This window comes from Monodelphis domestica, chromosome X (assembly GCF_027887165.1).
Source record: "Monodelphis domestica isolate mMonDom1 chromosome X, mMonDom1.pri, whole genome shotgun sequence".
Lineage (NCBI taxonomy): Eukaryota > Metazoa > Chordata > Mammalia > Didelphimorphia > Didelphidae > Monodelphis > Monodelphis domestica.
In genome coordinates, this window is record NC_077235.1 from 39,794,738 (window position 1) to 39,866,826 (window position 72,089).

General features: G+C 37.7%; 1 long non-coding RNA gene across 1 annotated transcript; it reads right to left on the reverse strand.

The window, feature by feature from the left end:
- Window positions 1–14,273: 14,273 nt before the first annotated feature.
- On the reverse strand, window positions 14,274–59,345 carry LOC103097944 (uncharacterized). Its single transcript, XR_001625536.2, has 3 exons — window positions 59,196–59,345; window positions 32,392–32,454; window positions 14,274–14,753 (listed from the first exon to the last, which is right to left on the reverse strand). It is a non-coding gene; the product is annotated as an uncharacterized LOC103097944 (long non-coding RNA).
- Between the last annotated feature and the right edge of the window lie 12,744 nt (window positions 59,346–72,089).

Sequence of the window (72,089 nt, forward strand, 5' to 3'; positions counted from 1 at the left end):
TTTATGTTGCTATTGGTCATCTACTAGTAATTATAGAAAAAAGACCCTAAGAACAAAAAAGAATTTTATTTTCTGTAATGCATTTTTAAAAAATGGTCTGAACTGCTCATTTAAAACAGGAAGTACTATTTGCTAAACATAAAAAGGATGAAATTCAGGGGAGATAACCCTAAAATCTCTTATTTTTATTCTGCAATTTAGGAAACATGTATTAATTAAAAATGTCAGCACTTCTAAAGATTAAAAGCTCCAAAATGAGAAAGATGTAAGAGTGACTACAAATGAGTTTTATAAGAATCAAATCTTCTGAATTAGTGTCACGACAAGAAAACTGTTGAATGCACACATGATCAGATGCTGGAAAATTACAGTAATGATATGAGTCACTGGGTTTTCAACATGATGGCTGACAGCTAATCTTATATTTTAAGAGTCTAAAGAGAAGTGGTGAAAATATTCCTTTCAACTTAGTTGGGAAGCACTATGCTAAACAAAGAGAAATGAGAAGCATGACTTCCAGAGGCCCTGCTTAGACAGCCAGTTAATAACTGGATCATTATTGAGGATGATCCAGTCCTATGACTTCACATCCCTTAGAAGCTATTTTAATATTGAGTGTGTTCAGTAGTGCAGAAGTGGGTTTACTTGACTTGGGTTGCATAAGTTAATGTGGGAAGAATGGCTCAAATGAGACCAGTTCCATCTATGCCAGCACTGGCAAACAGGCTTTAGAAGGTTGAGAGCAGAGAAGGAGGGGAGCGACTGGGGAAAAGGAAGGTGAGAGAGAAATTAGCAGGGTGGAAGTGAATATGAGCTATTGATATGCTGCTTGCTCAAGCAAGAATCAAGCATCCTCTGATTCTTCCAGGTGGAACTTGGAATGTACTATAATTTGGAGGTCAACCCTTACGTCTAATGGGAATAATTAATAGAATATGAAAGTTTGGAGATTGAATCTAATCCTGTTTTATAAATGGGAAAACTAAGGCCTACTCTGAAATCACAAGGTAGAACTCATGTTAAAAGTAGTGCAGTTGACAGAAATAGCGTGGGCCTTAAAGTCAAGAAGACCTGGGTTCAAATATAACTTCAGATACAAGCTATGTGACTTTGAGCGAGAAATTCGTTTGCCTAAGTTTCCACGAGTATAAAATAGGAACAATAATAGCACCTAACTCCCAGAGTTGTTGTAAGGATCAAATGAGATAATATTTGTGAAATAGTTAACAGAGTGCCTGGCACATAGTAAGAATTATGTAAATGTTTTTATTATTATTCATCGGTATATTTTTACCGATAACTTTAGAGAAAGATCAGGTGTAAGCCACCTTTTTGGGATGAGAGAGCTCCTGAGAAAAGATACCTCTAGAGGTTTGTTGAATATGATTATTCCATCTTTTACCACTTGCTCCTAGAAGAACAAGCAGAGCCCTCTTTCACATGGTAGCCCTTTAAATATTTAACTATGGCTGAATTTTCCTTCCTTACCCAATATATCATTAATTTAAAGTAGGAAGGACCCTCAGAGGTCATTTAGCAGACTGAGTGACTGACTCAGGGCCACGTAGGTTGTTGGGAGTCAAGTTGGAATTCTAACCCAGATCTTCAGATTTCAAAATCAGGGTTCTTTTCATTTACTATTCTCCCTTTGACCTCATCATATTCTTCTTTCACCATCCACTTGAGTTTACTTTTATTTATGCCTGGGTTCTCTTTGGGGCAATTCATTTTAGAAAGGGCATTTTCTTCTGGAACTCAGTCCTCCAAGGCAGTACCTGTCCCTTGCTATTCCTAGAAATATAGTTTAGAATTGAATTAACCCTTTGGTCTACCACGATGTCACATTGTTAATTCATACTAAATCATCCATTTAAAATCACAGGTTCTACATGCCTCCCTTATCTAGTACTTGGAGAATCAACTAGTCAAATTAACCCCTTTATTTTACAAAAAAAGAAAAAAAAGAAAACTGAGGCATAGAAAATATACAAATGACTTGACCAGAGGCATAAAGAAAACAGTAAATAATAGTCAGGATCCTCTGGTTTACTTTGTAACAACCACATGAAATCTGATTAGTTGTCAGTCTAACTGGTTTCACATTTATAAGTCAAAGAAACATCTCTGCTTTCTTCATTTATCTAGGAAGCAGATCTATATTCTAGTATGATCAGTAGAAATTAAGTGGAGGCAGAATAGTGCCGATAGCATGAACAATGCTAGTTTTAGAGTCATAAGACTTAGAGAGGCTCATGTCATGTAGCTCTAACAGTCCAAGTGTGATTTTGGTAAAACCTTTCTATACTTCAGTTTCTATATTTATAAAATGGGAGAAAGCATTGCTTCTCCTCTTCCATTCCTCCTTGTGTTGTCCTTTGGAAATGATTATAAATGTGAGTTATTAGTATTATTTCCACTAGATGCTATTTAGAAGAGTGTATTAGTTGTAAATTGCAAAGGCACTTAGAAATGTCCAATGGTGAAAAATAGGCAAACATAATAAAGAGAGAAGGGATGAAGAGGGGGGAGATTCCAAGGGACAAATAAGGGAAAAGGCAGCTGTGTGCAACTGTGGTAGACTAATGCAGGGTGTGAGGAGAAGAAACACTAGAAAACCATGTTTTTCAATGAATGGCACCTTAGAGAAAACTACCTGCCTTCCTAAGAAATATGAGAACCATTCTGTGGGCTTGTGACTGCCAAAATACTCAGGCTATTGAAGTGTACAATAGACACATATGTATGTGTATGTGTGTGCATGTATATAAAGCTTTTCTGCCTTAATGGGGAGTGACTCCACATCAAAATGTCCCAAAGAACAAAAACTTGACTGTCTAGGAAATAGCACTTTGTTTCCACCTGTTTAAAAATTGGAAAATACAACCCCCATAGCTATTTCTTCCATTCAGCAGAATGTCAGAGGTGTTCATTATGAAGATAGCCCATTTACATAGTTTGCTTCAGTGCTAGGAAAAGGTACTGAGAGAACCAGCAGAGAGCATGGATAGCAAAAAATAGGTCAATCCAGTCTTCTGAGGGATAACTGCATCCCATGACTGGCTTATCAAAGAAGAGCAAGAATCACATCAGAGCTCTGGAACAGCTGACACAAGAATGATATCTGTTTCATGGTTTATTTTGCAGGAAATCAGTGATCATAGCATCAGATCGTCATCCCTAACTCCCATTTCTCTAGCACTTTTTATGAAGCCCATGCCATGCCAAAGCTCTTTGAAGGCAGGGCGGATAGTATAGTCTATCACCTTATCTTTTCCAGAATGGCAAGTCAAAATGTCAGGCTCACAGATGCTAGGTTTGCATTAGTTATGGGGAGCAGAGATAGAGGGGGCAGGAATTGGGGATAGAGCATGGTGTCCATGTCAGTGATCTACCATATTTTTTCTTAACTTTTCATTTTTTAAACCAAAGTAGAAAAGGGCAGCTTCTTTTCCCAGCTGAACTTCCTCCTGAAAATGCTCTGAGCCCTACCATAATGCGCACTCAGTATCTCTAAATCAGTTAAATTAAATTTATTTAACAATTAATAATAACATAATAATTAATAATAACATTTTTATATTTTTATATATAATACATATAAAAAATAAATATATAAATATATATATATTTTATATTTTATAATATACATTATACTAACCTATCCAGATGAAGTTAACTAGTGGGCAATCATTCAAAGGCAATGAAGAGTTGAAGAGGGGATAGGAGGAGGAATTTGTCATCTGAGAAGTGTATGACCAGAGAATAAACAATTTGCCCCATGGCAAGAATAAGGGACAATCCTTGGTTAGTCTATGTAACTCTCTGGGTAGCCACACAATGTCAAGAGAGAATAATATTAACAGATATTTATGTAATGCTTTAAAAGTTTGCCAAACAATTTATATACATTACTTTATTTAAGTTCTATAAATATCTTGGAAGGTAGGTGCCAAATAAAGATAAAGAAATGGGCCTGAGAGAGGTTAAATGACTTACCTGTAGTCATACAACTAATCAGGATCAGTGGCAGCAATTGAGTCCAAACCATCCTGACTCCAGGGTCAGCACTCTATCAGCTATGACATGCTGCCTCCCAAGACCTAGAGGGTCTCCAAACCATGGCAGATTTATGGAAGGACACATACAAGTGACACAGTGTTTCACAGATCTTTACCAGTCATCCTGACTTTTGTCTTGCCACTGAACTTACAATGCGGTTGACAGACTGTACAACTCGGCTTCACTTAAATCTAATTCATGAACAAGGCAAGACATTACCCCATGTGATGTTATTGGTCCTCTTTGAAAATGAAGGATGAACAATAACAATAACCAGCCATAACATCTCTCCTGACTTCCAGTCTCCTATCAACTATTTATTGCACATCTTGATTTGGATTTCCTGTAGACATTATAAACTGAACATGAGCAAAACACAACTCACTGTTTCCCAAATTATTCCCCAAAATAACCTCCCCTCTTCCAAACTGTAATATTTTTGTAGAGGTTACCACCATCCTTCTAGGCTTTCAACCTAAGCAACATCCTTAACTCCTCACTAGTGCTCATTCCATATATCCAATTTGTTGTCAAGTCTTCCTTTCAATACTTTCATAACATATTTCATATGCACCCTCCCTCTTTCCTCTGATGTTGCCACTATCCTGAGGTAGGTCCTCATCACCTCATACCTGGACTACTGCAATAACCTGCTAATGGAGGTATCTGCCATTAGGCTCTCCTCACTCCAATCCATTCTCTTCTTAGTTGTTAAAGCTATTTTCCTAAAATCTAAATCTACCAGGTCACACCTTTACCTCATTTCCCCTACTCAGTAGATTCCAGTGGTTCTCTGTTGTCTCCAGAATCAAATGAGAATTGCTCAAGGGATTTGGAAACACTTTGAATAAAGCCCTCTGTTTGGCATTTTAAGCCTTTCACAATGTGGCCCCTTCCATTTTCTCTAGTCTTCTCACTTTATGATCATAAACACTTGCCTTCTTGCTATCCCTCATTTCATCTCCTGCTCCTGTGACTTTTCATCCAATATCCAACACTAGAGGGAAAGTCCACACTGATTACATCACAGAGCAAAATTGTTCCTGGAACACATGACTGTTCCTAGAATGCCTTGCATAAATCATACAATCACAGATTTAAAGCTAGAAGGAACTTTAGAGGTCACTAAATCCATTTTCTTCATTTCCAGATGAAAAAACTGAAACTGAGAGAATAATTGAAGTACCAGTATCACACAGCTAGCAAATGTCTGAATTAGACTTTGAACTCAGATCTTCCTGATTCTAAGCCCAGCAGTCTATCCACTGTATCATCTAACTGCCCCTTATTTGATTTCCAAAGCTGTCCTATGGGATATATAGTGCAAATATGATCAGCTCCATTTTATAGGAGAGAAAACTGAGACTCTGACAAGCTAAGGCACTTCCTCAAAGTCACATGGCTGGCAGATCCAGGGATAGATCCCAAGATTTTGAACTCTTTTATGACCTCTGCTGATATGGGCTTAGTTTCTTCTCAGAGCCTTGCCAGAGAATACAACAATGCCATTTTAGGTCTTTGGTAACCCTAACAGTTACCAGTGGTTACCCTAATGGTTCTTGGTAATGCCTGTGGTGATGGACTGCCTTTGTATGACCCTCTCATTGTTTGTTATATGAAAACTTTTTAAAATCATAAAATTTATAGTGGGATATTGAATAAACAATAGAATAGGGAGAACTTGTAGGAGAACATGGGCATTAAGTACCCAGATCATACAGGCATGGATAAGTTATCATTTATATCATTAAAGGAATGTCTATCAATGAGGTCACAAATTCATTAGAATAATGAGCGTGAGCAGCCCTTAAAGATCATCTCATTTAACTCCATTTTACAAAGAAGGAAACTGAGGCACACAGAGGGCAAGGGACTTAACAAAGATAAGAAACACAGTAAATAATGGAGGAAGAGTTCATACGCAGTTTCTCTGACTACCTATCATGTTACTACATTATACCAGCAGCCTCCCTAGTCGGGTCCTCAATTTTTAAGCTGGTTCCTCCCCTTCCCTAAGTCCTCCTTTCCTGCCAAGTACTCATCCCAGACCATTTGGATATTAGATTAAGAAAAAAAGGTAAAGCCTTCTTATCAGTAAATTGCCTTGGCAACAAATTAGACTCCTTTTATAGGATGGTGAGCAATATAGGAGAACAGATCATCTCTATGGTAAAAGCTTACTTCAGCAAGTTGGGACTGAGTTTATCAGGGACAAGCACATTGAAATAGTTCCACTCCCTGTAAGCAAACCTATACTGTATATATTTAGCAGTATTTTTAGCAGGTGAAACTGGTTCTTATGTAAAAGAAAATTGGTAATCTCATAATGAAGCTGTATTTATGTACATCCACAAAATGGAAAATGATTTGAGCATTAGAATGCAATTTATCATGTATTTTAGTGTCTCATTTGCAGTAATATATTCATCCCCAAGAAAGTAAATTGCATATAAATATATTATTGCATTATGTATAAAGAAAATAAACTCTCTAATTGAAAATGTGCTATATTTATTATTAATCATAAAATGAAGATGAAGTCATTTTTTAGTTAGCAGAAATCAGACTTTTAAAAATATATTCATATATATATATATATGGAAGTTTTCTATTTGACCACTAGATAGAGCTTTTAAAAGGGAACCATCTAATATGGTTCCTACAATCCAGGGGTAACTTCCTAGATTCTGGGTCGGGGGTGGAGAAGTTCAGCAGAGGTGAGATTTTCCCTGGGAATAATAGTTTTCCCGAATATTACATTAAATCCTGGCCAAACTTTTCCTCTCAAATAGTTCCTCTGTTCTTTCTCATGCATGCCTTTATCTGATGTCTCCATGGTTCAGTGGTTCAGCCTGGCATGGAAAACAACAGAGAATAACACTCTGCTATGTGTGGCTAAATGGGAAGTAGAAGAGAATGAGCTGTATAGTACTGCACATTCAACAAATTCACATGAGAAATGCCATCTTTTTCCAGCCCCAAAAGATTAAGGTCCTGAGATTTAGAAGACCTAAGTTTGGGGTCTGAGGATCTGCCAGTAACTCATCCTCCTCATAAAATTTCTTCTTCAAATGTTGCCATTTTTCTCTACGGCACCATCATCCTTCCAGTCATACAGATTTGTAACCCTGGAATTGTCCTCGACCCCTTCTTCTCTCTCAGTCCCTATATTCAATCTCTTGCTAAGTACTATCAGGTCTTTCTATGGGCATACTGGTAGAGATCTCATAAATGGTACTCCAAAAATATGTATACATGATACACTTTTAAGTTAAATCTGCATCATTAAAATTTTCTCCATCACTTTCTTAAGTCAAGACAATCAACAAAACAATAAATCAAGCCCTGATTTATAGCTTCTTCTGATTTAAAAGTGTAAAAGCCTGAAAATTTAACAATTGATTCTTAAAAGCAGGCTCAGGTTGGCCCCAGGACATCTCCAATTCTACCATAATATGGCTTACATCTGAGCCCATCTCTCCACTCCAGTAGCCACCACCCTACTACTTGCCTCACATTAATCTCCACAAACTCTATCCCATCCTAATGAGGCCATGGATTCAATTGAAACAGATCTGGATTTGGAGTCAGGGGTCCTGGCTTCTAATTTTAGCTCCACCACTAACTGTGTGACCTTAAGTAAATCCCTTCTCTGCGTATCAGTTCTCTTATCTTTAAAATGGAGAGGTAAGATTAAATGACTCTATGGTCCATTGCAGCTAGATGGCTCAGTGGATGGAGTTCGAGTTTGAAGTCAGGAAGATTGATCTTCCTGAATTCAAATCCAGCCTCACTTTTACTAGCTATGTGACCCTAGGCAAGTCACTTCTGTTTCCTCTGTAAAAGGACCTGGAAACTCCAGTATCTATGCCATGAAAACCCCATGTGAGGGTCACAAAGAGTCAGATATGACTGAAAAAAAAGCCAGAAAACCAACCAAAAGACCCATTGCAGTTGTAGATTCCTCTACTTCTCTTTGTATATTTAGACAAACCAACTGAAATTACCCTTCTCATCTCCATATTTGAAAATCTCTTTTCAAGGCTCAGTCCAAATACTTCCTGTTTCATCATCCCAGGTGTTATTTTTCTTTACAGATTTTCCTTGAATACTTTGCTCTCACTTATGTCCTGTCACTTCCTACCCTTGTATTTCGTGGCCCATGTACATTCTGGCTCTCTCTAGTAGAATGTTAACTCTCAAAAGGCTAGGGCTAATTTATGTTCATCTTTTTATTTCTCTAGGATTAGAAGAATGCCTTATTGCACTGAATTTTTTGTAAGTCATTTCCCATCCATGAGTCTCAGTTTCCCTGCTCTACAAAATGGAGAAGGAGGTAGGTTAGATGATCTACACAGAGCCATAGGAAATACCCAATGATTCCAAGTATGAGTTTATCTTTCAGTGAGGAGTTCACATAGTAGGGATCTTGGTTTTCTCCTAATAAAACGAGCACACATAGAGTAAGCAAAAAGGATGAGGGGAAGGACCCTCATCTGATTCTTTGCAGTTTTTACCTCCTGATTTAACTGACGTGCCCAGAGCATTTGAGAAAGCCCAGTTTTTATGAAGAGGAATCTTGAAAGTTAATTGTGAAAGTTGCAGACTTCAGAACCCAGAGTTGTGTCCAAAGATTATTTTATGTTTTCTTTCCCCAAACCACCAATTTTTCAGAGAGAAATTGGTCCCCATTGTGGGAACTACAGCAAGAAGAACTGAGAAATGACTTTTGGGGCTCAGGAGTCAGTCTCTCCTTGTAGTGTGGAAACATTTCATGGATAGGGGAAAAATAGGAAGGGAAAGGAGATAATAAACCTTTAGAGAGTGTTATGTGCCAGGTACTATGTTAAGTACTTTACAAATATTATTATATCATTTGATCTTCATAAAAACCCTGTGAAATAAGTGCTATTATTATCTCTACTTTATGGATAACCAAACTGAGCCAGACAAAAGTTAGGTGATTGTCTGTACACAGTTACACAGCTAACAAGTGTCTGAGGCTGGATTTCAACTTAGGTCTTTCTGAGTCCAGGCCCAGTGCTCTCCACTGTATCACTTTGCTGCCTCTTATATAGGGTTATAGAGAAATGATCCCTGAAAATACCTGAACATTGTACCATCAGTCTTCTAAACTCAAGAAAAGGTCGAATTGGGGGTGGTGGCATAGCAATTCCTTGTGAGATATGGGTTAGACTGTGGGACTTTTGCACTGAACAGATAATAAAATAGAAAAAATTCTGAATTTGAAGACAGAAGTCTTAGTTTCAAATCTTATCTCAGCTAACTCTTACTTGTGTGAATCTGAGCTGGGCAAGCCACAACCTTTCTGGACCTTGCTTTCTTTATCTGCAAAATAAAGAGGTTATATTTAGTTGATCTCTCACTAATTCTAACTCTAAATCTATAAACCTATAATTCTGTAACTGTAGAGATCTCTCCTACATCTGGGATTCTGTGAGAATAAGATTGAATTTACAATATCTGTTGGTGTGCTAATTAAAGTCATAAGAAATGTGGATCCTTAGGATGACCTGCCAATCTATGCTTCATGTCAAAGACTCTTATTCATGGAAAGTTAGTTGCTAATAACTAGACAAACAATCAGACTACCTCAATGTTTTATGAGTCTATAATCAGTCATCTTTGTTGTTTATTCTGTAAAAGGAACAGGATTATTGTCTTATAAAACAATGACACTGTACTAAGAGGCCACCAGTCATTAAAAATGCATTTCAAAATAAATGTTTCACACACACATATCCTTTCCATAAGAAATGCTACAGAGGAGGCAAAGTGCCCATGTATGTAGCACAGTAATAATCTGCCTTCTTATATGCTAATTTTTCTAACTATATTATTAGATATATAAGATAATTGGCTGTGTTCCTATATTTGTCTGGATTTGAATTTGTATATTCTTTTGGTTAGGAATGTCTAAAGAGGAGCAAGATATAAGCCAGGAAAGGCATTTGAAAACCTAGCTAGTCCTTTCTCTTTGGCATGCTCTCTACCCTCGATACTCCTTTGCCAAGCAGAGTTACCCTCTTCCCAGTGAATTGGAAACAGTGTTTTTTCCCCTTCTACTACTCAGTTAATTCATTTTTGCTTTAGTACTGCAAAATACATTCTTCCAAAACTGGAGCACAGAGCAGAGAGCCAGTGTGGAAAGACGGGTCAACAAGATCCATGGCCATTACAGATGGGCTTGGCTGGCTGTTTCCTTATAGAGACCAGAAACAGCGACCACCTCTCTGGAGGGAGCTAAGCTAGCTCTAGGGGCACATCTTTGTTTCTGGACCTGCCAGCTGCCAACCTAATCTCACCTCAGATGTATATAAGCCCGTTGCTTTGTAACATCCAGTCAAAGAGAATTATCTGGGGCACTGAGAGGCTACGAAGTTAGCCCAGGGTAATGCAGTCAATCTGTGTCAGAGATTTATAGACCAGAACTTCCTGACATCCAAGTCGTCCTCTAATAATAATTTATAGATATTAATTCAGACATATATATCATATATAATAGTTAATAATGGCTAACATTTATATAGTATAGTGTCAGGCATTATACTAAGCACTTTAACAACAACTCAGGGAAGTGCTATTATTCTCACTTCACAGTTAAGGACACTGAGGCAGAAGCTAAATGACTTGCCAGGTCATACAGCTTAAAAATGTCTGAGACCAAATTTAAACACACATCTTCTCACCTCAAGGCCTGGCACTCGATCTATTTGTCAAAATACTTGCCACGAGATTCTTAGTGCATAAGTTCATCAGCTGGAATCTACAGTAGCTGCTTCTATATGATGGGTTATTTTGAATTAGTTGATTATTGGTTATTTTTTATCTCCAGATTCCCCTACCAGATTTATCTTCCTAAAACACCATTTTCCATGAGTCATCTACTACTTAGAAATCTTCTGTGCCTCACTGTTGCTGATAGGCTTAAATGAATTCGCCCTTTGCTCCTCAGCCTTATTCTCCCACTGCTCCTACATATAAAAGCAAATTGGAGTCCTTACTAGCTAAGTCCTTGTTTCTATTCCCTTTTTTCAGCAGGCATGTAAAGCCTAACTTCTTGTTTGAAAGTATTCCTCTATGTTTGTCAAAGCCTTTGCCAATTTCCAGACCCACTTGGAACTCTTCTTTCTACAGCCTGTCTCATCTGTCCTACATCTTCATGTCCTCTTTCTTCACTTAGGATTCCTCAGGCACTTGTCTACATGATTCATTAGACATTGGAATCAGGCTATGCTTTAATGCTGTTGTTCATGCTACGTTATATTATAAGACACAGAAAACCCAAGTCATATGCTGTCCCACTGCATAGGCTCCAGGTAAGGTCCATACTTCTTTACTCTAGTGAGTAGCACCTTCCCCTCTTCTACAGAAGTTTAAAATAACGAAAATTCCCTGATACACCTAGACACTTGTTCTGAACTACCAGAATGCTTAGGAGAAGCAAGAAAGGGGTACCGCATCCACCACTCTAGATTGTTACAAAGATCAATTCCAATTTTAGGGTGGCCAAGATGAAGAGATATAGATTAGACATTAGTACAGTTAGGTGGATTAAAGATTTGGTTAATACCCCCATCACCACACATACACACACACACACACACACACACACACACACACAAAGTCATTAATTATGTGCTAACAACTGGGAAGGTCTATAGTGCTATGCCTTAGGGATCTTAGGTAGTTCCTGTGCTATTTAACATTTTTCTCACCATCTTAGATAAAAGCATGGCTGATTTGCTTAATAAATTGGCAAAAAAACAGATCTAGGTTTGGATGAAAGAATCCATAAAGAGCTTGAAATGATAGAAGATTAAGCCTAATCTAATAAGATGAAATTTAATAAGGATCAGTACACATCTTTGTTTAGGGCATCTAAAAATCAGTCTCACAAGTGCAAGATAGGGAAGGTGAGGATTGAGAGTAATTTGTCTGAGAAAGACTAGGGCTTTTAATGGACCACAAGCTCCTTATGAGCCAACAGTATAATGTAGCAGCCCCAAAAGGCTAATGTGATTTTGGACTGTAGTAAGAGTGGCACAATACCCAGGTGACAGTTTTGTTTTGTCCTGGTCAGGCCACATCTGGAGTACAGTTCAGGACATTACAGTTCATGGATATTGACAAACTGGAGAGCAATTCAGAGGAAGGAAAAGGATGGTAAAGGGCCTTGATATCATACCATATTAAGGTCATACCGTGGAAGGTTTTGCTTGGACAAGGCATATGGCTAACATAATTTGGAGGTCTCTTGTGTTTGGGAGAAGAATTAAATTTGTTTTGCTTGGCTCTAATGGAGAAAATGAGGAGAAATGGATAGAAGTAGCAGAGAGAAACATTTAAACTTGATTTAAGGAAAAACTTCCTAATTGAGTTAATCAAAGGAAGAACAGGCCATCTTGGCAAACTGTGGGCTCCCCCTTATCAGGAAGTCTTGAAGTCAAGGCTTTCTGACCACTTATAGGTATATCATAGAGGGAGTTTCTGGTCAAATATGGGTTGGACAAGATAACTTCTGGAGTTCCTTCCAGGTTTGTATTTCACCACAGGAAAAGTAAAATTTATTTCCTACTAATGAGTTTTTTAGAAAGCAAACTAATTAGTATACCCCAATTATGATCATTAATTCTAAGTCCAGCATCCTTAGCAAAGATAAGCAACCAATAGGTGAAATGCTACAAGTGGCCATAGACAATAGGAGGAATGAATCAGTAGCGTATAGGCTGATTGCTCTAGGTCACCATAAGTACTATATGGTTTCCCTCCTCACCTCTCATTCCTCTTATGCCTAAAGGAAGTGATGGGAATTGCACAACATATTAGAAGGTTGGCTAATACTTGATTTATACAATCAACTGCTCCAATATTAGATTCATAGAGTGAATAGAAGGTCTGAAGTCAAGAGTCTCTGCTCTCCTTAAAGAAACTATCTCCAAGATCTAGGAAAGGTGTTTTTTTCCCAGTTTGTGAAATATGCAATCCTTCTTGGCTTTTATCCAGAGTGATATTCCATAGAAAAATGTGGGGGTATTTATTCCATGAATTGTGGTGCTGTGGTGTGTTCAGTGTTGGATGCCACATGCTGGAGAGCATTCAGAGGAGGGCTGCCTAGATGTTAAAATGCCTCAAGATCAAGGACAGAGTGAAATGTATTATGGATTTTTAGCTTGGAGAATTTGACATGTATGGAGGTAAGAGAGCTACCTTCAAGTTTTTGCAAGGCTGGCACTTGGAAGTGAGATTAGACTTATTCTGCTGGGTCTCAGAGAGTATAAGAAGGAGCAATAAGTGGAAATTACAGAGGCAGATTGTCCTGATGCATAGGAAAATTCTAAACACTTAGGACATGGGTTCTCTTATCATTTATGTGCCATGAAACCCCATTCTGGCCACCAACCTGAAGATGCCTATGGACTTTTTTCTTAGAATCATGTCTTTAAATGAATAAAATCAAATCCATGGAATTACAAATGAAATCAAAGAGTAGTGAAAACCAAGATGGAATTTTTCTCCCATCCAAGGTAACAGATCCTCAGAAATCTATCCATGGATCTTTTGTGGGGTCCAAGGACCCCTGACTTAGAGATATTTAAAAGTGGAATGAGTTGCCTTGGAAGCAAGTGTACCCCTCCCCCCTCCAGGGAGGTCTTCCATCAAAGGTCAAGTAAGCACTTGTCTGACTGTGTTCTAGAACGAGTTCTAATTCAGGGAAGGACTGGACTAGATGGCCTCTGGGCTCTCTTCCATCTCTTCTATTTTGGGATATGGAAAATGAAGTGGAGTAATTATTCAGCTGGAAAGACAACTGAATAAAATGTTTTGTTTGATATAACCAGAAAAATACAACAAACCTAAAAAGAGACTGGGTGGCTGGGATGGGGGTAGGAAGGATGGACAGAATTCAGTTATACAAATATAGGCCTTCACTTTAATTGGAGATTAGATATAAATGAAACAACCTCATAAAAGTACTACTCCAACATTGTAAGCTACTTCACAGCAACACTTGTTCCATGCAAACAAGCTATTGTTCGTACATTATAGACTAGATCTGTACAGTATTATTCTATTAATCTTTTTGATTTCCCAATCATTCAGGAAGCCAAGCTCTCTCATGTGGGTTCCAAAATGGGCAGGCCTATTATATTCCCCTCCCTTACCCCCTCCCCCGGCCCTCTACCACCACTTTCAACTGTAGTCTTATGCTGAAGGCATGTGACTACATCCATCTCCTCTGTATCCCATAGTAACGGGAAGAGGCTGGAGTTCTCAGCTGATTGGCTAAAGCTAGAAAAGTTCTTGCTCAGTAAGCTCTGTCCTTCCTCAAAGGGAGAGTCAAAAATAGATGTTGATGGAGTCTTAACTATATTGCAGCAGTGCATCCATCAGGATTATTCACTGAAATTATCCTTCATTGCCTGGGCAGTAAAGTTTGAAACTATGATAATTTTGATTTCCAGCTGCCTTGAGATACGGCAAATCATGCAGAGGAAAATAAGCATCATTTCCTCTCAATCTACAGTAGTAGAGAAAGCCACAGTAAAAATCGAGAGGAGCAAGGGAAAAGTACAGTAATAATATATACCTCCGGGGTGTCATTGTTGATGGCTCTAAGAAGACCTGAACTGCACAGACCAATTCACCAGATACCTTGGCTGCAGCGACCCCTGCAGGAAAATATAAGGAACCTCTTTAACTATCAAATCAGTCAGGTTACATATGTTACACGGCTTTTGTTTTTCCTTTTTTCATTTTTTTAGGGGAATGGAAGATGTAAGGGAGAGAACATTAATGCTTGCTAGTTGGAAAAAAAAAACATTTGAAAAGAATATCATAACCTGACTTGTTTCCAATTTTCCTGGGGGTATTACATTTTCTTGCAAGCAGTCCAGGCTAACAAGTCATCAGGTACAAGGTGAGTTAATGACAAAGCACAACCAGAGTAAGAAAAGTGGAGGATTTAGTGAAGAATCCTTTTCACCAAGAGTTTTTCTGAAAAGACATCACAGTGTTCAGCAGCTCACTTAATGCAGCAGCTGGTTTTTCTTCTTTCCTGAAAACCTTCTCTAGAGCCTTGCATTTACTTCTTCCCAAGGCAGCCTAAAACAGAATGTCAATTGTTTCAAAGATGTTCTCTTCCCAATGCATAGACCACTCTCACCAATCAACGATTCTCACTGAGAGTCTATATCCTCATTGATGTGAACAAGTCCTCCTACAAAGGAACAGCCCACCATCATCATTCATTCTGAGATCCAGACATAGTCACAGGATATTCTAACTTTCTTGGTATTCGGAGGATCTAGATTCTTTCATGCACGGCAATTGTAGGCAGTAATGGCTACAAAACAATAACAACAACAGTCAGCCCCAATGAGATTTCAAAATGCCCACAGTCACCTATCATTAAAGCTCCACACTCACACAAAGCAAGTCTAATTTTTACTTTCAGGCTCAGAAGTAACTCAACTGGCCATCTTGCACTCCCTACCCTCAACCTTAATGTATCCAAGGGAACCTCATATTCTGAATTTTTCAACCACTTTCCTAGGGCGCTGCTGTTCTCCTGTAAGCACTTCAGGCTAACAAGACCCAAGATCTGAATGGGCAAAGGAATGACTATAGCCCACCTTTTGGATAGTGTCAACTTTTTTTAACTCAAAGATGAAGCCCAAAGTCCCTGTCTAACCCATACTATCAATTAGATAAGTCTCTGCCTTGAATATGCTACAGTGGCTCTTGTTCAACTAGGACAGGGAATAGTCTGCTTAAAAAGTGAGAAATGGCTAGATAACTGGATACAATGCACATAACCGACCCATAATCATGCTATACATAAAACCCTATTTGAATCTCACAGTAAGTAATGATTTGAGATAGGGACTCCAACTCCCTCTTAAGGCCTGTTTTCTTTCTATACTATATTGCCTCAGAAATGAAATTCTAAAGATAAAGGAAAATAATCAGTACAAGGTATGAAAGGGGCAAGCTGTTTGAAGGGATCTAGTCAGTTGAACAAAGAAGTTATCCTCATTCTAATATTTAAAACAGGAAGGAACCTCATCAAATCTAGCTCTCAATTTTATATGGAAACTGAGGACAGAAGTAGTAAGTGGTGTGTTCTACAAGTATTGAGAAACGCAATTAGGTCTCTGACTGCAAATTCAGAGCTTTTTTCACCAGTCTGAAACAAGTCTCTACTGAATTTAAATTTTAAAAGGGATGCATGCAGGAGGTAGAAGCATGGGTAGATAGCAAATACAAATAATACAAAAGTGGGTAAAAAAATAACAAAAGAGTTACAGCTCAAAATGAGTTGAAGTTAGTCAGAAAAGTCTAGAAGAAAAAAAGGTGTCTTTTGTTTGTTTTTAAACCATTTAGGGGACAAAAAAGAGTCAATGAAGGGATAGACTCTGCCCAGGGTATATGGAATGATAATGAATGACAAAGAGAAGAAAGATGTGTTTAACTCTTATTTTGTTCCTATTTTCTCTGCCAAAGAGAATGATCTCTCAACTGTAAAGTATAGAATGAAAATGCTAATTGGAAGATGAAACCCAAGATAAGTAAAAAGAGAGTAAACACATACTTAGCTACCCTGGATGAGTTCAGTTTGCTAGGCTCAGATAAACTACAACCCAGGGAGCTGAAAGAACCCACAGGCCTGATTGCTACAGTCACTGTTAGTGATCTTTGATAGGTTGTAGAGAACAGGAGAGGTCAGAAAAACACAGGCATTGTTCCAACTTCCAAGAAAGAGAAGAAAGTAGTCTTCAAATCCGAGGCAAATGAGCTGGACTTTGAATATAGGAAAATTTTCAAACTATTAGAGACAATTGGTGAACAACTAAAAAAGGAAGCAGGGATGATAAAGAAAAATATATATATATATACACACACCTTTATTAAAAAGACAGGTTCAGCGAATTCTAGTCAGTCTAAAGAAATGATGGGTCACAAGGAAGGAGCCTGGCTCTCCCACACATTCTCCAGAAAATTCTATGAAGGGTACCAGAGTAAATAATGACCAAGAAATCCAAAGAAAAACAGCAATAAGCTTTTCCACTCAGGCCAGAACTACATAAAAAATAAAACCAGATGCCTAAAAGGTACTGAGAGAAAGGTATTACCTGGGAAGGCAGCTTGAGATTCAGAAACAGTGGGGAAAACTGTCAACACCAACTAGGGACACTCCAAAGGGTGAGGGGTGGTGGTAGAAGGCCAAAACATGCTCTGAGATGGGATGCTATAGGGCAGCACTGGCGAAGATTTTCAGTTTGTATGCTTAGACTGGAATTTCAAGCTGCCTGTGAGCACCCCTGCATTGCCTCAAAGAGCAGAGAGAGGAAAGGCTCCCTTTGGGGGACTGGACAGAGGGGTGGGGCATGCAAAAATGTCCTCAAGTGCTGGGAAGAGGGGAACAGAGAAGCTCCCCAACTGCCAGCCCTGCAAGTCTGCCAATACTTCACCAACGCTGCTATAGGGGCTCTGAAGCCTGTAGCACTGTGAACAGAAAGCTCCAGGGATCCCTTAGACTACAATATAACTAGGGAAAAGAGGTCTAAGGTTTGTCAGCGGAATAAGCACAAACACTCCAGAGGAAGAGGAAGCTATCTACCGTAGTATCACGAATGAGGAATGATTTGAAAATTCAGGGACAGGATCATCTAAGGATATGGAGGTGGGGGTGGGTAGAAAGTGGTCCGGGCATCAAGTACCAGAACAGGACCTGAGGCTAGAGATATAAGTAAACAGAAGACTACATCAAACACAATGAAGAAATATTGAGAGTTAAGAGCCACTTGGATGATAAACCAGAAGAGAGTAACCACAAATACAAGCAGAGCTTGAAAAATGTCATGGCCACCTGGAGAAGACATGGAAGAAATTAATTCACATTTAAGAAGTAGAATTAAACACTGTTTGAAAGGAGAATAGCTTATTACAGAAGGGTGAAAACTTACACAAGCAGTGAAGTCTCTGAAAACAAGAGTAAAACAAACAGAACTCAAACAGAATTCATTTCCATGAAAGAAATTCCAAAATGAAAACTCCCAGGAACGGCACAGCCCAAATCAAAATTTTCCAGGTCAAAGAAGAAATGCTGCAACCAACTAGAAAAAAAGAATTCCAGCACTAGAGAACCATAGTCAGGATAACAAAAGACTCAAAAGCAACTTCAATAAAGGAAAGAAAATATTTGCATATGCTATTCCAAAAGGCAAAAGGCAAATACTTCCATTCATAAAGTAACTTTCCTTGCAAGACCGAATATTATCCTACAGGAAGATTGGATCTTCGACAGAACAGAAACTCTCCAAGTGTTCCTGGTGAAGAAACCAAAGATGAATCGAAACTGTGACACCCAAACATAAGAATCAAGAAAAATCTGAAAAATAAATGTTTTTATAATAATTGAAAAGGTCTAAATTTTATGAACCTCTTACATTTTAAGATGAAGAGAAGGGGCAAGTGTCCCTTCAGAACTCTACTGTTCTTGATACAAAGTGAAATGAGCAGAACCAGAAGAACATTGTACACAGAAAATAAAACATTGTGGAAAAAATCAATAAGCCAAGACACTCCTGAAGGACTTATGTGAAAGAATGCTATTCACATTGGGAGAAAGAACTATGGGAGGAGAAATGCAAAAGAAGAACATATAACATCACTTATAACATGTATATATGAGCATGTGATTTGCGATTTAGGCTTTAAAAATCTCTCTGTAACAAAAAAGAATAATATGGAAATAGGTATCAAGTGACAGCATTTGGACAACTGAGTGGAATTGCTTGTTGGCTCTGGGAAGGGGGAGGAAAGAGGGGAAAGAAAGAAAATGAATCATGTAAACATGGAAAAATATTCTAAATAAATAAATAAAAGTTTAATAAAAGACAAAAAACTCTCCTGTTCTCATGGATTACAGAGGGAGTAAAAAAAGACAAAAACAGTACTTGGGGGGGTGGTTTTGCTCAGTTTTAATGCTTTTGAGAGAGGAAAGAAAAGAGACAGAAAAAGGAATACAGTGCAGTAAAGTTATAGGCCATGGAGAACGAATTTACTATTTTACATAATCGGGATACTAGAGAACAATATACAAACATGGAGGATGGGGTTGAAGGAACGGTTATCTCATGAACTTTAGTCTTATCTGGACAAAGGAGCATGAACACATGCAGTTTAGTGTAGAAAAACATGAAACTCAGCAGATATACATATGGGCGTAGAAAGGATGAAGGGAAGGATTCAAGAGGGATGGTGAAGTCACAAAAAGAGTATCCATAAACATGAAAACTTCAAACTTAGAAGGGGGGAAATGGGTGGCTCAGGGGATTGAGAGCCAGGTTCAGAGATGGGAGGTCCTGGGTTCTAATCTGGCCTCAGATACTTCCTAACTGTGTGACCCTGGTCAAGTTACTTGACCCCCATTGCCTAGCCCTTACCACTCTTCTGCCTTGGAACCAATACACAGTATTGATTCCAAGATGGAAGGTAAGGAGTTAAAAAAAAGTTGGAGAGCGCAGATCATAAGGAGGAAATTAAAAAGATATTAACAAAGTCTTATAACAAGTAAATGGGGTATAGACAAAGTGGAAAGGCAGAGCAATGAAGAAATAGCAGAAATTTTCCATTTCTAGTAATGGAATTACTATTGTGTCATAAGAAATGATGACAAGGATTATGTCAGAGAAACCTGGAAAAGACTTATAAAGTGGTACAGAGTGAACTGAGAAGAATCAAAACAATTTATAAAATAAAAACAGTAATGTAAAAAAAAATAATCTTTAAAGAAATGAAAGAGGGACTTCCGGGTAAGCATGGCAGCCAGCTAAATGTGGTTTACTCACTCTCCCCGACACACACCGATATACACCGATAAGGATCACCCCAAAAGACCTTAAGAATCTATATCAGAGGAGCGGAGGAGCTGTAGAGTAGGGAGCAGCAGTAAAGGTATGTGGGATCGGGGATTTAACAGCATTTAAGAGGGGGTTAGGGCTTCCTCACAAACGCAAGTGGATCCATCCTCCTCCACCCCCACCTATAGGGCCAGAGCTGGGGCCAGTGCACGCCGAGAGTAATGAGCAAGGGGTGCCTCTGAAGTGAGGAGAGGACACTTCTGCACCCTTGGGAACTGACTAGGACAGCAGGGGGACCCCCCCCCCGAATGCACCTAGGCAAAATACCTCAAGATGTGAGAGAGCAAGGACTTCAGGTGCCCAGAGCCAGTGAGCCCACCGGAGCCAGGGAGTGAGACAGGAGCCCCTCTGGTACGAACAGGGAGAGTTTTTTGGGGGGTCCTGGGGAACTAACTAGCTCAGCTGGGGACCCACCCCTGAAAGTAGCTAAACCGGAAAACCAGGTGGGCAAGAAAGCAAAGACACTGAGCACCGCCTGGAGGAAGGTACCAAGAAAAGCCGCAAAGGACTGAGGAAAATAGAGAGCATGCTCATTAACTCCATACACAAAAAAACCTGTTCAGCAGACTCTGATTTCTGACTAAAGAGAGAACTGAAAACATCCAAGGAACAAATGGCTAACAGTGCACAGGAGCCTCAAAATCCCTCTAAGAAATCAAAGAAGAAAGCTATCACCCTTGAAAATTTTTATGGAGAAAAAACACAGGCTACAGAGTAAATACTGGATGAAACTCAAACAAAGGCAAAACAAAAAAAAAAAATGAAAATTGTCCACAAGCTCTGGAAGAATCTCAAATGGAGCTTATCATGAGAAAGATGGAAGCCCTCTGGAAAGAGAAGTGGGAAATGGTTCAAAAGGAAAAACAACAAATTATATTAGAGAACCAAAAAATTACAGCTGAATGCCAAAAGATTAAAGTAGAAAACCAGGCCTTAAGGACCAGAATTGAGCAACCAATGATCTTGTAAAACAGCAAGAATTAATAAAGCAAAATCAAAAAATTAATGAATTAGAAGAAAACATAAAATATCTCACTGACAAGATGACAGACCAGGAAAACAGAGGTAGGAGAGACAACTTGAGCATCATTGGTCTACCTGAAAAACCAGAGATTAATAAAAATCTTGATGCCATACTACAAGAAATCATCGAAGAGAACTGCCCTAATATTCTCCAACAAGGGGACAAAATAGAAATAGAAAGGGTTCATAGAACACCCTCTATACTAAATCCCCATAAGACAACCCCCAGGAATGTAATCACAAAATTCAAGAGCTTCCAAGCTAAGGAAAAAATCTTACAAGAAGCTAAAAAGAGGAACTTCAGATATAGAGGAACCTCAATAAGGATTACACAGGACCTTGCAGTGAACACGCTAAGAGACTGCAAAGCCTGGAACCATAAGGCATGGAACATGATTTTCAGCAAGGCAAGGGAACTGGGTCTTCAACCAAGAATCAGCTATCCAGCAAAACTGACTATATACTTCAAGGGGAAAGTATGGGCATTTAACAAAATAGAAGATTTCCAAATATTTGCAAAGAAAAGACCAGAACTCAGTGGAAATTTTGACATCCAAACACAAAGAGCAAGAGAAATATGATAAGGTAAATATGAAAGAAAGGGAAATGGAGAAAAGTTTTTTTTCCTTTTATTCAAACTCTCTTCTATAAGGGCTACAATTAGATTAAACTATATAATATACTAACATATGTGGGAAATGTTATATGTAACTATCAAAAATTGTATATAATGATAGAGTAAGCAGAAGAATCACTCATAGGGAAAGATCAATGCATTAACATGATTAGGAGGGAGGGGAGAGAAAGATAAAGGGAGGGGGTGAATCAATGAGGGCACTAATATATACTTGATGAAACAGAAATAAATTAAATAGAATAATCTTTGTCACACAAAGATACAGATGGGAAGGGGAGGAAAAGAAGTCTCTTATAAGAAGGAGAGGAAAAGAGTGAAAATAGTTATACTTAAACCTTACTCTCAGTGAAACCAACTCTGAGAGGGAAGAGCATCTAGATCCATTGGGATCTGGAATTCTATCTTATCCAACAGGGCAATGGAGAAGGGAAAACTAACGGGGGCTGAGGGAGGGAGTACAAAAAAGGAGGGAAGTAGGGGGGGAGGGAACTAAAAGGGAGGGCCCAGAAAGGGAAGCATAATAAGGGAGGGGACCAGGGGGACTGATTCTACGTTAACCACTGGTTTAAAAGGTTATAGCAAAAGAAGAAAGGTCAGAATTAGGGGAGGATATCAAAATGCTGGGGAATTCACAAATGACAATCATAACATTGGATGTTAATGAGATGAACTCTCCATAAAACATAGACAAATAGCAGAGTGGAGTAGAAGCCAAAACTCTACCCTATGTTGTCTTCAAGAAACACACATGAGACGGGTAGATACTCACAGGGTCAGAATCAAAGGTTGGAGCAAGACCTTTTGGGCCTCAACTGATAGAAAGAAGGCAAGAGTTGCAATCATGATATCTGACAAAGCCAAAGCAAAAATAGACCATATTAAAAGGGATAGGGAGGGTAAATATATTCTGTTAAAAGGGAGTATAGACAATGAGGAAATATCACTAATCAACATGTATGCACCAAGTGGTATAGAACCCAAATTTCTAATGAAGAAACTAGGAGAATTCAAGGAGGAAATAGACAGTAAAACCATATTAGTGGGAGACCTGAATCAACCACTATCAAATTTAGATAAATCAAATAAAAAATAAATAAGAAAGAGGCAAAAGATGTGAATGAAATCTTAGAAAAATTAGAGTTAATAGACATATAGAGAAAAATAAATAGGTACAAAAAGGAATATACCTTCTTCTCAGCACCACATGGCACATTCACAAAGATTGACCATACACTAGGCCACAGAAACATGGCATACAAATGCAGAAAAGCAGAAATAATAAATGCAGCCTTTTCAAATCATAAGGCAATAAAAATAATGATCAGTAAGGGTACATGGAGAGCCAAATAAAAATTAATTAGAAATTAAATAATATGATACTCTAAAATTGGTTAGTTAGAGAACAAATCATAGAAGCAATTAATAACTTCATTGAGAAAAATGACAATGGTGAGACATCCTTTCAAACCTTATGGGATGCAGCCAAAGCAGTACTCAGAGGAAAATTCATATCCCTGAGTGCATATAGGAACAAATTAGGGAGCACAGCGATCAATGAATTGGACATGCAAATAAAAAAACTTGAAAGCAAACAAATTAAAACCCCCCAGAAGAAAACCAAACTAGAGATCCTAAAAATTAAGGGAGAAATTAATAAAATGGAAAGTGATAGAACTATTGAATTAATAAATGAGACTAGAAGCTGGTACTTTGAAAAAACAAATAAAATAGACAAAGTACTGGTCAATCTAATTAAGAAAAGGAAAGAAGAAAGCAAATTAACAGTATCATAGATGAAAAGGGGGACCCCAATTCCAATGAATAGGAAATTAAGGCAATCATTAAAAACTACTTTGCCCAACTATATGGCAATAAATATACCAACCTAGGCGATATGGATGAATATTTACAAAAAATATAAATTGCCTAGACTAACAGAAGAAGAAATAGATTTCTTAAATAATCCCATATCAGAAAAAGAAATCCATCAGGCCATCAAAGAACTGCCTAAGAAAAAAATCCCCAGGGCCTGATGGATTCACCAGTGAATTCTATCAAACATTCAAAGAACAGCTAACCCCAATACTATACAAACTATTCGACATAATAAGCAAAGAGGGAGTTCTACCAAACTCTTTTTATGACACAAACATGATACTAATTCCAAAGCCAGACAGGTCAAAAACAGAGAAAGAAAACTATAGACCAATCTCCCTAATGAATATAGATGCAAAAATCTTAAATAGGACACTAGCAAAAAGACTCCAGCAAGTGATCAGGAGGGTCATTCACTATGATAAAGTAGGATTTATACCAGGAATGCAGGGCTGGTTCAATATTAGGAAAATCATCAACATAATTGACCATATCAACAAGCAAGCCAACAAAAATCACATGATTATCTCAATAGATGCAGAAAAAGCCTTTGATAAAATACAACACCCATTCCTACTAAAAACACTAGAAAGCATAGGAATAGAAGGGTCGTTCCTAAAAATAATAAACAGTATATATCTAAAACCATCAGTTAACATCATCTGCAATGGGGATAAACTAGATGCATTCACAATAAGATCAGGAGTGAAACAAGGATGCCCATTATCACCTCTATTATTTAACATTGTACTAGAAACACTAGCACTAGCAATTAAAAAAGAAAAAGAAATTGAAGGCATTAAAATAGGCAATGAGGAGACCAAGTTATTGCTCTTTGCGGATGATATGATGGTCTATTTAAAAAATCCTAGAGAATCAACCAAAAAGCTAGTCAAAATAATCAACAACTTTAGCAAAGTGCAGGATACAAAATAAACCCACATAAGTCATCAGTATTTCTATATATTTCAACACAGCTTAGCAGCAAGAATTAGAAAGAGAAATCCCATTCAAAATCACCTTAGACAAAATAAAATACTAAGAAATCTATCTCCTGAGACAAACACAGGAACTATATGAACACAGCTACAAAAAACTCTCCACACAACTAAAACTAGTCTTGAGCAATTGAAAAAACATTAACTGCTCAAGGGTAGGATGAGCCAATATAATAAAAATGACCGTCCTACCCAAACTTATTTATCTATTTAGTGCTATACCCATGAGACTTCCAAAAATTTTTTTTACAGTTTTAGAAAAAACCATAACAACGTTCATTTGGAGGAACAAAGGATCAAGGATATCCAGGGAAATAATGGAAAAAATACAAAGGAACGTGGCCTTGCAGTCCCAGATCTCAAACTATATTACAAAGCAGCGGTCATCAAAACAATCTGGTACTGGCTAAGAGACAGAAAGGAGGATCAGTGGAATAGACTTGGGGTAAGTTACCTCAGCAAGACAGTCTATGACAAACCCAAAGACCCCAGTTTTGGGGACAAAAACCCACTGTTTGACAAAAACTGCTGGGGAAACTGGAAACAGTATGGGAGAGATTAGGTTTGGATCAACACCTCACACCCTACACCAAGATAAACTCAGAATGGGTGAATGACTTGAATATAAAGAAGGAAACTATAAGTAAATTAGGTGAACACAGAATAGTATACATGTCAGACCTGTGGGAAAGGAAAGATTTTAAAACCAAACAAGAGTTAGAAAAAAAATCACAAAATGTAAAATAAATAATTTTGATTACATGAAATTAAAAAGTTGTTGTATAAACAAAACCAATGTAACCAAAATCAGAAGGGAAGCAACAAACTGGGAAACAATCTTCATAACAAAAACCTCTGACCAAGGTCTAATTACTCAAATTTACAAAGAGCTAAATCAATTGTACAAAAAATCAAGCCATTCTCCAATTGATAAATGGGTAAGGGACATGAACAGGAAGTTTTCAGATAAAGAAATCAAAACTATTAGTAAGTACATGAAAAAGTACTCTACATCTCTTATAATCAGAGAGATGCAAATCTAAAGAACTCTAAGGTATCACCTCACACCTAGCAGATTGGCTAACATGACAGCAAAGGAAAGTAATGAATGCTGGAGGGGAGGTGGCAAAATTGGGACATTAATTCATTGCTGGTGGAGTTGTGAATTGATCCAACCATTCTGGAGGGCAATCTGGAACTATGCCCAAAGGGCCCTAAAAGTCTGTCTGCCCTTTGATCCATCCATAGCACTGCTGGGTTTGTACCCCAAAGAGACAATAAGTAAAAAGACATGTCAAAGAATATTCATAGCTGTGCTCTTTGTAGTGACCAAAAATTGGAAAATGAGAGGATGTCCTTCAATTGGGAAATGGCTGAACAAATTGTGGTATATGTTGGTGATGGAATACTATTGTGCTCAAAGGAATAATAAACTGGAGGAATTCCATGGAGACTGGAACAACCTCCAGGACGTGATGCAGAGTGAAAGAAGCAGAACCAGGGAAACATTGTACACAGAGACTGATGCGCTGTGGTATAATCAAACGCAATGGACTTCTCCATTAATGTCAATGCAATGTCCCTAAACATTCTGCAGGGATCTAGGAGAGAAAACACTATCCACAAGCAGAGGACAAACTGTGGGAGTAAAAACAATGAGGAAAAGCAACTGCTTGACTACAGGGGTTGAAGGAACATGATTGAGGAGAGACTCTAAATGAACACCCTGATGCAAATACCAACAACATGGAAATGGATTTGAATCAAAAACACATGAGATACCCAGTGGAATCGTGTGTCAGCTAGGGGAGGGGTGGTGGGAGGGGGGGAGGAAAAGAAAATGATCTTTGTTTCCAATGAATAATGTTTGAAAATGACCAAATAAAATTAAAAACAAATTTTTTTAAATAAAGAAATGAAAAATCTCTGATCAAAACAATTACCAAGCATGATTCCACAGGGCTGATGAAGAGTGACAGAGCTTTACACAGAATGAGAGTTTTTTGGACATTGTCAATGGAGGAACTGATTTTGCTTCACACACACACACATATTGTTTCAGAGCTTTCTATCTTTTCTTTTTTCCAATTTAGGGGCAGGATAGAGAGAGGAAGAAAGAAAATAAATGTTTGTTAATTAGAAGAAAGAAAATTTAATTTAAAATCATAGGTTATTAGTGTTTATTATATATCCTCTATAGCACTACCTCTTCATCTTCTGTAAAGAGGGGAGCATGGAGATACAAAAAGGGGAAACAGTATGAGGAAATACAAAATTAAGTCTTAACTGTGAAAAGATAATAGGATGAACTCACCTATTAAACAAAAGAGGGCAGTATAACAGCTGAAAAAGGAGAACCCAACTATATATTCTTCATAAGAAACACTCTTAAAACACTAAGATTCACAGAGAGTTAAAATGAAGAACTAGAACATAATTTGTAATGCCTCAAGTGACCTCAACAAAAAGCAGGAGTAGCAACTGTGATCTCAGATAAGGCAAAAGTAAAAATGGACTGGGCCAAAGAGATAAGCACAGACATAAGATTATGCTTAAAGTCAGCACTGATAAAATAATATCAATATTTAATACATATACATGCACCAAATGACATAAGATCTAAGTAGTTAAAGGAAAAGTTAATCGAAGTGCAGGGAGAAATATATAGTAAAACTGTAATAGGAACTTCAAAGTTCCTTTGTCAGTATGGTGGATAGAGCACTAGGTTTGGAGTCAAGAGGACCTGAATTTGAGTCCAGCCTCAGACACTCAGCATCTGTGTAACCCTCTGCAAGTCACTAAACCTCTGCCTACCTCAGTTTCTTCATCTCTTTAATAAGGATAATACAAGCAAGTACCTTCTGGAATCCTTGTGAGGATAAAGTGAGATGCTTATAAAGTGTTTTGCAAATCTTAAAGAGCCGTAAAATGCTAACTATTGTAATTATCATTGTCATGAACTATAAAATTGAAAGCTTTTGTTTTGCAATTATTTCCACATTCTTACCCACCACCCTGACTTAACAGAGAAACTTGACTAAACTAAAAGGTAAAATCTCATCTCATTAAACAACTGTAGCAAGTTCCACTCCTGAAGTCTATTCCATCCTAATCCAAGACCTAAAGACAACTACCATCATCTGAGAACTTTTGTCTTATGGTTGGAATCACATGTCAAATGATGTAGTCTTAATTCTGACTATGTCATCAATGGTCAATCAGAAGTAAATAAATCTATGTCGCTCAAGATGTTGGTCTGTCACCCTGCTAATTGTTATAAAAGATCCTGTTAACCCTCACTCAAGTTCTTAGATCATCAAGAGAGGTCACTGACAAAATTTATTGCTAATTACTAGCCTAAGTAATACATTGACTGGGCTCATACTTTTGTGCCTCAGTTTACTTTAATTTCTATCATAACAGTAAATTAGAAAAACAGGGGACATATTACCTATCAGACTTATGGACAGGAGAGGAATTTGTGAGTCAAGAAGAGATGAAGAACATCGTGAAATGTAAAATGGATAATTCTCAGTACACTAAATTGAGAAGTTTTGTAGAAATAAAATAAATGACTAGAGGAAAACAGAAAACTGGGGGGGGGATTTAGAGAATGCCTTTCAAATAGAGATTTCATATCTAAAATATAGAGAGAAGTTTGTCAAATTTATAATAATGAGTCATGCCCCAATTGATAAATGGGAAAAGGATGTGAACAGTCAGTTTTCAAATGAAGAAATCAAAGTCATACATAGGTATAAGAAAAAATTCTCTAAAAGAAGGCTATCCACATTGAGGGAAAGAATTGTGGTTGTAGAAATACAGAAGAAAATATATGATTTATCACTTGTTTATATGGGTACACGATTTGGGTTTTTGTTTTCAAAAGACTGCTCTATTGAAAAAATAAATAATATGGAAACAGGTATCAAGTGAAAACACTTGTATAACCCAGTGGAATTGCTTGTTGGCTCTGGGAGTTGGAAGGGAAGAGGGGAGGGAATTAACATGTATCATGGAAACATGGAAAATATTTTTCAAATTTTTTAAATTTCTAAAAAGAAAAAAATGTTCCAAATTGCTACAGATTAGAGAAACACAAACCAAACAATTTTGAGACATCTCACAATGATCAGACTGGCTAAAATAACAAGACGGCAAAATGACAAATGTTGGGAGGGAATGTGGAAAAATGGAGACGCTAATACACTGTTGGTGTATCTGTGAATTGATCCAACCATTTTGGAGAGCAATATGGAATTGTACCTAGAGTTATAAAAACTGTGCATACCTAGTATTGCTGGGTCTGGTTCCCAAGGAAATTGGGGGAAGAGAAAAAGAACACATATGTTCCAAAATATTTGTAGAAGTTCTCTTTGTGGTGGCAACGAATTGGAAACTGAGGAGATGCCAGCAATTGGATAATAGCTAAACAAATTATGGTATGGAATTTTGATGGAATATACTTACACCGTAATAAGCAATGAGCAGGCTAATTTTTTTAAAACTTTGAAAGAACTACATGGGATAATGAACAGTGAAATGAGTAGAACAAAGAGAACATTTTATATATAGCTACAGAATTAATACTAGAAGAATAAATTGTAAATGTTACCCCCAGAGTGAACTGAAAGGTGAAAACATGAAAGACTTAATTTGTATGAACATGTCAATCTCCTAGACGATACTTTCTGTGATGAAGGGAGGGTGGGGAGGGACTATGACACTTGTGGATAGGATTTATTATGTAGATATGAAGATAAGTAAGCTAAACATATAAGAGATTTATGATTTCATTTATATATAATCTTCTTTTTCTCTGTATATGGAAATGCTTATCTTATTTTTTTAATTGGGGATTTAAAAAGAAGAAAAAATTTTCTACCTTAATGGCTCATAATTGTTATCTAAAGAAAAGATAAATAGGAAAGAAGTTAAAAACCTGAATAAGATTTTATTTAGTGAGATATAATAGATATTTGCCAATTAATGCATGGGAATTAAGTAAATATGAGAATTTCTTGGCTTTGTGTGGCACCTTTATCCAAATTAACAATGTAATAGAGCATTAAAAACTTCACAAAGTAAATTTTAAAAGAATAGGTTATACCAGACTAAAATCATTTCCTATATAAGTATCCTAGACCAGAGAAGTAACAGGTCTGCTACTTTTTGCCCTTGTTAGACTACATTTATAGTAGTATATTTGCTTCTGCACATCATATTATATATCATATATATTATAGGAGGGATATTGATAAGCCATACAGCATTCAAACAAAGACTGTTGTATCTAAAAGCCTTATGTTCCTGCCACATAAGGTTCAGTTGAAGAAACCAAAATGCATTTTCACCTGAAAGAGAGAAATGGAGGTTGGGGTAATGAGAGCTATCTTAAAGTATGTGATATACTATCCTAGAGAGGAGAGATTTGACTCATACTACTTACAGTAGAAGAAAGAGCTATGAACAAAGAGCAGAAGTTACAGAAATGATTTAGGTTTCACAAAAAGCAACATACTCTTAACAATTAGAACTATCCCCAAATGAATTGGGCCGCCTCAGCAGGTAGTACATTCCTTTTCTGGCTAGAAACCTTTAAGCAAAACCTGCAGAAGGGTATTCTTGTTTAGCTATGGGGTTGGACTGGAGGGCTCTTTCCATTTGGACTCTAAGGTAATGTGAATAATTTGCTTCAAGTAGGCTAATGGTCTTGGTCATCGGTGGAAGATTTTTTTGTCCAAAATGGAAATTGGGGGAAAAAAAGGGATGGAATCATTGGAAGCATTCCTATTTGAACATGGCATATCATTTTAGTCAATTATTTTTTTCCTTGCTCAGTTTGATACTGTTTTTACATAAATTGGGTTGGATGTTTGTTATCCAGTCATTGACCCACCATTCTGAGCTTTAGAATAAGCTTCTTTCTATTCTCCTGCTAAGTGCTTTTCTAGTAAGCAATAATTCTACACAGGCTGGGTATTGTGATGGGCCCAAGAACACAATGCCCTCACTGAAAACATGAGGTAAACAAGGAAAATGTATTTATAGCAAATTGTCATTAAGGATCATAGAGATAATAGTACCGAACATTATTGCTCTTGCAGATATTATTAGACACATAAGCCTCATACATAGTAGGAACTCAAATAAATATGTCGACCAATCCATATGACTGGTTGATATTTATATAGCATTTTATGGTTTATGAAGTATAAGCACTGAGAAATTTAGTAGAAAGGTCCCACAGCTAGTAAGCAGTAGAGGCAAGATTCAAAGCCAAAGACTCTAAGTCCAGTGCCCTTTACAGTATGCCACTCTGGAGGAAGGATAAATAAACATTTCTCTAGGTTTTTTAAATTTACAAAACTCTGTACATGTATTATCTCATTTGAGTTTCAAAACAACTCTGTGAGGTAAGGCACTATAGCCATTATAATATCTATGTTACCAATAAGGAGAACAGGATGAGGGATTAACTTAATTATTTAGGTTAACCTAACTACTAAGTAACTACAACAAAGTTTTAATTCTAGCCTTCCTCACTCCAAGTCCAGGGTTCTATCCAGGGTCCTATTTTGTTTCTCTGAAAGAAAGGTAAAGTCACTTACTTTGTAGGCTGACCACCAGGGTATGGCTAACATTCTATAGCAGTCTATTTCTATTTCTTTTCTTAACCCTCACTTTCTGTCTGAATAACAACTCTAAGACAAAAGGGCAAGAGCTAGGCAAATGGGGTTATTTAATTTGCCCAAGGTCCCAGAGCTAGGAAGTATCTGAGATCAGATTTGAACCCAAGTCTTCCCTACTCCTGGCCTGGATCTTTATCTACTGAGCCACCTAGCTGCCTCTGATAGTCTATTTCTAATAGAAGAAACCCATGATTCTGTATGGCTTCATTTCTATTTTTTAGTTCTTACTCCTCTTAGCCCGGTTTTACCACTAAAGTTTAAGTAAAACTGAATAAATCAGTTCACACTAGTTACCATAGGAACATTATGAACATAAATTAGAAATGAAAGGAACATGAGAAATTAAAGTTCACTTTGAGCATTAAACCTATGATCCTATCATGTTATTTTAACCCAACTCTTATTTTATAGATAAGGAAACTAAGGCCTAGAATGCTTTAGTGACTTGTCCAAGATTACCAAGTTATAGAGTCAATATTTGAATCCAGGTCCTCTGATTGCAAAACCAATAACCTTTGAATCATACAAAGTTTCCTGTCCAAACAACACATTTGCCATGCTTTTAGTGCAGATTAGCAACATTCCCGTGTGTGACTTGTAATCAGTCTGACATTCTCTTTGATATGTTTTTCTAATAGTGAGATGTCTCATCCACCCACACTGTCTCTCCTCTCATGAATAATAGCACATGTCAATAAGACAGCTAGCTGAGCTGCTAGATGGTGTCTCTGGCCATAGTATTTGACAATAATCTCATTGGTTTGGAATAATAAGCAAGTGGGATAACCATACACAGATATTTATAGTGAGCGAATATAAAAGGATGGCCTTAAGTTGGAGCTAAAACTAGCAAATTAAACAGACTCCCCATCCCTCAAAAACCTGTCTTGTCAAACACTTATTAAATGAACAGCAACACTTTATAGCTGTTTAACAGGTACTGACTTTAGAGATAAGGAACCTGGGGCCCAATGAGATTAATTTACTTGCTTAATTAACAGTCTAGTGACAGAAATGGCATTAGAATTTAGGTCTTCAGATTCCTAATTGGCATTATTACTTTAAAAAGGGAAAGTTGTGTTTCTTTTGCAGTAAGGTAAAGAACAGTTTAACCCTCTTTGATAGAGAAGATTTTCTAAGCAATTTCAGAGACTTACCAATGCTGCATTTCAGATCCCTTGATACAGCCTTTATACTTCTGTTTTCATCAACAGAGCATCCTAGAACAATAAAGCATATTAACTTAGTTAGGAAAGATGACATGACTCATCTTATCATGAACAATGAATATACTTAATCTTTGTTTGGAAGTACTAAGAACAAGTCGGGGAAGGGATGGAGCATTTTTCCAAGCCATTTTTAGAAACAGAAAAATAGTTCTGTTTCCCCAATATAGGCCTATTTAAACAACATAGAAACAATAGCAATGGAAATCCAGGAACCATTTAATATTTCATGGAAAGCACTGACAGCTACCTTTATGGACAGAGACAAAGACATCCAATCAGAAACATTCCCATGGGAATAGAGCTGCTGTTAGAGTATCATTTTTCACCCAATTCCTTTGACCCTAAAATTCAAATACTCAGGGGACTGAATATTGACACATACCACAAGATAAAAAATCACCATCCTTTTTTGGTCTACCAAGCTCCATAGGATATACCTCTAAACATCAATTAGCTGTGTTAAAAAAAAGTCAGTTGAAATAACATTACAAGGGGCAATTAGTTTTGTAGGAATAATGATTATTCAATGAATGATATAATGAAAAACATTCTCCCTTCTGACTATCAATATGCTCCCTTTTCCCTTGCTTCTCTTTCCAGAATGTGGGGGTAAATGCAGGACAAGGGCTCCAAAATAGTTCTGAAAGACTCAAATAAAGCTTCTGGATGGGTATGAGTTTTCCCACATCCCAGGTATGCCTTCTTCCTTAACTCTCTTATTCTTCCACCATTCCTCATCTTGTTTCTACTGATTATTGGCTTCCTTTTTCTCTTGTTCTTTACACTACTGGTTGGTCAGATACTCAGCTCCAATTTCTTCTTCAGTGGTTCTTTCTCAGCACCAAGTTGCTTTTCTGCAGTCTAGAATTTTTTTTAATTCCTCGTTCTCCCTTAAATTTCAGCTCTTACTCCCCTAGAATATCCCTCCTAATGTTTCTTCTTCAGCTGTTCTTGAAACTTGTCAAATAAGTTCTGGATGTTGCTGAAGAGCACTCCTAAGGTACATATAAAGTTACCCAAAATTAAACAATAAACAGCCCTAGTCACCACACACACATTGAGGTTGAAAGGATGTTATATTTCTTTTTTTCCTAACTCGACTCTCATGAATACTAATAACTTCTCCTCTCCAATGGCCTTGGACTCCTTGTAATTCCAGAGTAATAATGCAGATATATCTGAAACATTCCTCTGAGCCTTATTTGGAGGACAGACATTTCTCTGATCTAAGGTATGTGTGTTGTGGGGAGTAGATTGGAAAGGGGGATAGAGCTGTAGGAATGAGACAAAAACTTCAGCAACTCACATCCAAAATAGAAGGCTGGCCCATCCTAAAATTACAACTCTCTTACGACCTGAGTCCTTTGTCTACACCTCCTACCACAAGTTATCAATAGCCATCAGCTTTATGAGTTCTGGGTACTCTTCACTGAGCAAGAGATGTTGATCTCCAGGTTTCCAAAAATCGTCTGAAGTTGCCCTATTTCCCATAAACTAAGTTTTACCAAATGAGTTCATACAGGTCAGGCCTATCAACAGAATGGACACAAACTGATAAAGTTTCAGCCATTACAACTCACAAATACTATCTACTAAGATATAAAGAGGTTGTCATATCTCCTAGTAAAAGGAGCACCCATGCCGACTCATCCATGTATCTCTGTACTATTGAAGTAAATGCCAGGCTGAAAGGAAAGTAGATAGAGCCCAGGCTAGTTAGAGTGGCAGTAAAGGTCGTCATCATATCTCTAATCATCATAATCTAATTAGGGTTTAAATCAGAGTCATTGGCACCAATTGAGAGAGATTGCTTAACCAATAAAACTGTTATGAGGGCAGTGTGGCCTAGGAGCAGACAGATGATGATATCTCGTAAGGGGCTGTTTGTGCTCCTGTCTGGCCACATTTCGAAGCACTGAAAAAGATGCCAACTCACTCTATCCACTATGTTGTCCTTAAAAGAGTTAACTAAGCACTAGAAAACATGAGAATCCATATTAGTATGAAGAAAGGAATCTGACTTCCCAAATTCCCCTTTGGAATTAAATAATCCAGTTGCCACTGTGACCATGCTGATGCATTGATATGAACATTGAGTATAAATTAAATTACTTTTTTTAAAAGTTAGTACTGAGAAATGTCTAGGTAGATGTGATAGTTTTTACCAGGTCAGAGAAAATGGGAAAACTTGGTTTTTAAATCTATGGATTCCAATTGCTATTTACAAAGAATTTTTTTTCCAAAAAGGTAAACATGTACCAATTTACATAGAACAGTTTAGATAATTGTTTCAGGATTTAATCAGCTCCAATGCTACCTCTCCAAGCATTGCAAAGTAGCAGGAATACTGACTTGAAAACAGAAGACATGGGTTTCAGTCTGAGTTCTACTATCTACTTAACTGAGTAACCTTAAGCAAGTCATTTTCCATATATGAGCTTCAATTTCCTCTGGTCTACACTGGAGTTGGACTAGATGGACAGCTCTGATGCTATTATTATGAGGCTTGAAAATGCCCCAGTCAGAACCCTGTATTGCTCAGAGACCAAAGAAAATTGAATATTTTTTATCCACTCAGTCATACTCTGCCTTATGTTCATCATTTGTGCCCCACCTCATCTCTCCTACTAAGATGTTATATCCATAACATCAAGGGCTATAACCCCCAAAAATCTCTGTATTGTAATTTTTATAGTGGTCCAGATCTGGGATTTTCCCTGTTCAAAAACTTCCTTCCCAGGGGAGGTAGAGAGGTGGGAAGTTTTATTAATATCATGTTATATTTAATTGGATTGGGAGAAACTGGACATCTAATTTCATCAGTGAAGGGAAATTTTGGTGATAACATCTTCCATCCATGCATATCTTCTTTTATGCACCTAAGGCTTAGAGAACTGCCTGGGAACACTGGCCAGTATGTGGCACAGGTGAGAATTAGGTTCAGTTCTTCCATATTCCAAGGGCAGCTCTCTTTCCTTTAGATAAGGCTGCCTTTCATTAAAATCTAATATTTACTTTAAAAGCAAAAATTGCCTACAATTGTTCAGTTGTGTACACAGAGATGGATAGCTGGTGGCATTTCAGTTCATCTAAAATGGAAATTCGTTGCAAGGGGGAAAAACTCCTATGAGTCACATCTAGCCACAACTCATCTCATTTTTAACCTAGCCTCAGAGTTGTCTGGTGTACGAAAACGCCAAGTGATTTGTCCAAAATCACACTGTCAATACATATCTGAAACCAGAGTTGAAACCATTTCTTTCTGACCCAAAGGCCAGCCATCTAACTCCACCCCATTCTTCCCCTCATCCTTGGTACAGAGTGCCTACATAAGCAAACAGTCATTAAATGGATGTTTGATTAAGAAACTTATTAAGCCAAATCCTAAAATGATAAAACTTCCACTACCATTTCATGCTATTAATTCTTGAGATGAAACTATAGGCAAAGGGAATTTGGAAAGAATTTCAAACTCTGTGCTTGCAGCTCAGTAGGAGAAGTGGTGCCTAAAAAACCCTTTGAAAAACAAACAAAATGAGTTTTTAAAAAAACAGCTTTTTGTGTTTTAATTAATGTTTTAATTTTCACAACTACCAGTGAAGGAGAAAATAGAACTCATGCTAATGAAAGCAAATGAGTAAATTTCAATACAAGACAAAACATTCATAACTTTGGCCTTTATTCATTCCAAAAGGCTATAATTAGTTAATTCCTCCTAATCTCTATGGAACAAAGCATCTGTGCTACAATGACACTGGTTCTGTAGGATTCTCTGCTTTCCCAAGAGTACTCTGGGCGATACTGACTTGGAGAGACTCTGAATCTCATTTACAGACAAGGCACTTGGTCCATGGCTCAACCCATCCAACCTCTACTTGCCCATTAACATGCTGGATTATCCTCCCTGGTCTACAAGAAGTCCTTCACATACCCTCTACAAAGGGTGTTGGTGACCTTCCCATAGGTCTCTGAAGATGTTATCCATTACGTGGAGCACATGACTGGTTATCCCTCACTCCTTCAACATAAGTTACCTACCTCATTTCTTATCATAGAGTTTTTGAATATCTTTTAAGCTACTTAAATCATCTCACCAACTCATTACTTGCCATCAAATATTGTACCAGCTATCAATGATAGCCCAAAACAACCTCATCACACTTATATCATCTCTCTCCATCACATATATCTCTAATATATAGATAACAATAATGCAATAAAATAATTATATAGTCCTTTTTATATGCAGGGCACTGAGATAAGTACTTTACAAATATTAAATATTATTTCATTTGATCCTCACAGCAACTCTGAGAAAAAGTTACTATTATTTTGTCCTTTATACAGCTGAGAAAACTGAGGCAAATAGAGAGGTTGCCTAGGGTCACATAGTTAGTAAATATGTGATGCACAATTTAAACTAAGGTTTTTCCTTAATCCAGACCTAGTGCTTTATCCACTGCACCACCAAGCTGCCTCCTCATGTTATTTCTCAGAGATCATGATATAACATTATTTGTGGCTATATGTCAGAGGACCCTGATGATAACAAATGAAAAATTATATTTCAGGTAAAAGGGTGGCTCAGGACAAGTGAAACCAAGCCACCATTTTCCTTCACAAAGTAACCTGTAGTGTTTTGAGTCATTAATTTCTAGCATGAATAGGTATTTTTAACTCCGGTGACTGTTGGGATAGAAATTGTATCTACTGGGTAGTAAAGGAACACTCAACAGAAAACAATCAAAAAGACCTTAGGAAAGGAAGGAAAGAAGCAATTAACTAAAGGTTAATTATGATGGGACAAAAAAAGATTGAGAACAACAATTAAGCAACGAACTAAAATATTTTAACATATATTTATAGGTAGTATGCTGATCTCCTTCTCTAGTATCCACAGATACTGTCAGCAAACAGTAGTTAATCACTTAATATATACAGTGATCCCTCATCTATCCTGGGAGTTACATTCCAGAAACCCCCACAATAGGTGAAAATCTGCAAAGTAGTAACATTATATTTATTTTATTATTTATATCTATTTTAATGCTTTATAAACCCTTCCCACTCTCCTATAAACCTTTTCCACATGCTTATTAACCTACAGTCACTAAGCCAATCAGCACCCAGGATACAGAACACAGCACCTTTCATTCCATCAGCCAATAGTGTGTCCCAAAAAGTGTAACTCCTCAATACAGAATTAATTTTTTTAAACTCCCAATACAGTGAAGCCACAATAAGTGAACCGTAATATAGTGACAGACTACTGTACTAAGGATCAGAAGTGCTGGGGATATAAATACAAGCAAAAAGAAAGACAGCCCCTGCCTTCAAGGAGTTTACATTCTAAGGGTAGGGGGAAGAAAACACATAAAAGGGAACTGTATAATTGAAAATCTGTTCCCCAAAAAAACTACATTTCTCAGAAGCCTACCAACTTCCTGTCCTTACCTATTCAGGGGATATTAGGCAAGGACATAAAGGGTCCCACCTCTTTACTTCCGGTCCCAAGCTTGGTGGTGGTAAGGCTAAGGCAGTTGTGTGAACTGGCTGATCAGCCATGGGCACGTGGTCTTTATTTTCTATCTTCTTTATTCCTTGATTTCTTTTTTTTTTATTAATTTGGTCAATTTCGAACATTATTCCCTGGTTACAAAAATCATTTTCTATTCCTCCCTCCTCTCCCCTCTCCCCTCCCCTTCCGTAGCCAAGGCACAATTCCACTGGGTATTACATGTGTCTTTGATCAGAATTCATTTCCATATTGTTGGTATTTGCACTAGAATGTTCATTCGGAGTCTGCATCCCCAGCCAAATCCCCCTCGACCCATGTATTCAAGCAATTGTTTTTCTTTGGTGTTTTTACTCTCACAATTTTTCCTCTGAATGTGGATAGTGTTCTTTCTCATATATCCATCCAGGTTGTTCAGGATCACTGAATTGCCAACTAATGGAGAAGTCCATTACATTTGATTGTACCACAGTGTATCAGTCTCTGTGTACAATGTTCTCCTGGTTCTGCTCCTTTCACTCTGCATCAATTCCTGGAGGTCGTTCCAGTTCACATGGAATTCCTCCACTTTATTATTCCTTTGAGCACAGTAGTATTCCATCACCAACATATACCACAATTTGTTCAGCCACTCCCCAATTGAAGGGCGTCCCCTTATTTTCCAATTTTTTGCCAACACAAAGAGTAGCTATGAATATTCTTGTACACGTATTTTTCCTTATTATTTCCTTGGGGTACAAACCCAGCAGTGCTATGGCTGGATCAAAGGGCAGATAGTCTATATTCTTTGATTTCTAATGCTCATTAATAAATCTCTTAAAATAGAGTATTTTTATTATTGAGATTTAATTTTAACTTTTACAGAACTGACAAAAAGCAGTGGGAAGAAAATTACCTTGCTAGGCAAAGCCATGGTGGCAAAGCATGGAAAATGAGACGCAGCTGCTCTAGGACCTTTCCCATAATAGAGTTCCAAGAAGAACTCACCAAGGGGCCCACAGGAGCAGAATCAGGAGGCAGTTGAAGTAAAAGGCTGAACCTGGAGAATGAGGGATGTTTGGTCTGGTATTCTGCTAGCCATGGAAGAATAGCACAAAAGATATCCTTATACCTTCTTCTGTAAATGGAAGTCCAAGTTTGCTTTATAGCAAGAGTTCTTAAGCTGGAGACCCCAAACATTTAGAAAAAATATTTAGAATGTTATATTTTAATATAATTAGTTTTCTTCATAATCCTATGTACTTTATTTCATGTATTTGACAGCATAAATCTGAGTAGGAGTCCATAGCCTTCATCAAAACTGGCAAAGGGATCCACAACATAAAAAATACTAGGCACCCATACATCATAAGAAATCTCTTAACTGCCTACACAATGACAGATACCACTGAGCTGTAACAGTTTTTGTCTTACCAGCTCTCTCAACTGGTCTTCTATTGTTCGATTTTAACATCTAGTTCTAGCAGGTATCATGATCTATCTCCTTTCTGTTACTGCATTCTGCTTTTGTCCAAGGACTATTACCAGCTGGATCACAGAACACGGGTTTACTCCTCTCTGAGAGTCAAAGATCTAGGCCCAAATACCCAAACCTTATCTGAACTTTTCCTACTGCTCTATAAGCTACTTTTTAGTATCTCTCACTGAAAATGCTAGACTCAGAGGTTTTTATATTTCCTTTCAAGTTTTGCTCTGCTGTATACAAATCACAGTGGGTAAGTCGGCCCAGGGCTTCTCCTATCTTCTTCCCTTCAAAGACCTAAGAACAAAAAACATAGTTTCTTATCTAAAGATACAATAAACTGGAATATCCTCCAAGAATTGATGCAGAGTGAGAGGAGCAGAACCAGGAGAACATTGTACACAGAGACTGATACACTGTGATACAATCGAACATAATGTACTTCTCTACTAGCAACAATGCAATGATCCAGAACAATTCTGAGAGACTTAAGAGAAAGAATGTATCCACATTCAGATAAATAACAGTGGGAGAAGAAACACAGAAGAAAAACAACTGCTTGATCACATGGTTCAATGGGGATATGACTGGGGATGTAGCTAAACGATCACCCTAGTGCAAACATCAATAAAATGGAAATAGGTCTTGATCAATGACACATGGAAAACCCAGTGAAATTGCACATGGGCTATGGGGGGCGGGGAGGGAAGGGAAAGAACGTGACTCATGTAACCATGAAAAATATTCTAAATTAATTAAATAAACTTAAAAAAATAAAGATACAATAAATATGAGGCATTTTGTGCATTCTGTCACACATAGCAGGTACTTAATATATGCTTATTTCCTTACCTTCTTCTTCCTATCACAGCAGAGACTTCTATAGGAGGGAAAAGGGGCTGGAATAGAGAAGGATCCTCTAAATCAGGAGAGTTGAACAGGGGCAACTAAACTGTATATAAGGATCCCTGTGAGCTGGATATTGACTTTGAAAACCACTAACATTTACATGTTTTACAAAATTTTTTCATTGACTTTGTTACATATTAATATTTATTAATACATATTCATTTTGGGACAGACTGAGGAATGTCACAGACCCCATGTGGCCCAAGGGTCATGTTTGATACTTCTGCTCTACACCATACTCTTCATGTTGCTTTTATATTTACCACTATTTTAAGTTCATCTTTACCTTAGGAGAGCAGAAAGGCTGGAAAAAATCACTTGTACTTTTAACTCAATATGCTGAACACAGCATTCTCTGAAAGCACACATTTGTTGCAAGGAGGAAACACTCCTGCCCCCCCCTCCCCCAAAAAAAAGACAATGAAGAGGCAGAGTGAAATTCTAAACTAATCAAAGGCTGAAAGGAAGAAAAATGGGATACAAAAACAAAAGACACATAAGACTTGGAACTAAGAAAGAGGTCTGATGCTTATTCTAGAGAGGATGGGGAGCTCACTCTTCAGAGGAAAAAAAGTTTCTTGTAATATAAGGAATTATGTCTTCTACAGGTACCTGGTTATTTAGGTGAGGGAAAAGGATAGAGAGCTGAACTTTAGTCAGGAAAATTTTAGGGTCAATCCTGCAACTAACACTTACTCTAAATGTGACCCTAGGCAAGTAATTTAACTTTTCCATACCTCAGTTTTCTCAACTACAAAGTGGGAATAATAATACCACTTGCCTCCCAGGATTGTTGAGAGGACAAACTTAAAGTATGATATCAATGCTAGATATTGTTATAATTATAGGAAAAATACAATAGTGATTGGAATTTCCATATCAAGAAGATTAACGTTTGACTAGATATTAACAAATATGGTTTACTGCCTTCTATCAACCATACAGACAAGATCTGAATTGAGAGCCTCTTGAAATCTGTAAACCACATATTTCTGCTGACAGAGACAGGAACACATACTATCACCAGAAGAAACATAGAAAGCTTTGCTAAGAGTTAAGGAAATGGACTATATTTCAAGACCCAACAAAAACATATTCCTCAGTCTGTGAATCTGATCATGAATATATTAAGTTGAAAACAGAGAAGGAAGAAAAATCTCAAGCTGTATCCCTCGGAGCAGCAGGAAATATGGAACAAAACAATGAAGACTTCCTTTAAGACAATATTCGAAGAACAGAGCTATTAATTTAAAAAAATATAATCCCCAACAAAAACCCCATGCATGGCCTTGGATAATTATACAAATATACAAAAAGTAACTGGGAGAGCTAGAGCTTCTGATAAAAGGGGAAAAAAGAACCTTATGGCTACCACTTAGTATATCATTTTAGTATGATGAAACTTCTAATGAAAGCTATGGCTTGAGAAAGCTATACTTTATTCAAAAGGAAACAAGTAAATAACAGCCCAAAATGGAGTAGTATAATATATTCCGATATCATCATATAAGCAGTTTGAAGAAACACAGTAAGAATTTGCATCAAGATTAATGGAATAAACCAAAGAATGTTATCACAGAAAACTACAAAGGGTCTGGAAACAAGGATGAATTAGACAAACAAGGGAGGAATGACTGGCACAAATGTTATATTTTAGTCTTAGTCAATTTAGAGATGCCCAAAGAAAAAACAAGCAAGACATTGGATTTTTATGATGTGACTTAGATGTTTTCAACCTTATAAGTCACAATAGTCATTTTATATATCACAATAGTCATTTCTACTTTCAATTTATTCTGACCAATGAGAACATTCTGATGGCCAAAAACAGAGTGACAAGAACCCTGGAGGCTAGCGAACAATTCATCTTGGAACTTGTGGTAGAGAAGAGGAAAGTCAAGTAGAATGTGCCATCTTAGATTTGGAGATAGCAAACTGCAGAGTTCAGAGAATGGAGAAATAGGACGAACAGTCCAATAATCTACACAATGAGTTGGCTCCAGAGGAATGGGAAGCCCTTCAGAAATTTTCAAGTCCATTAGAACTGTTAAGAGGAGGGTAGGTTGGAGCAATAAGACTCACCTAAAGAGACTAATGTGACCAAATGAGAATAATTGTTTAGGACAGACTATAGAAATACCTGCTTAGAAAGGTAGAAATAGGAACAGATAACTAAAGGTACAAAAATATAGTATAGTTCTATTAGAATATTCTTAGGAATCTGAAAGAACATAGGCCATCAGGAAATACTGAGGACTATGAACAGAAAAAAAGACTTTCTAGCTAGATTAAATCAAAGAGAGTGTGGAAGAGAGAAGGTTATGATTTAAGGAGTTGTAGATATATCATGAAAGTGAGAAGGCTAAAGTTTTTATTTTTCTTTTGTCTCCCCCTCCCTTCCAAAAGAGAAAGATATCTGGACTTGACATGGAAGATAAATGAGGTAATAAGAGATGACCCAGCTCTCTTCAGAGAGCTAGAGTCACCAAGTCCAAAAGCTATTTCTAGGATTCTTGAAGTTCTGACAGATGATTACTGAACTCCTGTCATATCTGAAAGATGACTGCGAATTAAAGGCAATATGAGGCTAGAGAAGAGCAGGTGTTACCCTGACTTTTGACAGAAGGTATATTCTGTAAACTATGGGCCAAAAAGCTTGACTCCTACTCTGAGCCATATTCAATAATATATTTTTTAAAGAAATGATCTGTGAATATTTTTCAAAAGAAAACTAAAAAGCTTTGCTAAAAATGAAGCAGGTGGAATACACTTCAAGATCAAATAAAAACATATTCTTCAATTTGGAAATCTTTTAATGGATCTGTTAACTTGAAAATGGAGGAGGGAGGAGAAAATGATCAACAAGAATAAGCATGGCTTGATCAAGAATACATTATGTCAGATTAATCCATTTCCTTGGAATAAGTTAACTATATTGACAGTTAAAGCAAATGCTATACATATTTTATATATTTCTTTCACAAAATTAGTTAACAAATTCCCATGCTGCCCTTTTAATCAAGGCTGAGATGTGAACCAGGTGTTAAAATGCCATGCATTTGGGGAATGGTTCAATGATTCAACCCAAAGAGCCCTCATCCATTATAGATATCAACTTGGTAAATATCTACTTCGGTTACATGTCTGAGGTGGAATTGGAATTCAGGACTTTCTGACTCCAAGTCCACATTCTATCCACTTAGCCACCTAGTTGCTCCCTAGGAATCTCTCCTTAGTCCTGCACTATTTAACAGTTTTGTTAATGACTTTGACCAAGCCATTGGCATCATGTTTGCTAAATCTGAAGATGACAATGTCAAGAAAGATAGCCAACACAGTGAATGGCAGTCAGAGTCCAAGAACATTTCTACCGGCTACAAACTTAGGCACAGACTAGTACAGTTAAATTTAAGAGGTGTTAAAGTCATTCTGTACTTGGGTTAAAAAAATCACCTTCACAAGTAAAGGATGATGGAAACAGAGCTAGAAAATAGTTTAATATGTCTCTGGATGATCTTGGACACTTGGGTGGAGGCAAGAGAATAATTAGGAAGTTATTGAAGAAATGTAAAATGAGGAGGCAGAGTCAAGATGGCAGCATAGAGGCAGTGAAAGTTCAGACCTCTGAATACCCTTTCTCACCGATTAAAAAACAAATGCTCCTAGGGAACTGAAAACCAAACCAAATAAGAGTACAGAGCTGAGGAACCCTCAAGTTGGACTCAACTTAAAAGATATGCCCCCCAAAAGCCTGAATTCTAGAACACTTGGATTTAAGGGGAAGAAAGAAGGAAGGTCCCAGGACCCCTGCCCCACCCACAGTACTGAGCCTCCAGCAGTGGCTGGAATCTCTGGGTAGGAAAGGGCACTATCCTGGAGGGTGTATCTTGCAAGCAAAGCTGTGCCAGGCTCAGGGCTCTGATGCAGGTGGCTGGGAGGCAGCTTGAGGAGAAGCACAGAAGAGGCAGCCTAGTTGCAGCTGCAGAGACACTCCATATTTATCCCCCCTTCCCTGAGGTATTGGCTGCAGGGCACATTCAGCTCTGCAAGTTCAACTCCACTGGGCTTAATCTCATCAAGCCATCAGAGAGCAGTGAAGCTCAAGTTCTAACACCCCTCCCCCACAGACTGCTCTGAGAGCCTTGCTAAATTCCAAGGGTGAAGGATGACAGAAAAGCCCAAACCCACAGATACAGCACACAATGAGAAGAGCAAGAGTGCACGCAACTACAGGGGGGGAGGGAAAGGGACAAATATGATCAAACAACAGAAAAAGAAAAAAGAAATTACAATCGACAGTTTCTATCCAGGCAATGAACAATGAGAAAACATAACAGAGGAGGACCAAGGATGACCAAGCAAAAACACAGCAACTCCAGAGAATTGGAAACAGAGAATTTGGAAGAATTCAAAATACAACTCAAAACACAATTAAGAGAAGCTGAAGACAACTGGGAAAAGAACTTAAAAAGCAAGATAAGTCATTTGTAAACAGAGGCACTTGAACTAAAACGAGAAAATACTGTCTTGAAAGCCAAAATTAATCAGCTTTAAAATGAGGCAAAGGAGATGAAAGATGAGGCAAAGAAGATGAAAGATGACCTCCAAAGAAAATCAGACCAGAAGGAGAAGGATGACCAAAAAGCCAGGGATGAAATTCAGTATTTAAAAACCAGAATACAACAATTAGAAACAAGAAACTTCACAAGGCAGCAGGACACTATGAAACAAAATCAAAAGAATGAAAAAATTGAGGAAAATATGAAACAACTCATTCACAAAACAGAAGATTTAGAAAACCATTCCAGGAGAGACAAATTAAGAATCATTGGTCTACTAGAAGACCATGACAAAAGAAAAAGCCTGGACATCATCCTACAGGAAATTTTTCAAGAAAACTGCCCCAACATTCTAGAACAAGAAGAAAAAGTAGAGATTGAAAGAATCCACAGATCACCTCCTATACTTAATCCCCAACTGACAACACTCAGGAATGTTATAGCCAAATTCAAGAACTACCAGACCAAGGAAAAATATTACAAGCTGCTAAGAAGTCATTCAGATACCATGGGACTACAGTGATGATAACACAGGATCTGGCTGCATCTGCACTGAAGGACCAAAAGGCATGGAATATGATATTCCGGAAAGCAAGTCAACTAGGTCTACAACCAAGAATCAACTACCCAGAAAAAACTGACTCTATTCTTATAGGGGAAAGCATGGTTATTTAATAAAATAGAAGAATTTCAAGCATTTATAAAGAAAATACCAGACTTGAACAGAAAATTTGATGCCCAAACACAGAACTCAAGACAATCATCAACAGGTAATTAAGAAAGGGGGAAAAAACAAAACAAAAAGAAACTTTTCTTAAGGGATCCAATAAGTTAAAATGATATGTATCTCTACAAGAGAAGAGGATATTGGTAACTCTGAAAAATTGTTATTATCATCTGTGTAGCTAGAAGAATTCTACTTATAGAGAACAGTGACAAACTGTATAGGATGAAATGCCAAGACATAAATAGGTGTATAGATACATGTATGCATAAATATATATATATATATATATAATAAATATATATACATATACAAATAGAGTTTAAAAAGAGGTTAAAACTAAAAGAAATGGGAAAAGGAACAAAATGTGGTAAATTTATGTGACAAAGAAGCTCATGGTGGGAGGGGGAGAACATCAATACACTGGAAGGGTAAAGACATTGGAGATAGGAAATACTCAATTCTTACGTGCATTGAAATTGACTCAAAGAGGGAAGAACAATCAAATACATTGGGGCAGAGAATTGATTTGTGCCCTATCGGGAAATAGAAGGGTAACAAAAGGACTGGTGGGGAGGGAAGCAATACAAGGCAGGGAGAGGGTGAGGGTAATTCAAAAAGACTGTAAAGAAAATAAAAGGGGAATAAGAAGGGAGGGGAGGTAGAAAGGGAAGTAAAACTAGGGTGAGATTAGGGGGACTGAATAAAAACAAAACACTGGTATAGAAGGAAATAGTGAAAGAAGAAAAGGCAGGACTAGGAATAGAAATCAAAATGCTGGGAAATACACAGCTGGTAATCATAATTCTGAATGTGAATGGAATGAACTCACCCATAAAATACAAGCAAATATCAGAGTGGATTAGAATCCAAAACCCTACCATAAGCTGTCTACAAGAAAAACACATGAGGAAGGTATACACACATAGGATAAAAGTAAGAGGATGGAGCCAAATCTATTGGACATCAACTGATAAAAAGAAGGCAGTAGTCACAATCAGGACATCAGACAAAGCCAAAGTAAAAATAGATCTACTCAAAAGAGACAGGGAAGGTAATTACATCCTGATAAAAGGCAGTATAGACAATGACGAAATATCAATACTCAACATGTATGCACCAAATGGCATAGAATCCAAATTTCTAAAGGAGAAACTAGTGGAGTTCAAGGATGAAATAGATAGAAAAACTTTACTAGTGGGAGACCTGAACCTTCCTCTATCAGAACTAAACAAATTAAATGAAAATATAAATAAGAAAGAGGTAAGAGAAGTGAATGAAATCTTAGAAAAATTAGAGTTAGTAGACATGTGGAGAAAAATAAATAGGGACAAAAAGGAGTACACCTTATTTTTAGCAGCACATGGTATATTCAGAAAGACTGACCATTTATTAGGGCATAAAAATATTGCAAACAAGTACAAAAGAGCAGAGATAATAAATGCAACCTTTTCAGACCAAAAATGCAATGAAAATAATAATTAGTAAGGGTACATGGAGAGGCAAATCAAAAATTAATTGGAAATTAAACAATACAATTCTCCAAAATAGGTTAAAGAACAAATCATAGAAACAATTAATAATTTCATTGAAGAAAATGACAATGATGAGATATCCTTTCAAAACTTATGGGATTCAGCCAAATCAGTACTCAGGGGAAATTTATATATGTGAGTTCATATATTAACAAATTCAGGGGGGCAGAGGTCAATGAATTGGGAATGAAAATTTAAAAAGGAGAAAGTGGGGGCAGCTGGGTAATTCAGTGGATTGAGAACCAGGCCTAGAGATGGGAGGTCCTAGGTTCAAATCTGGCCTCAGACACTTCCCAGGTGTGTGACCCTGGGCAAGTCACTTAACCCCCATTGCCTAGGCCTTACCACTCTTCTGCCTTGGAACCAATACACAGTATTTTACTCCAAGATGGAAGGTAAGGGTTATATTGTAAAAATGAACAAATAAACTAGAAAGTGAACAAATTAAAGATCCTGAGATGAAGACTAAATTAGAGATCCTAAAAATCAAAGGAAAAATTAATGAAATTGAACGTCAAAGAACTATTGATTTAATAAATAAGACTAGAAGCTGGTACTTTGAAAAAAAAAACAAATAAAATAGATAAAGTCCTGATCAATCTAATTTAAAAAATGAAAGAAGAAAACGACATTGACAGTATCCAACATGAAATGAGAGACCTCACCTCTAATGAAGAGGAAATTGAGATAATCATTAAAGATTATTAAGTCCAATTATATGGCAAAAATATGGCAATCTAGGTGATATGGATGAATACTTAGAAAAATATAAATTGCCTAGACTAACAGAGGAAGAAATAGAATACCTAAACAACCCCATATCAGCCATCAAAGTCTTCAAAGAACTCCCTAAGAAAAAATCCCCAGGTCCAGATGGATTTACAAATGAATTCTATCAAATATTCAAAGAACAACTAACCCCAATATTATATAAACTATTTCACATAATAAGCTAAGAAGTAGTTTTACCAAATTGATTTTATGACACAAATATGGTACTGATTCCAAAGTAAGGCAGATCAAAAACAGAGAAAGAAAACTACAGACCAATCTCCTTAATGAACATAGATGCAAAAATCTTAAATAGAATACTATCAAAAAAACTCCAGCAAGTGATCATTAGGGTTATGCATTATGACCAGGTAGGATTTATACCAGGAATGCAAGGATGGTTCAATATTGGAAAAATCAACCACAGAATTGATCATATAAACAAAAAAAATCACATGATTATCTCAATAGATGCTGAATAGGCTTTTGACAAAATACAACACTCATTCCTATTGAAAACACTAGAAAGTATATCCATTTAAAATCACCCTAGACAGTATAAAATACCTAGGAATCTATCTGCTGAGACAAACACAGGAACTTTATGAACACAACTACAAAACACTCTCCACACAATTAAAACTAGATTGAAACAATTGGAAAAACATCAATTACTCATGGGTAGGATGAGCTAACATAATAAAAATGACAATTTACCCCCAAAATTGACAAATACCCAAATTAATTTACCTATTTATTGCCATACCCATTGAACTACCAAAAAACTTTTTTACTGAATTAGAAAAAAACATAACAAAGTATATTTGGAAGAAGAAAAGATCAAAGATTGTTACAAAGGAATCACTTTAAAGACTGATATATATTAATTTAAGGTCGTCAAGGAATTCAGCTATGTAATTCCTAAATGAAAACTCAAGTCAGCAGTAAATCTTTTATGGAGTTTAATTACAATAGGAGTAAGAAAGGAATTAGAGATAGAGAGAGAGAAAAAGGGAGAGAAGGGAATAGGGCTTAAATACTCCTTCTGTTTAGACTGGGCCAAAAGGCCCAAGCCCTTAGATACCTGGGGCAAAGAAAAGAGATCAGTCCCTATTACTCACGTGACCAAAATGGAGAAACAGTCTCAGAGGCCCCCACCTTCAGCTTCCTTCAGAGCAAGCTTCTCAGAGCACACCGCAACCACTCCAGCCAACTCCTCAACCCCCCACCGAGTCATCAGACCCCCCTGATCTTTAAGGAAACCATCCAAGTTGCCTCCCCTCAGTTCTCACATCTACCAATCACTGTCCATCAATTTCCCTGTGCCAATGGAGGCTCTAGCTTAACCCAGGACCGCCCAGAGGCTTTGCACATGTCTGTTGAAGGTCATATTTTCAAATGATTAAATCTTTGCTCCTTTGCTACAGCCCTTTCTAAATCCTGTTAACCTGAGTAGGGTAGAGATTGGAAAAATTAAATTTTGACCTAGGCTGCAGCCCTTACTCAATCCTGTTAGGACTGAATAGGGTGGAGATTGATTCCAAGTATCTCCATTGTATCAATTCTAAAATCAATCATGACTCAAAGAAATTCCTGTTCTATGCTTAAGCATAGGTCAAAGTCCTTTCCATTGTTCAGCAAAGGGTTTCTGTCCTAAAGTAATCTTAAGAAGGGAAGGAGAAGGAACCTCCCATGCCAATGGGATTCACATTCCAATAGTCAAGACCCACTATCAATAGGAAATTTTTCAAGTATGAAATTTCCCAATGGTGAAATTTCCAACATTTATAAGTCTAAGAAATTTTGAGGTTTACAAGATATCCAGGGAAATCATGGAAAAAATGAAAAGGAAGGTGGCCTTGCAGTCCCAGATCTCAAACGATACTATAAAGCAGTTGGTCATCAAAACAATGTGGTACTGACTAAGAGACAGAAAGGAGGATCAGTGGAATAGACTTGGGGTAAGTGACCTCAGCAAGACAGTCTATGATAAGCCCAAAGATCCCAGCTTTTGGGACAAAAATCCACTATTTGATAAAAACTGCTGGGAAAATTGGATGAAAGCATGGGAAAGATTAGGTTTGGATCAACATCTCACACCCTACACCAAGATAAACTCAGAATGGGTGAATGACTTGAATATAAAGAAGGAAACTATAAGTAAATTAGGTGAACACAGAATAGTATACATGTCAGACCTGTGGGAAAGGAAAGATTTTAAAACCAAGCAAGAGTTAGAAAAAAAATCACAAAATTTAAAATAAATAATTTTGATTACATCAAATTAAAAAGGTTTTGTACAAACAAAACTAATGCATCCAAAATTAGAAGGGAAGCAACAAATTGGGAAACGATCTTCATTACAAAAACCTCTGACAAAGGTCTAATTACTCAAATTTATAAAGAGCTAAACCAATTGTACAAAAAAATCAAGCCATTCTCCAAGTGATAAATGGGCATGGGACATGAATAGGCAATTTTCAGTTAAAGAAATCAGACTATTAATAAGCACATGAAAAAGTGTTCTAAATCTCTTATAATCAGAGAAATGCAAATCAAAACAACTCTGAGGTATCACCTCATACCTAGCAGATTAGCTAACATGACAGCAAAGGAAAGTAATGAATGCTGGAGGGGATGTGGCAAAATCGGGACATTAATGCATTGCTGGTGGGATTGTGAATTGATCCAAACATTCTGGAGGGCAATTTGAAACTATGAAAGACTGTCTGCCCTTTGATCCAGCCATAGCACTGCTGGGTTTGTACCCCAAAGAGATAATAAGGAAAAAGACTTGTACAAGAATATTCATAGCTGTGCTCTTTGTGGTGGCAAAAAATTGGAAAATGAGGGGATGCCCTTCAATTGGGGAATGGCTGAACAATTTGTGGTATCTGCTGGTGATGGAATACTATTGTGCTCAAAGGAATAATGACCCGGAGGAATTCCATGGGATCTGGAATGACCTCCAGGAACTGATGCAGAGTGAAAGGAGCAGAACCAGGAGAACATTGTACCCAGAGACTGATACACTGTGGTACAATTGAATGTAATGGACTTCTCTATTAGTGGCAATGCAGTGATCCTGAATAACTTGGAGGGATCTACGAGAAAGAACAATATCCACATTCATTGGAAAAAGCGTGGGAGCAGAAAACACAGAAGAAAAACAACTACTTGATAACATGGGTGGAGGGGATATGATTAGGGGTATAGACTCTAAATGATCACTCTAGTGCAAACATCAACAACACAGAAATAGGTTCAGATCAAGGTGACATGTAAAACTCAGTGGAATTGTATATCAGCTACAGGAAGGATGGGGGGAGGAGAGGAAGTAAAATAATATGATTCTTGTAACCAAGGAATAATGTTCTAAATTGATTAAATAAAATTTAAAAAAATAAATGTAAAGTGAGATGTAATGGAAGAGATGAGGAGGTACAAGCATTTATTAAGTATCTACTATGTGTTGTGGACTATGTATTAAGTGTTTTACAAAAATTACAGGGTCCACTAAGGTATTGGCCATATGAGTGATGAAGTGGGCAGTTATTCACTGGCAGAGTGGATAAAATTCTGGGCCTAGCGTCAGGAATTCTTATCTTCCCAAGGTGAAATCTGGCCTCAGACACTTACCAACTGTGTGACCCTAAGCAAGTCACTTCACCTCAGTTTCCTCATCTATAAAATAATCTGGAGAAGGAAATGGCAAACCACTCTAGGGTCTTTGCCAAGAAAACCTCAAATGGGATCACAAAAAGCATGACAGAACTAAAAAGACTAAACAATAACAAGCATTGAAAAAATGAGTAAGAGGGCTTGAGTTTATGGTAATTTCAAGGTTGTGAAACTGAATGCTTAGAAGAATGATAGTGTCTCTGACAGACATAGAAAAGCTTATACAAAAGCTTGGTTTGGCAGAGAGATTAGATAATGAGCTCTGTTCAGTATGTGGTGAATTTGAGATGCCTATGGGACCTCCAAGTAGAAAAGTGGGATTGGAGCTCAGCAGAGAATGGAGGGCTAGCTATGTAGATCTAGGCATTATCTGCAATGAGATGACAAGGAAAACCCAAGAGACTTGATGAAATCAGAGAGAATAAGAGGGCCTGGGGCATAGCCTTAGGAGACACTTACAATTAGGAGGCTGAACCTAGATAATGATCCAGCAAAGATGGCTGAAGATAAGAGTGTCACACTCAGGAAATAAAGAATGTATGTGATGGTGGGAGGTGATAGAGAAGGGGGGCAAGGGAGACTGTGTCAAATACTGCAAAAAAGTCAAGAAGAATCATCTTTGTGAAGAAACAGTATTCCAAGGCACTGATGATAGTTCCCTTGTACTCCACCCTGGTCCTATCACAATCATAGGGGCAGCTAGATCTTTTCATGAGTAGAGTGTGGGACCTGTAGTTAGTAAGACTTGATTTTAAATCTGGCTTCAGATACTTACTAGCTGTGCAGGCTAATCATGTCTGTTTGCCTCAGTTTACTCATCTGTAAAATGAGGACAATAATACCACCTACCTCCCAGGGTTATTGTAAGGATCAAATGTGACAGGTGCTCCCTAAGCTGTATACACCCTGCTTATATGTCAGCTTTCTCCATAGCCAATCAGATTCAGAGTCTTCCCACTTGCCCTTTCTTCCCCTCATCACTCTCAAAAAACCCCAATCTATCAAGTTTTGAGAATCTAGTAGCTTCATGTAGATTTAGTGCTTAAATTGCTCCACAACATGATTTTTTTCTGAAATGTTATTTTAAATCTATTTCAAACCAATATACCTAATTACTGAGATCTCATTCCATTGGTTTATTTTAATTTCCTTTTTAGAATACATATATTGTAGGATCATTTGCAGCTCAATTTAGGGAGCATTGATTTATAGGATGGTATATACCAATTGCTCTATTTTACTGAGCTATGCTGTATAGAACTATTTTTAAAAATTTCTCCTTAATTTATATTCCTATATACAGATCTGATTGGATGAAGGGTAGACTTAAGGAAGAAAAACTCAAGAACCAATTTAGTGCTGGGATAAGCAATTTTGGCATACTTGAAGGCATTTTATAAAGTGACTATTTGCATCAAATATAATTTCAGCATAAAGAACATGATACTGAGGTTCATTAACCACCCAGAATATCCAGAAATCAAGCAACATGGGTTTGAGTTTAATTTGTGTGATCTTTGGCAAGTCATTAGGCCTCAGTTTCTTCCTCTATACAATGAGAAGTTATCCTAGAAGATTTCTGAAGTCTCTTCTACATTAGATGTTCTGATTCTGTGAAATATATACAACTAAAGACTTCAATAGGTTCATTACAATAGACAAACATTTAAAAACATGGAAGATTACTGTTTCTAGTAACAATAGTAACTCACATTTATGTGACATTACAATTTACAGGGGTCATTTGATCCTTACCACAATACTGTTACTTAGCAATCTACTAATGTAAGAGTTCTGCATTTTTTGTGTGTGTCCTGGACGCCCTGGAGCCTGGTGAAACTACTCAGAATAATGTGTTTAAATGCAAACAATTAAATATGTAGGGTTATAAAGGAAATCAATTATATTTAAATACAGTTATCAAAACATCTTTTTTAAAAAACAAGGCCATGGACTCCACTTAAGTATCACTGCTCTAAATCAAGGACATACAGGTTCAGGGAAAGTGACACATGCTAATAGGCATATAGCTAAACTGTATTTTAAAGTCTCTATTCCACTTCAGGTCTAAGTCTTAAGTCTAGTGTCTTCCCTAAGCCAGGCTATTTTTCCTGAAAACAAATAATCAGAATAGAACCATAGAGAATCTGACTTTTAAATCCCATTCATTTTCCTTTTTTTCAAACCTTTACCTTCCATCTTAGAATCAATAGTATGAATTGGTTCCAAGGCAGAAGAGAAGTAAGGGCTAGGCAATGAGGGTCAAGTGACTTGCTCAGGGTCACACAGCTGGGAAGTGTCTGAGGCCAGATTTGAACCTAGGACCTCCCATCTCTAGGCCTGGTTCTCAATCAACTGAGCGATCTAACTGCCATAAATCCCATCCATTTTCCACACCAAATTACTAAAAAGTAAAAACTAGCTTACTACAATGAGCCTTAGCCATATATGAACAGGGAAGTGGATAGATATGGGTAAATAAGGCCAGACCAAGAGAAACTGAAGAAGCATTGAGAGGATTACCATAGGGTTTGTTAACTAGAAAAAGACACAGAACTATTAGTCAGAAAAAACCACTCTTTAATTAAGGAAAGGGGTTCAGTGCTTTTCTCAAGGCCTCCACACAGAGGTGCACACAACACAGCCATGCAGAGCCCAGAGACTCTGGTTGCTCTGGTCGCTGACACCTGGGAGAGCCAGAGGCACTAGAATGACAACTCCAAGGAGCCATTAAAGTGGGGAAGCTTAAATACCTGTCTAGGTGAAACATGGAGGCTGAGGATGAGAGGGACAGTTGATTGACTTCACAATGGTAACAAAGGAAAATGGGGAGTCCCAGACAGGAATAACAGTGAGGGGGCCTATTCTTTACAATGGATCCAAAAGGGACAGATCCAGCCAAGGGTTGGGCCATCTTAAGGGGAGAAACCTTTGGTACAAAAGAGATACTTAACACATAATTAGCCATTCCCACCTAAACTACTTTAAGTCTAAGACTGAGGTTAGACTTTTCCCTCAGGGAGAAACTCTCATGTGACTGGGTCAAACTAGGGGCTTTTCACCTTTAAGCTAATTAAACTGGGGGTCATCAAATCTTACTAGGCTGCAAGTTTGGGGGCTTCTAGATTCCACGTTGACATATTTTTAAAATGAAACATGGCATAGAGGGGAAGGACTTGGGTTTTATATAGGGAAAAAAATCTGTTCTTGTAACACCAAGGCTATTGACTCATCTGAAGCTTTCTCTCCTACAGACTTAGTGATTAGGTTATCCATGGTCCAAAATTTGGCTCCCTAAGTCCTTATGACTTCTCCTTCAATGTCCCTAAACCTGAATAGCATCTCTGCTTATCTTGAATTAAAAGCATTGTGGTATTACTCCACCTTCTCCTGAAGCTCCTAGTGATGGGAATTATGAGGTTAACTATGTCCATTGATCCCCTGGCCCTTTAGCTATACTGCTTCTTACAGTATATATGTCCTACCATACACACACAAAACCACCTCATTAATTTGTATATGACAAAGTCTTCATGTTTGCAAACTTACCATGTGCTGCTAATTAATCACAAGAACAGTTTCAGTCTCCTAAAATGAGGGAACTAGCATTTGATGGTCAGGTCTAGATTCTATTTAAAAAGGATCCTGAAGCAGAGATTAGAAGTGAAGAGAAAAGCAGGGAGGGAGGGGAAGGGGATGATTTAGGAGGACAGGTCACACATTTCATCTAAAAGAAAAAAGAATGAGATGTATGACCATTTTTATATCAAGATCATAAAGCTGCTTTAGCTCTTCCTCTTCCTATGCCACACACAGGAAAAGGACTGGTCTCTTCCTTTAGAAAGCCATAGATAAATGATTAGATCTATAAACTATTCCCCGGGGGTTCCTTTCCCCTTTGGTAATTTGGAATTGCATTCTATGACTTATAAGAGAACACTTTTAAAAAGACATTTCAGTGCTTCTGGGCAATTATAAGTCTAGAACTCAAAACAATGGCCCCAGGAACTCAGACTTTGTTTTAAAAGGACAGTTCCTTAATCCCCTTACTCTACTGTCTCATATAAAGCTAGTTTTCAGATTTTGTTTTTTTCTTCTCAAAACTTGGGATTCTTTTTGTAATTCCCCAAACTCCCACTCTTATTTTGTGCTTCCTTGGGTTCTTAATAGGATGGCAGAGATCTAGAATACCATCTTTTAATTTCTCCCAGATCCATATCCAACCCAGACCAAACTGTAAAGCCTAACCTGAATTAGAATCACAGTTCCTTCATTTTTGTTTATTTTAGAATTTACATCTAATATCTTGAACCTACAACTCTGTTGTCCCCCCTAACAACCAAAATAAAGAACAATAAGAGTCTGATCAAGGCCAAACCTTAGAACTTCCTTTGTTCTACAGCCAAGTTCCATGCACAAATGACTTCTCTAGAGGTAAACAAAAGGACAATTACTGAACAGTCCCATCAATTTCCTCTACCTCCAAAAGATATACTTCATTTTGGAACCACAGAGAGAGGAGTCTGTCTCATTTCCTCATTCACACTATTCTTCCCCCTAAGTCTAGGATAATATGCTGTGGTCACATCAAGGAAGGATAGGGGTTTCTCTCCCCTCCAAGTGAATTTTCATGTTGCTCAGGTCTCTTTGACCATCATGCTGGCAGGCAAATATAAATATCTGGGCTTGGGATGGGAATGAGAAGAAATTCTGGAGCCAACCTGATAACATGACATTAAGAAGGTGAAAGAGAATCTGATTAGAAATTCTGTATGAAGATTCCATTCTTGTTCTTAAGAAACACTATTTGGTACTTCTTTTCTGGAAGAGGGTTTCTATTCAAAGAGAAATTTCTTTTTCTTCCTCTACTCTTTTCCCTTAAGTGGAGGAACTATATTGTCCTTTTCTGCTCTCATTTCCAAGGCCCTCTAGTTTCAGAGAACTAGTAACATAATTCTAAGTCTCAAATCACCAAATAATCTGGCTCTTTTGATGGCCCCATTCCCTTAATAATAACACTTCTCACCTGAAGAAACACCATCAAAAAAAGGGAGGTAAGAAACGACTCTTCTTTGCTATTCTTAAAAGCCTTTTCTGAAACAAAAATGCAGGAATTTTTTGTGACTTTAGAAATGCTATTCATACGGCCCAAGTTCTGGTTGATACAGGAACCTAGTTCTTCAGAGATCTTTGTGACAAACAAATGATACTCTCAGGAGGAATGGACAGCAGAGTATAGAAAAAGCCTATTTAAAAAAGAAAGAAAAAAAGGAATAGAAAAGCCTAATTAAAAATAGATCCACAAATCCCTCTCTTTTCATCCTGGACATTTTTAGATCACCAAAAAAGGATGGCCCATCTTCACAAGAAATCTCAGCAGGAACACAGCCAAATGCTGCCTTGGGCTCAGGTTAGGGTTCTTCCTACAGCTTGTTTCACGGTTTCTAAGAATCCTTACCAAGCTTTAGCAGATTTTGTGGGATTTCAAAGGAATTTTGACACTCACTTTAACACTACCCAGTATATTGGGGAGAACTGTTGAGAGGAATGACCACCTACTCAAAGGAATCTTGAATTTCATATTAATGCCACAAAGACTCTTTCATCTTTTTTCATCTTTGATGAAATGGGTACTGATGAGCCAGTGCTACAAATGTTATAGCCAGCCAGCAAGCACAAGAAATGGGAGCATGCAGGTTCCCTTTTATCCTAGTCTAACACGAATCAGTCCCTCCCCTTCATTCACTATTGGCTGCTTACTAGAGAGTTATAATCTAGTCACCAAAGCCAGTTGATCAGAACACAATTTGCAACCCCAATCATTCACATGCGTTTTAACCAAGCAAACAAAGTAAAGCAACTTCACCCATTTAGCCTCTTTAAGGACTAACCTATCATGTGTTCCTGTCATGTCCTGCTAACATGGATGTGGGGAAAAGGAGCTTCAGCTGGGAACATGAAACAACTCAATTTTTTTTCTTTTCTTTTCACTCCATTATGCAGGACTATGAGAGGAGTCCACCATATCGATAGACCTGTTCTTCACAGTTGCTGATGGGGAGTAGGAGTTCAAGGTACCACAAATTCAACTGAGACCTCTGTAATCCTAAAAAGATTTTTATCAAATAAAAAATGAGGAAAGTGGATTTTCTAAGTACTAGTAGATTGTTGAAGCTAGCTAGTAACTTAGCAGTTATGATCTAGAACTGGCAGTAGGTCACAAATGGTAGAGACAAGGGGATAGACCTTGGAGAGATGGAACAAGACTATGTCCAGGATAGATATTAGCAAGGTAGCAGAAACCTAGTCGAAAAGCGACCAGCCAAAGTGAAGCCAGAGGCCTAGAAGCAGCCAAGGTATCTAAAATTGCTGGAGGGCATAGGAGGCTTTCTCAAGCACCTACTATGTGTCAGGTATTGTGTTAGGTGTACTACAAATATCTCATTTGATCCTCACAACTCTAGAAAATAGGTGAGGTAATTGACACAAACATTAGTTAAGACTTGCTGAATATCAACCAACTATTAAGTGTCTGAGGCAGAATTTGAACTCACATTTTCCTGACTATAGACCCAAGACTCTATCCACAAGGCAGAAAGACAAGGTCCAGGCTGACATGAATATCAGAGTACAGAATGATGCAGGAAACAGCCAAGAGCTGAATATCAGTGAGAAATAATGGGAGAAAAGACAGTTTGGTGTTGGAGGGTGATTAATCAGTCAACAGTAATCTTCACAATAACAAGGCAGACCAAGACTTTTGTAAGAGTTTCATTCTATTAGCTAGTTTCCAACAGATAGCCCTGGACCTTCTTCATAGGACAATTGGTTACATTAGGACCACTTGTCTTAAGCTAAGGTAGAATGAGGCATTGTCCAAAAAGCAGAAGCTTATGGCCAGCAGGTCCTAACAGAAGGTGAATAATGTTGACATCATATAAGAGAAAAAAGCTGACTAGGTCCTGAACAATGTTAACTATTAGCCAAGTGATGTGGATGTTAACATAATTCCTTAGTAAAATCTCACTTGTGCCAACTCAATGCAAGCTCCTCTCTGGCACAGTTCCAGCCTAAATGTCAACCCCCCCCCCCAAAGTGGACAGAAACGCTTCCTATGACCAAATTTAAATTGAGGGGATTGCTTTCTGCTGTTAACAGGGATCATACTCTTTCATCCTATACTGATTTCCTTTTAAATAGTAAAGGGAAGGGGGAGAAGATAAATCACAAAATGTCAGACAATAATTATTAAAAACAGTATTGACATGTAAAAAATGAAATAGAAAAGGAAAGGGGTATCTAGTATCTCTACTGGGATCTGGCAGAGTATTTGAACAGCCTCAGGTATGATAGATAGACTGACCAGCCCTCGGGGCAGTATTTTCTCTAGACTTTAACGATGAGAGGGAATTGTGGGAAGACAGTGAAGTAAGACAAGAAATTACCTCTCTCAGATTCCCTCACACAAAAATATTTAAAATAATGCCTCAAAGTGAACTTTAAAGGGGTAGAAATAATTTTAAGTCGGCATAAAGCCGTCTTCCTGCCTAAGACAGCTTGAAGAGAAAGCCTTCACCTTTGGGGTGGAGCTCTGGTCTGATTGAAGAGCACAAGTCCTCTGAAGGGTAGATATCCTCACAGCCCCGGGACAGTTGAGTTCGACGGAACCTTTGTTCCACAGACTCCGTTGGGTAAGGCTGAAAATCAGGGGAAGATTATGAGGAGGGAGCCGGGACGCAGGTGCAGGCGCACTGAATAGCCACGCCCCCAGTCCGTGGTTGTAAGGGCGTGGAGTATGCACACTGCTTGAGGTCCTCGAGGCTCTGGTCCCTCCCCCATAGCAAAGGTCCATGGCTGACACGTGTGGCTCCCGGCGGGAATTTGGGGAGCCACAACTTAAGTCTCCGCATCTGTGGTGACACATTCCTGGTCACGACTGGAGGGCTGAAGGGAACACCTGTGGGCAATTCAGACACCACACCTGGCCTAGGGTTATAGAACGGAGAGCTACGAGGCCTGAAGACTGAGCTGCAAAAATAACCGCAAGAAAAAACCTAAAGCCAGAGGCACCATCCCCCACATCCCTGAGTCCGACCCAAACATAAGGTTATCAGCCAAGAAAGAGACTGTTAAAAATGAGTAAGGTGATAGAGAAGATCAGGGTTCACAATCAGAAGAAGAGAATGAAGTCAAACACAGCAATTTATAAAGTTTCAAAGAAAATGAAAAATGGCCACAAGCCCAAAAGAGTTCTTGAAAGAACTTTAAAAAGACTAAAAATCAAATAAGAGAAGATGAAAAAAAATTGGGAAAGGCCCAGGAGAAAATATTACATGCCACTAGAAAGAAATGAATTATGAGCTACAGTCAGGATAACACAAAATTTAGCATCTTCTACATTAAAAATCCAAAGGACATGAAATAGAATATTCCTGAGAGCAAAGGAGATGGGTTTGCAACCAATATCCTAAAGAGCAAAAATGAATGTAAATCTGCAAGGGAAAAAATGGATACTGAATGAATTGAGTTAAAGACATTCAGGAATTCTTGAGGAAAAAGAACAGAACTGAACAGAAAATTTGGCCTACAAGCATCAAGAGAAACTTGGGAAGGTAAACATGAAAGATCACCTATACAGGATTTAATGAGGTCAAACTTTGTCCTTATTTGGGGAAACTTATCTATATTAATATCTTAATAATATTATATTATTATACTATCTTAATAATTATATTATAATTATATATAATAATATATATAATATTATACTATCTTAATAATATTATAATTACTAGGGCAGTTTGAAAGAGCATATATAGATAGAAGGCTTGGGGCTGAGTGGATTATGATGGGATGATCCAAAATAAAAGTGGGTAGGGAGAGATAAAGTGGAGCAATCATCTCATACAAAATATGGAAGAATTATTAACAGTGAAGGAGAGGAAGGATTGGAGGGAGGGAGTGTGGAGGGAATCCTATTCTTTTCAGAACTGCGATAAAGAGGAATAATATATACAGCAGGGTTCAAAAATCTAAACTGACAAAACTAGGAGGGCAAGGGGATAGGATAAAAGGGAGACTCTCAGAAGAGTGTGCTGATTAGGGAGTCAGTAGTCAGAAGTAAATTCGAGTTCTGGTGAAGGATAGGGCAAAAAGAGAAAGAAGTGAACAGTGAGTAAAACTTGGATGAAGGGAAATACACAAATTAGTAATTATAACTTTGAATATGCCATCCACCTCCAGAGAGAAAACTAATAATAGAAGTATGCATAGCATGGTTTTACATATGTGTATGTGAGTGAAATTATGGCCTTCTCTAAAACAGAGTAGGGAGGAAGGGAAGGAAACAGCTCAGAACGTAAAATGTAACAAAAAAAATTAATTTCATTAAAAAAATAACAAAGAGCATGATAATGACATATGAGGAAGCTAGATTGGAAGCATCAAGTGGAACTTTAGAGCAGCCCAACCCCTATAAAAGTCTATTCATGTCCCTTTTCTCCCTCTTCACCCCCTTTCTGGTGGGCAGAGTAAGATGCCACATTTCTCCTCTTTCTCTCTTTGGATCTTCTTTGTTGTCTCTATGAGAGGCCTGTTAGGGCCAAGAATAGGTACCCAATGGTTTCTTCCTCTTTGCTGGAACATGTCTATATCTCTTGGTCTCCTATGAAGAAATATATTCTTTGTTTACAAAAACCATTTTTGATGACTTTAGTTGGTTTCACTAAACTCTGAGTTTATCTCAATGTTTGTGTGCTAGCAAATAAATCCTCCTTGAATAATTCGTCTTCTGATGGAATTTTATGTTTTAGGGGTTGGGGGTCAGCCAGATAAGATCTGGTATTACAGGCTCAATCATAGATCCAGAGGACTCCTCAGAGCAATGTATTTAATGTGGAGAAGTTTATAAAAGAGGTGGTCCTTGCCATTATGCTGCTTAGAACACCAAGCAATATTTAGACATACACAGACTAAAAGTTTTCTTTTGTATAGTCTGGTGAAAAGAAATTGCCTAAAGACTAACTTGGAAAGGAGAGGCTTCCTTCCATCCCTCTACTATATCTGCCTCATCAGAGGGACTTCTTACAAACCAGTTTTGGGAGTTACATGTGGGCTCTGAAACCTGGCATTTGAGTGGACATATGTCATGACTAGGTCACAAGTATTCATCTTCCAATGGATGTTTATTTTTAAGGTAAGCAGTCAGCTCCTTCCATTCTTCATAGTTCTATAAGCACAGGAAAAGGAGCAGTGTGTCTTAAAGATTGCCCATTGAAATCTTTAACATTATTGCTGAAAGGAAAAAAACAGAAGCTGATGATCTCCATGGAAATGATACCTAATAAAATATAAGAAATATGTCCAAGACTGGTATTTGCCAAATGGCCATGGGCTGCCTGACACTTGGCAATGCATTGGATGTCTCTGTTTGTTAATAGCAAACCATTCATTTTCTACTCTAGAATTAAATTTAGTCTAATAAGGTTAGCCTGAAACTAAAGTAAAACAGCCTAAAAGTTATTGATATCTTCAAAATGTATTTTCTGGCCATATTTTCCACAGGCTCTCTGCTGCAACATTAATGAAATTGCTATGTGGAGGTCATAAATAAACCAAGAGATGGATGTTTTGTATATTCCCATGTAAGCTCAACACAGGAAGACATAGTATTAAGCTATACACACATGGTACTTGTTTTCTGAATCATGGGCTTCAATGTGAGAAAACCTGATAAAGCAAAATAGGATTGCTTTTTAAAGGAGGTTGTTGTTCAGAGTGTTCTGTGGGCCAGCTAAGCAGCTGGTCAAAGGCCAACTGCTGGTTTTGGAGGTTTCTGGAAGATGAACAACTATCAGATTACAATTTAGAGTAGGAATGTTAAAAATTCTAACCATGTACTTTTTATTGCCTTAAAAAATATCCTCCACCTTACAACTTACAGTAATCTCAGAATACATCATGATTCCTTCCTCCACTGATGTAGAATTCCAAGCTTTAGGAGAGGATTTCATGGGTTTCTCTAGGCAATCTTCTGATGAGTTTTTCTAAACATAGGTAGGCTTGTCTTTGGATGATAAACACACATCCCATGTCTCCAATATCATTCTAGCTTGGGAGAGCCTGCCCTAACTTGAGCTCAAATGACAGTCTCAGAGAATCCAGCATCACCTCTGAGACAGGTTGAGGCATTGGAAAACGTTAGTGGAGGTCAGAAAGGAATATATTTAGTTAATTATTTTCTTCTTTTTAAGGATATGTATGCTTTTTTCTCCAATAATGTAAGAAAAGCAATATAGTTATCAGGGCAAACAACAGTTGCCAATATCCCCGAGGGAAGATATGTGACTCTCTTTGACTGGAGTTCCTTGCGCAAGGAATCATTTAGAAGTAAGTTGCTACAATATTGTTTATAGGCTGGCACACTATATCATGGTGGCAAAATTGGTTCCTCTTAAGGGGAGACAGAGAGACAGAAATGAGATCTTTTCATTATGGTGCCATTCACATATGGAGATCTGACCATCTCAGATAGTTTCCCATTTTTGCTTAGGTTCATATTTCTCTTTGTGTGTCCCTGGCAAAGACATTTTTGCTATCTTGCTGGAAGATGCCTGAAATCCTGGGCATATCAAATACTAAACCTTGGTAATAATCAGTCCATGGCCTAAGGCTAGCCACAATACTCTACATCAGAGGTGTCAAAAATGCCTCCTGTCTGGTGCTATCAGGTTCAGGTCAAAAGAGATTAAAATGAAATCAAGATATGTTTAACAAAAAAAAAAGATAAAAATACAATTCAACATAGTTGTCGATTTGGTGTTTTCTAAATCAACTTTTGACCTACAGAGACCTATTTCTGTGAGAGTTGGACACCACAGCTCTAAATAACATATTCAGGAGCCTTCCTTCAGTCCAACTTGATGAACTTTGGACCATGGGCTTTGTGTGTGTAGTCAGCAGATTCTGTGTAGTGTGAGAGTTGCATGTTTACATTTACTTATTTGAAGGGCAGCTTGCAATCCAATAGCCTGTCCTCATACTTGCCTTTAATGCCAACTAAAAAATCCTGAATAAGATTGTGTTTTTCATTTGTTGGTAACCTACTTTACTGCTGTTTCAAGAGTTGTCTCTAGCCCACCCTGAGACCTTGGAGATCATCTAGTCAAACCCCCTCATTTTACAGATGAGGAAACTGGGGCTTTTCTCAATAGGAGCCACCAGTGTTCCACCCCCACCAGTCTTGTCTCCCACAGTGAGAAAACCACTAGCTATCTGGAAAAATGGTTTTTTCTAACTTCCATTAGGCTCAAAAAATCTTTAATGTTTCCAAAAATAAAGGACCCTTTAATAGGTTTCATGAGTGAAAAAATGTTAACAAAAGAAAATAGTTTGGTCAGTTATGGCCTCTTGAAAAACAGGAGGGAGAGAGGTAAATAAAATGTGGATGTTCTTCATTAGGGGACAGAGGAAAAGGCGAGCCCGGTGCTGAAATAAGAATAGGAAAGGTTTCTTTCAGATTAAGGGGAAATGCTGAGGTTTTGGTCTCCATATGCTTGGGGGCCTTTTTTTAATAGTCTGACTTCATATAGTGACCTATTACAGAAAGGACTTTTCCCTACTCAGACCATGGAGAGAAATCTAACAGCTTAAATTGGGTGAGATCAGTCCAGGAATCAAGAATAAATACAGCCCTACCTAACACAATTAGAGTTAGTAAGCCATTAAGCTACTCTTGTCCAGGTTCACACCAAACTCTCCTGCCTCTGGTGGCAAGAGCTCACAGACTTTAGCCCCTACTGGCAACTGTAAGCAGGTAAGGTTGCTTTCCAATGTCTGGGAGATCTCATGCAAGCCTTAATTTGGCTTTTGGGAGGACATTGGAGTTAAATCAAGCAAATAGTAATGGAAAGTAAAGTTTAGTCAATATGAATCTTGTGCTAAGGGAATTCTATTTCTTCCAAATAAGCATTTTGTTCATCTCTTAAAGATGAGTGAATTCAAAATGACCAAGATTCAATGTACAGTAATCTCATACCCCATTGGTAATGGCTTTAAAACAATAGCTTCATATTCTGATCACTTGATTTGTCATCTTTAAAAATAAAAAATTCAACCATTGGTTTCTGCTGGCACCTACAGGAATTATAAACCTAACCTCAGTTGCCTAGCCCTTACCATTCCTCTGCCTTGGAACAGATAATTGGTATTGATTCTATGACAGAATATAATGAACTGATTTGTCCAGGATCACAGTTAGGAAATGTCTGAGGTCAGATTTGAACTGAGGAACTTCAGTCTCTAGACTTGACTCTTTATCCATTGAGCCACCTACCTACCCCATATCTTAATTTTGTGGTATGTCAGAATAATGTGCTTGTCTTAAAATTCATAATCGAAAGAAAATGCCAAATATCCATGAGAAGACAGTGAAAATAAAGATTTCCACCCCCATCAAGTTCATGGTTGCCCTGAAATCCGTCCATAGCTTGTAGAGTCTCTCACTTCATGATAATGATGAAGCAATTTTTGTCTGAAGGGATGATGACCAAGCCTTCAAAATGTCCACAGGACAAATTCCCTTGAGTTCCAATAAATCATTCATGATGTCAAGGAGAATATACTAAAGCTAGAAATTTAGGGTAAAGAAAGATGATTGCGCAAGGGTGTATATCTCATAACTCTAACTAGGTCACATGCAATCTACTTCCAGTGGCTATTTGCCTGTAAAGTAATCAGCGAGCTCTTTCTGCTCTTCAGAACTCCAACATAGCTCTACAAACAAAAGAAAGAGAACTATGTTTCTAAATAATATTATAAACTTTGACATTGCTGTAATGCACAGAGGGATTATTGTTGAGAGAATGGAGAGATAAATGAGTAAGATATATGAAGGAAAAAGTATAAATGGTGATGATCTCTTAAAAGTGAGTAGAAAAAGTCTCTCTTTTTGCCTAGAATCATGAACAGAAATAGCCAGGAATGTGTTGGATTCTAGGTCTATATCCCTGTTTAAAACTTGGCCAGGGAGCAAGGAAGGCCCCAGTTCTAAAGCAGTTTTCTTTTGGGACAGATGAGTAGATGGGCTGGGATAAGTGAGGCTGAACCAATTTGAATTTTTATGGCAACCTTAAAATGAAATCTACACTTTTTATAGTCTTTACTTCTCTCTTTTCCTCCCCACATTTGTATAACATTTCTAAGTTGATTCAGTTTCAGTTAGAGAATTGAGCTTTGATTCTCCATAAACACAGAGAACAGAAATACACAGGCAATCTCCAAAATTCCCCTTAAGACAGAAGTTCTTAACCTGAGGTCCATGGAAGAGGACTATGAATGGATTTCAGAAAAAAATTGTAAACTTAGAGAGAAAAAAATGACATCTTGATTTATCTAGCCTCTAATAAAAATTGAGCATTTTGTTTAATAATGAATGTAGGCAACAAGCCACAGTAACAATAACAATACTTGTGACAGTCACCACTTGAAATCATTATACTCATATTACATTATATTTGTTTCAGATATCTCAAAATATTGTTTATACTCATCAATATTTCAAAAATACTATATATAGTAGATCCACTAGATCATTGCTATATCACAATTTTTAAAAATGCTATAATAACTGTATTTCGGTTTAACTTTGTTTTTCATTTTAAGAACTTAGAAACATGATTCTATAAAGGGTATGTAAACTTTACTGGAGTGCGCAAAGGGTTCAGGACATAAAAAGCATTAAAGAACATCAGCCTATACAATAATTTTCACAGGTGAGCCAAGGGGTTAGAATATACATATTATAGCTTATGAGGAACAAAACTGATTATAGAGTTTTAGGAAAATATAGCCCCACTACCCATCCCCAAGCCTAATTCTAGGGAAAGGTTAGTCATATTGAATTTCTATATATCATTGCCTAAGAATGAACACAATCCCTGAAGAGAATGTCTATTACATGCCAACAGAATAGAACTGCAGACCAAGCAGACAGAAGCTTTTCAACTGATCAAGCAAGGATGTTGAGCAGGATGACAAGTTATGATTAGAAAACTTTGAAAGGAGGGAATCTTAACCTTTTGTGTCACTGGACCTCTTTAGCAGTTGACTGAAACCCATAGTTCCCTTTTGAGAATAAAGAGTTTTTTCAAACAAAGGAAATACAGAATTGAAGTAGAGACTAGTGAAAATAAAGATTTTTCCCCCATTCAGGTACACAGACACTGTGAAATCTGTGAGATACTCCTTTTGTTAAGAAAGAAATGGAGAGATGGGACCATATTGCCTATATGGGATTAACAAAGGTTAAGAGGAGATGAATCTGCGCTAAAAAATATAGACGTGGAACAATCAGTCAAATCAGGCAGGGTCATAACAAAGAATCTAGTACAGAATCCTTGAAATCTCCCTAAAGATTTTCTGAGGACCTTGGTCTGGAAGGACTAAAGTGTAGGCAGAATCTCTTATAAGGGAGACCCAGGTAAAGTAAGGTGAATTTGATGCAAAAAATTTTAGTTATATAGCAATTCACTTCACTGCATGGTGTCCCCAAATGGTCTATGCATAGATTTGAGGGAATTTGTATGAGTCAGCCCTGCTGTGAATTATTGCTCCATGGTAAGATTTCATGATAGAGATTTCTCTTCTCTTTACCTGGGTCTCCATTTTGGGGGATTCTGTTCCACCTTCTGCTTTCTTTCTGGACTCCAGGCCTGTCTTGTGTCCACATTCTGTGGATAGATTGGAAGGAGTCTATTTTGAAATCCAACGTCAGGGCCCCTGTTGTGACAGATGGCTGCATGATTGGATTTTTGCTACAGATTGCTCTTGGAGGTTCATTTTGGGGAGGGATTCTTCTTCAGCTTCTGCATTTACTCTTGTTCAAAAGACTTTCTCAGGTATATAGATAGCCCATAGATATGTTTCAAGAGTTCTATAGGAGAGCCATCTTCTGATTCCTCTGCTGTGACTAATGGCACCATGGTTGGAGGTTATATATTACATTTCTTTTGTCTTTACCTGGGCTTCCTATATCAGAGATTCAGGACCATCTCTTGTATTCCTTCTAGAACAAGGAACTGTCTTGGGTACACAGACAAGCTGTGGAACATTTTCAGGGGTTCTCTGTACTAGAATATTCTTGTGGCCTGTTATTTATAACCAATATGTTCATGATCAGATTTCTTGTTGCATATTCCTCTTCTCTTTACTTGAGGTTTCCTTTGAGCACATTCTAGTCTAGCTCCTCTTGTCCCTCCTGATGAAGGGACTAAGGTCCACAGACTTTGGGTAGATTATAGGGGTTCTCTTCTAGAGTCCAAGTTAGGCAACCCCTGCTGTGAATGATTGTTCCATGCTTTGATTTTCTTTTGCAAATTTCTCTTTTCTTTACCTGGATCTCCATTACAGGGGATTCTGGTCCATCTCCTACTTTTTATCTAGACTTATGGATTGTTTTTGTACCATATGCTGTTCCTGAAAAGATTTTGGGGGTCTCTTCTAAAGCTTAACTATATATAGCCCCTCTGCTGTGACCATTTGCTTCATAGTTGGATTTCCTATTGCAAATTGCTCTTCTCTTTACCTAAGACTTCCTTTTGGGGGATTCTAGCCTAGTTCCTCTTATTTCTCTTGTGTAAGGACATGTCTAAGGTCCATAGACATCCAGAAATGGATTTTAGAGGGTCTTCACTAGACTCCATGTTCAAGTCCCCTGCTATGACTGACTACAACATGGTGGGATTTCTTCCTTCAGATTCATCTTATTTTTGCCTGTATCCTCCTTATGGAGGATTCTCCAGTTCCTATTCTCTTTCTACTCCAAGAGACTTTCCTAGTTTCTAGTTTCAGAGAAGGTCCAAGGATAAATTTCAAGGAACCAACACCAGATCCCCTTTAGATTTCCCTGCTGTGACAGGTTGCATCATGGTTCTATTTTTTGCATCAGATTTTTCCTGCATTTATCTAGGTCTTCCTTAACAGGGATTCTGGCCCATCTCTTCCTTTCCCATTAGACCAAGTGACTATGTCAGTTCCAAGGGTAGTCTGTGGATAGATTTTAGGTTATCTCTACTGGTGTCCACAGCTTCAACGCTCCTGCTGTGACATGGTTGAATTTCTGGTATCAGATTCCCCTTGTCTCTACCTGTATCTCCTCTCTGGGGAATTTGGTCCCAGCTTCTACATTTCTTTTAGAACTAGGGACTGTCTCAGGTCCTCAGAATATCTTTGGATAATTTCAGGAAGATTCAATAGAGTATTTTATGACATGCTTGTTATAATGAATATTCTCCATGCTAGGATTTCTTTGCTACAGATTACTCTTTTCTTTATTTGGGTCTTGCTTACAGGAATTCAGACTCAGCTCCTGTTTTCCCTTTCAACTTAAAGACTGACTTGGGTTCACAAAGCCTTGTGAATAGATTTCTATGATCTTTTCTTGAGCCCCTTGGACCTAACTGCTTGCTTTGTTACTGAAATTTTTTCATCAGATTCCTTTTGTCTTTACCTGGGTCTACATATGGGACAGTCTGATCCATCTCTTCCATTTCTTCTAAAATAAGAGGGCATCTTGAGTTCACAAACAGGTTGTGAAATAATTTCAGAAGCTTTGTCTCCTAGAGTATTCCTTTGTCATGCTTGTATTGATGAATTTCATGCATGATTGGATTTCTTGATTCTTCTTACCTACAGATCCCATATTTGGGGGCTTGACCTAAGTCTTCTGTTTCTAGACCAAAGAAAAGTTGAAGGTCAGCAGATAGTATTTCTTTTTTTTCCCTTTTTTATTTAGAATATTTTTCCATGGTTACATGATTAATGATCCCTGCCCCTCCCCTACTCTTCCCTCCCCCCTCCCAGAGCTGACAAGCAGTTCCACTGGGTCATACATGTATCATTGTTCAAAACCTATTACTATGTTATTCGTAGCTGCAGTAGAGCGATCTTTTAACATCAAAACCCTAATCATATCTCCATTGAATTACATGATCGATCCTATGTTTTTCTTCTGTGTTTCTACTCCCACAATTCTTTCTCTGGATGTGGATAGCGTTCTTTCTCATAAGTTCCTCAGAATTGTCCTGGATCACTGCATTGCTACTAGTAGAGAAGTCCATTACAATCGATTGTACCACAGTGTATCAGTCTCTGTATACAATGTTCTCCTGGTTCTGCTCCTTTTGCTCTGTGTCAATTCCTAGAGGTCATTCCAGTTCACATGGAATTCCTCCAGTTCATTATCCTTTTCAGCGCAATAGTATTCCATCACCATCAGATACCACAATTTATTCAGCCATTCCCCAATTGATGGACACCCCTTATTTCCAAATTTTTGTCACCACAAAGAGTGAGACTATACATATTTTTGTACAAGTCTTTTTCCTTATTATCTCTTTGGAGTACAAACCTAGCAGTGGTATGGCTGGATCAAAGGGCAGGCAGTCTTTTATCACCCTTTGGTTCCAAATTGCCAGCCAGAATGGTTGGACCAATTCACAACTCCACCAGCAATGTGTTACTGTCACAATTTTGCCACATCCCCTCCAGCATTCATTACTTTTCTTTGCTGCCATATTGACCAGTCTGCTAGGTGTGGGGTGGTACTTTTTGTTTTGATATGAATTTCTCTAATCAGGAGGGATTTAGAACACTTTTTCATGTGCTTATTGATAGTTTTGCTTTCTTCATGTGAAAACTGCCTGTTCATGTCCCTTGAACATTTGTCGATTGGGACAGATAGTCTTTCAAGAGATTTTATGAGATCTGTACTAGAGTCCACATTAGGCCTTCCTGCTTTGAATGATTTTCCCTTGGGTGGATTTTATGTTGCAATTTCTTCTCATTACCAGGGTCTCCATTTCAGACAATTCCAGTCCACCTCCAGCTTTCCCTCTAGAAATTGGAATCGTCTTGGGACAACACGTAGTTTGGGGATAAATTTTGAGGGGCTTTGCTAAGACCAACTTTAATTCCCCCTGCTGTGAGTTTTTAGATTTCCTTTTGCAGTTTCCTCTTTTCTTTATGTGAGGCTTCCTCTTGGGAGATTCTGACCTACTTCCTGTTGTCTCTTTCAAGCAAAGGACACTTCAAATTGCCCGAACTGTCTATGAAATGATTTTAGGAAATCTTTGCTAAAGGTTAGATTAGGCCCTCCTGATGTGAATATTTTAACCATGAGTGGATTTCATATTACAGATCCCTCTTCACTTTGTCTGGGACCCCATTTCTGGCAATTCTGGGCTAACCCATACTTTGCATGTAGAAATAGGAATTGTCTTAGGACAACATGCAGTGTCGAGGTGGACTTCCGGGGATTCTTCTAGAACCTGCTTTCGCACCTCCTGTTCTGATTGTATTGTGAATTTTAAAAATTCTCAGACCCTACTTCAGAACACTTGGTTAAGACCATTCCCCACTTTAAACATAAATGAAGGGACTTAGTCAGGAATGTGAGAACTCTACTCCACCCATACTTAAGCATACTTTAGGGAGAAGATAAAGTTGTAAACTCTTTACTGAACAATAAAAAAGTACTTAACTCATACTTATAGTAAAGCAAAAGCCTTAATCTAAGTCTATTTTTAGGAAGGTGCCAAGTACCCATGAAGGTCAGGCAACTTGTAAACTTGCAAGTGGCAAAGAGGTGAGAACTTACTCAGAGGTTTTTTCAGGTGTGAATTACTCAAAAGTTTAGTCTACTCAGGTGTGAATTAAGAATGGTCTGTCCTTTGAAAAACGTCTACTGTGATTGGTAGATGTGAGAACTTAGGGGAGGTGACATTGGAGAAAATTCTTTTTAAAAGGAGATGAGAAGCTGAGAGCAACACACTCTCTCAGAGAACTCTCTCTGGAGATTGAGCTAGCTGAAGCTGAACTGGTGTCTCTCTGAACACTAGAATCTTGCTTGGGACAAATCTTGTGATGAGTGGATAAAAGACTGACTGATCTCTCTCTTAAGGCTTAAGCCTTAAGGCTGGCCTAAGCTGGTCTAACCCTTTTCCTACTATTCCCTCTTACTCTGTTTCTCTCCCTTTTCTTTAATTCCTTATTTTTATTAATTAAAATCTCCATAAAAACCAGCTGATTTGGGTATATTTCATATTTGGGAACTTTCCCTGGCGACCACTTTATTTTTAATATGAAAAAACATAACTTTGAGGTCACAGTTTAAGGCAACCACTCGTTTATCTGTCACAGTTTATGCCAAACACTACTTTAATTGTTACAGTTTCCTGGTGTGATTTCCTATTGTGCATTCCTCTTTTCTTTACCTGGGACTTCTTTTTGGGACAGTCTGACCTAGTTCCTATATCTGCCTTGACCAAAGGACTATTTTAGCTTGTCAGATTGTCCATAGATATATATGAAAGGTCTAAACCAGAGTTTGGGGTTGATTGGCCACTGCAAATGAATTTCCTATGGAGGGATTTGTTATCACAAATTCCTCTGCTCTTTACCTGCATCTCCATTC